This window comes from Panthera pardus, unplaced genomic scaffold (genome assembly GCF_024362965.1).
Source record: "Panthera pardus isolate Hobbes unplaced genomic scaffold, ASM2436296v1 HiC_scaffold_13, whole genome shotgun sequence".
NCBI lineage: Eukaryota > Metazoa > Chordata > Mammalia > Carnivora > Felidae > Panthera > Panthera pardus.
In genome coordinates this window covers 181,937,316-182,009,404 of record NW_026526688.1, presented here as the reverse complement: position 1 = coordinate 182,009,404, position 72,089 = coordinate 181,937,316, and positions in this window count along the sequence as shown.

Sequence of the window (72,089 nt, the reverse complement as noted above, 5' to 3'; positions counted from 1 at the left end):
CTCAAACAAAGGTAAAATAAACATTTAAAAAGAAATTAAAAAGAGTCCAGTTTATCAATTATTTCTTTCATAGATTGTACTTTGGTGTTGCATTTAAAAAGTTATTTCCATACCCAAGACCATTTAGGATTCATCCTTTGTTATTTTCCAGGAGTTTTGTAGTTTTTTAATTTTTAAAAAATGTTTTATTGTTTATTTTTGAAAGAGAGACAGAGTGCAAGAGGGGGAGGGGCAGAGAGAGAGGGAGACGGAATCTGAAGCAGGCTCCAGGTTCTGAGCTGTCAGCCCAAGGCCTGGCATGGGTTTTGAACTCACAAACTGCAAGATCATGACCTGAGCTGAAGTCAGATACTTAACCAACTGAGCCGCTCAGGCGTCCCACGTAGATTTGCATTTTATATTTATGCACTATAATACATTTTCAGTTAATTTTTGTGAAAAGTATAAAGTCTGTGACTAGATTTTTTTTTTCATGTAGATGTATAGTTGTTCCAGCACCATTTTTCTGTTTTTGTTTACTTGATTTTGGTTTTTGTTTAGAGGGAGAGAGAGAAAAGGGAAGGGAGAAAAGAGAGAGAGACAGAGAGACAGACACAGAGAGAGAATCTTAAGCTTGTTCCACCTCAGCATGGAGCCCAATGTGGGACTTGATCCCACGGTCCTGGGATCATGACCTGAGCCAAAATCAAGAGCTAGATGCTCAACCAATTAAGCCATCCAGGCACCCTAGCGCCATTTGTTGAAGAGATATCGTTACTATATTGACTTTTCTTTTTGGTCAAAATTCTTTTGGAGTCTATTTACATTTATTAAAGTCTACTTCTGGGCTTTATATTCTGTTCTGTACATCTATTTGTCTACTCTTTCACCAATACCACATTGTCTTGATTACTATAGCTTTGCACTAAGTCTTGAAGTTGCATATTGTCATTCCTCCAACTTTGGTCTTATCCTTTAATATTATGTTGGAAATCCTGGGTCTTTGGCCTCTCCACTTAAACTTTAAAATCATTTTGTTGAGGGGCGCCTGGGTGGCTCAGTCGGTTAAGCATCTGACTTCGGGTCAGGTCATGATCTCACGGTTCTTGGAGCCCAAGCCCCGTATTGGGCTCTGTGCCGACAGCTCAGAGCCTGGAGCCTGTTTCAGATTCTGTGTCTCCCCCTCTCTCTCTGCCCCTCCCCCATTCACGCTCTGTCTCTCTCTATCTCAAAAATAAATAAACATTAAAAAAATTAAAAAAAAAATAAAATAAAATAATTCTGTTGACATCCACAAAGTAACAGGTGATTTTGATGAAGATTACATTGAACCCATAGTTCAATTTGGGAAGCAATGGCATTTTGAACATACCGAATTTTCCTTTCTGTAAACACAGAACTTTTCTCCATTTATTAGTTCTTTAATTATATTCACCAGGGTTTTGGAGTTTCCGCCATAGAGATTTTACATATTTTGTTACATTTATACCTAAGTATTTCATTTTGGAGGTTGCTAATGTAAAAGGTATTTTGCTTTTAATTTAAAATCCTACTTGTTCACTGCTGGATATAAGAAAGCATGATTTTTGTATATTAATCTTGTATTCTGTAACCTTGCTATAATTGCTTATTAATTCTCAGAGATAGTTTCTGAATTCTTTAGAATTTTCTACATAGATGATCATGCCATCTGAAAACTGACAGGATTTCTTTCTTCCCAATCTGTACACCTTTTTTTCTTATCTTATTGCATTAACAAGTCCTTGCAGCATGATTTTCTTACAAGTTATTTTATATGACCGTATAATTTTAAAATTTGAAGAGATATGGAATAACTTGGACCAGTATTTATATTTGTATTAACTGAGCCATAAAGTTGTTAACAGATTTGACCAAAATCGTCCAAATGCATCTCATATGTTGATATTGAGGCAACGTATATAAGAATTATTTCTACTGTATTATATATATTTTGATAGACAGAGGATTAAGTATTATTAGATTTTAATTTTGATTATGATTATCTTTTCATAAGTTCTTATAAAACTCCTGTCTTTATTTATACATTCACAGATTTTATATTCTGTTATATATTATTTTCTCTGTTTTTATTTAAAAAGTAACTCAGAAACTTGATAAATCTATATAATTGCCAAATATCTCAACTTTAGAAAGTTCCATCAGAGTGAAATTAAATATAGAAAGAGAGGTAGTGCAAAATTTAAACTGTTATTCTATCTTTGTAGTTTTGTTTTGATGTTTTGTTGTTTTTCTCTTTCTTTGCAATATAGAACATTAATTCTAACTTACCGAAGCACATTGATAGAATCACAAAGAAGTTTTACTCTGTTCTTATTTTGTTCTCATTCTTGAATTTCCTTCATGGACAACATAATATGTACTTCATAATTTTACCCAAACAGGCATATTCATGATGAGTGCTTTTTCTTCTCTCCCATCTATCATAATATTTCCACCTAATGTAAAGTTCAGTTAAAAGAATTGTATTTGGCGGTGGTGGGGGGGTGGTGTGGATTAAGAAACTGGAGTTTAATTCCAGCTGCATGACTTTGGCATAGAAAATTAACTTCTGAAACCATGTTTCCTCTTGTACACAAAAATATTACAGTGTCTGTCGTATCTTCCCCAAATGTTCAGAGCAAATAAAAGGACTTTAAAAATGTAAGATTGTTAGCGTAAACATGTTCAGAATCCAACATTCCAAATTGCTAGACATTTTTTTAGGAAATGAAATGGATAACTTCTCTCACTTCTTAATGAAATAGAAAACATATCCAAGGTTATCCCAGTATATTAAGAGCGACAGTACCAGAAGTATTTCTCTGGCTTTGCCGTGGTTGTTAGTTGTATGCAGAAGCTATTTATGTTAAGGGAAGGATAAGTACTTTTAAATGAGAATGAAGTAAATGAGATAACAGGAAATTGAAAAAGAAAATCATACCATGACCTGATTTAAAACATTAAGTAACTGATGGAAGTTAGAGTCATATGTAAATCTACTACTTAATTTCGAGGCAGGTCCTGCATACGAAAGAAACCTCCATGAGATGACAGCAAATACAGAGGAAAGAGCCATCCTTCACAACCGTCCAATCTCCACTGGTACCATTTCAATTCCCTTTGTCATATCACTTGTTTAAGAGCTTATTTCACATGTTTTGAATACAAGATTTTGCATATGCAGAGCTCTAAATGCAGAAGTACAGAATTAACCTTGATAACCAGAACCCATGTAACCTGACATGCATCCTCCTTTTGCTTTTATGCCATCTGTTCATTGGTCAATTCTTCACCTTTCTTGATCATGCACTCTGACCTTAGGCCCCATTGGCTTGCTACTTGTCTTCATTTCACTAATTATAAGCTTCAACGGCTTATTAATTGGTATATTGACTTGTATAATATTCAATCATTTCGATGTGTTGCAAGCACTATGACTGAAAAGCCATGTTGGCTTTTTTATTATCTTTGGTCCACTATGTAGGACAGTAATCTGGAACAAGCAGGCATCAAATAAATAAATGTGCAATAAAATTAAAAAAAAAATAGTCCTACAATTTTGAATATTTTTAGGTACTATTCACTCATTCATTTATTAAATAGATATTTATTAAGCACATACTAGGCAATTGGAATACATCAAAAAATAAGGTCTATAAAAAGTTTATTGTATTTGCATTGCCTAAGGGGAAACAAACCATAATAATAAGCAATAAATGAGTAATTTTATAGTCCGTTAGAAAGTAATAAGTGATTATAAGGGGAAAAAAAAGAAATATATACCTAGGACAATGGGAATTAGGAATTTTGGACCAGGGCCCAGAGAGAGTTATTATATCTAAAGATATGGATGCGAGGGGCGCCTGGGTGGCTCAGTGGTTGAGCATCCGAGTTCAGTTCAGGTCATGATCTCACAGCTCATTGCGTTGGGCTGTGTGCTGACGGCTGCGAGCCTGGATCCTGCTTCGGATTCTGTGTCTCCCTCTCTCTCTGCCCTTCCCCTGTTCATGTTCTGTCTCTCTGTCTCTCTCAAAAAAAAAAAAAAAAAAAAAAAACAATTAAAAAAAATTAAAAGATAGAAAGCCATGTTCATTTCTGGGCTTTACTACTGACTAGCTTCATGACTTCATTTTTCTAAGGTACTTCTGCATAATTAGATATTTGAGGATTTGCTCAGGGATACTTAAAACTATGCTATTCCATGACTCTATGTCTAAGCTAAGCAACTCTCCTAAAGAGGATAAATCAATTACATTAATGATAGTTACAACCTAAAAAAAATAAATGGGGGCACCAGATTAAACTTTTTGAAAACCTTGGCTTTGATAACATATGAACAAAACACGTTTGTTATTGTTTGTGATTCAGTACTAATTTTATTCATAACCCAAAATATCTGCATATGAAAATATAAGTTAACCATGTCATAGAATTTTTGCCGTTATTCAAAATAATACAGTGATAAACACAAAAGAAATCATTTCACAGTAGAACATGAATAAAGTAACACTTTATAATGTTATGTAATACGACACTATGTTATATTTATGATGTTATATAATGCCAGGTTTGCTTGGTCTTTTGGAATACAAAATTGCGATGTAAAAAATGTTAGATATTCATAGTCTGGGTTTAATGTGCTGGATGTACTGCCTGTCTGCACTTTTCCAGGTGGTTCTTCAAACTAAAGCTTAACTACTTAAGAATTTCAAATATGACAAATAGCTCTTTGAAGCTGACTTTTGTGTGTGTGTCAGAGAAACACAAGATGGAACATAAATAAAAACAACTCACAGAAACAAGGTTTAAGATGTGACATTTCTAAGCAGCAGGTTTCTTCTGTCCCCAGGGAGATAAACAAAACTATTGAAAACCCCATTAGGTGTATTTATAGCCCAGGTTTAATGTCTAGGATGTAAACTAAGATGCCAGACGGCCAGCTACCAACTTGGGACGGAAGAAAGCAGCTTCTCAGAGTGAACTTTTTTATCATTTTGTCACCAACATTCCAAAGACATGGCGCCTAATCTTTTATACAGTGCAGGGGGAGCCTTTTTTTTCGATTACTTCCCCTGAACATTTTTATTTTATTTTTTCATAAAACGTTGTCTGGGGAAAATTCACTAACCAGTTTTCCATTATCTTTACTTGTTCTTGGATATGGGGAGAGGGGGCCAGAAAAGCAGTCTTCAGAACTTTTCATGGCTCCTCCAATGGAAAAGAAACATGTGAATCAATAACTTATCCTGAAGGAAATATACCAATGAGCTGTTCTTAGAAGCAGCTACTGGGAGGTGTGTGAAAGCCAAAGAATATCTGATAAGATGTTTTAAAAATTGAGGTTATAGAGACTCTGAAACAGACTTTTTCATATAATGCCAAGGGGTCAAACCGGTATGTTATGGACTGAAAGTTTGTGTACCTGAAAATTCGTATGCTAAAACTCCGATCACCAGCGTGGTTATATTTGGAGTAATTGATATTAGATGAGGTGATAAATGTGGGACCCTGATGAAATGGGATTGGTATCTTTGTAAGAAGAGACACCAGAGAGCTCACTCTCTCTCTCTCTGTCTCTCTCTCTCTCTCTGCCGCCATGGACATAAAGAAGAGGCCATGTGAGCACACAGTGAGATGGCAGTTATGCATAAGTCAAGAGAAGAGGCCTGAGAATGAGATCCGCTTGCCGGATCACCTTGGACTTGGACTTCCAGGCTGTAGAAATGTGAGCATTAAATGGTTTAAGTCACTCAGCCTATAGTATTTTGCTATGGCCACACAAAGATGGCAGATGAAATACAGGAAGAATAATTTAATTGCTATATAAGCAAACTTTCTATATCAGTATCATAAGGGGGAATTGACTGTTTCAAGGAAAACTCTTGAGTTCACTGTTATAAGAGGTCAAGAAAAAGCCAAAGAATTCCTGGAGTCTGTTTTTGGTATGGATGGGAATCTGGCACCAACCATATCATTGGATTAAATTGTAGAGTTCTATTCCAAATTGGATAAAATTCTCTAATTCTGTGGATTGAATTGGCAGGTTATTTTTTAAGTTTCTTTCTTTACTTTTGAGAGATAGAGCACAAGCGGTGAAGGGACAGAGAGAGAGAGAGGAAGAGAGAGAATTCCAAATGGGTTCCATGCTCAGTGTGAAGCTGGTTGTGGGGTTCAATTTCTCAACGGGGAGATTATGACTTGAGCCAGTATTAAGATATCGAATGCTTAACTGACTGAGCCATCCAGGTGTCCTTGAATTGGCAATATTGTCCAGGGGATATATTTATGAGACAAGCGTAGTCACTGTGATTGTGTAGTTTTAAAATGTAAGAAGGACAAAAGAAACTGTAAAGGAGACTCAGGAAAAGCAACGAGTTCCAATGTTGGTGGAAGAGATGGTTTAGAAAGACAGTAAGAAGTAACACTGAAATATGAAAAAACAAAACAAAAACAGAACTATAAGATATTTTGTGGTAGAAGCAGGATTGTCTGAATTTCTATGATGTTGCTAATTAACAATTGACCACAATAATGATTGGGGGGGGGGGACAAAAATTACTATTACTTTTATTTTGCTATTTCATATAAACCTACATTTTTTTCTGTTTCTTTTCACTTTTTTTTTTTTTTTATAAAAGGTGAGGGTTCCATGTATCTATTTAAAGGAACCCTTTGAGAAAGTGATCAAGTCCCATGGGTACAGGCAGATTATAAGACGCTTATCTCAAACTAGAAATGGTTTTTAAATATTTTTAATAATCGTTGAACTAGAAGAGATTCACTTAAAAATATTTGGTCACTTTTAAAGGCTGACTCTATAAGTAATAGCCTTAGACATGCCCAAGCTGTAATACATTTTATCTATGTTTTCCAAATCCACTAGAAATTTAACAATTTTTTCTCTTCCATCCAAACATTTTTTTTTTAATGTACTTACTCCTTGGAATCATTATCTTTATGCTGAATTAGTATTTGTCTCAGGAACACTCTTAATATAGCAAGAAAAATAGCCTAGAGAATTCTACTACCCTATGGATTAAACTAACAGTCCAAGAATCTTCGTAAGTAAGCAAAATTCACATTCAGACAAAATTTACATATTTATTAGCCTTTGTATAAGCAAATACCTTTAAGTCTCAAGTTCTTATGCACAAGTTGCCAGTTACTTAAAATTCTTTGCAGCTGTTATGTGACAACTAAGAAATAAAATATTTGACCTTTTGTTTAGAAAGCTGTGAATAAGAATATAGCATAACAAGACATTTTTCAGCTGAGATGTTCAACAGGCAAAATTTGGCTCAAACGAATGTTTGGCAAAGGTTTTTACATTCTGTCTTTACATTGGCAAAGGCAGAAATCAGAGAACTGGTTTCTACAGATCTATATGCCAAGCAAGCCCTTAGCAAGTGAGTGTGAAATCTGGTATAGAAAACTATCAAGTGTACTTCTCCGTTTAAGAGAACAAAGCATTTGTTTACTACTACATCTGTCTAGAACAAAGCTAATTGGATTTTTAAAGTTTTGGGCTTTTTCCTCTGATATTCTTATGATCAGATTTATCAGGACTGTTTCAATCGCCATCTGCAATTTTGGTTTGTGATTTTACATTCCTTTAATGCAGCTTTCACCTGCTGCCATGGAAGTCTTTCAAAAGCACAAGTGTAATTGTTTTATTGCCAATTTCAAACAATTCAGTATCACCATGGGAAAAAGCCTACAGTCTTTAGCCCATGGTTTAACTGTGTGTGTGTGTGTGTGTGTGTGTGTGTGCGCGCGTATGTGTGTGTGTGTGCGTGCGTGTACAACCTAGCTCATGTCTATTTCTTTATTCTCTTTAATAGCTGCTTTTTACTCAGGCTAGCCTACTTATGGTTCTTAGAAAGTACCACATTGTTTCATATTATTTTTTGCTCAGGCAGCATCACTCTTGCTCCTAAATGCCTTTCCTTTCTCAAAATGAATAATCCTAAAACATGGTTAGTATGTTTTATTTTCCTTTCAAATTTCATTTCAAAGGCCCATTTATTTATTTCAGGTATGTTGAACACCTTCCTTCTGCAAGATAAAATTATTCAAACTGACACCTGTGACCCTGCTGAACTTTGGAAGGTTTTCTGTCAATATACCTCTAGCGCTTTATTACATTGGTTTTCATTGTCTAGGTCCCACTTCTAAGCCGGTGACTCTCAAGAGTTGAGGGTTATAGAAGAATATTTATGTTAATGGGAGGTGAGGGATATGGGGGAAGGGTGTCAAACTGAGAGGTTTAATTTTCTTTACTGATACATGTGCCCCTTGTGTGAAATCAATGTGAGCCAAGGGCAGGTTTGTGTGTGTGTGTGTGTGTGTGTGTGTGTGTGTGTGTGTCTTTATAACCAGTACTCAGCAAAATACCTAGAAATTATAAGCTGCATAAAAATAATTTCTGCACAAATGAATGGATGCTTTCTCATGAGAAGCTTCCAAAAACATCCTGCGTGTGTGCAAACATTTTATTTCTCTCTCCTTTCCTTTTCCTTAAATTTTAAGTTGTGAGATGGAAAGTAATCTTTACATTAATTTGCATAAACATGGAGGAAAGGCTTGTGTGTAATTATAACTGCAATTATACAATTATACTTTATTTTATATGGGTGCATGTTTATGTAACGTATATTCATAGACTTGGTAGAGTCTGAACTCTCAAAGGGTGGAGTAATGACTATTTTACTTATCTTCGTATCTTCCATTTTTTCATCTGAGCATCAAATGGGTGCTCAACAAATACCTGCTGATTAAATGAATGCATTTGTTGATATGGATGAGAAAGAAATAATGTTTTAAAAGCTGCCTCTATTTTCATCAGTTGCTCTAGGAATGGACATAACAGCCATCCTTGGAAAGATAGCTTCCATTATTAAATCAATGAAAGAAATCACTCACACATGCATAAACATATACACATACACACATATACACAATCACATGTTCATTTCCAGTATACAGAGGTAAAGCCCAGGATCTAGGTTTTATGGTCTAGATAGAAGAGATAAATTTCTCCGCATTTTAAAGTAAAATGAGTTTTTACCAAGACTGTGAGTTCAAGGGAATTTTGCTCACCTTTATATAGCCCTGACCATAATTTTTGGCATTTCATGCTTGTTCTATAAATTTCTGTTATATTGAACTAAATGCATTGTCTTGAACTGATTTAGGGTCCAACAAACAACAACATCACCTTGTATATTTCTAAGTTTATATTTGCATTATCATACAGTTTTTTAATTGTTTTAAATGTTTATTTATTTTTGAGAGACAGAGAAAGATAGAGAGGGGGAGGCGCAGAGAAAGAGAGGGAGACACAGAATCCAAAGCAGGCTCCAGGCTCTGAGCTGTCAGCACAGAGCCCAATGTGGGGCTCGAATTCACAAGCCGTGAGATCTGACCTAAGCTGAAGTCGGACGCTTAAGCCACTGAGCCACCCAGGCACCCCTGCATTATCACACAATTAAAAAAAAAACGACATAAAGCCTTTTTGATACATCAAACCATAAGGGCTTACACAATAGCAGAAGTATTAAAACCAAAAGATTATTTTTATATCCGGATTGAAATTATTTGGAAAGCCACATAACCGAAGCTTCCTGTCAATTACTATGTGCCAAAACATGGTCCTAAAAATAGTTTATAAACATCATCACATTTTATCTTAGAAGTCAATGTTATTCCCATTTTACAGGTAAGGAAATTGAGGCTTATGAAGGGTAAGAGTCTATCTCAAGATGGAACCTCTAGGAGATTTGCCCAATTCAATACCATACTGCCTTTCTTCTAGGTTGGTAATACCTTGCAGTGCTAGGTTGAAAATAAACACCCAAATTTAGTGTCTGGACACTGGTGAAGATCCTCTCTCCTCTGCTATTGAAACTGCACATTGTCTGTTCTAATTCAGAAGCAAGGGGGGAAATGGATTTTAAACGATTTATGTATATTTAATACTTTATGTTTGACTCAATATTTGGATTCTGAATAATAACAAAAGCATAATTGTGCTTTATATGTATTTTACATTTCTATAGGATAATTGCTTCTTCATCATAAAATATGAAGACGTTTCAGAAATTTTGATCACTATTGTTTCTCCAATTAGTCAAGCCCCAACAGATGTTTTCAAAATGATAAAACTGGCTTCATCAACCTCATTAACATTAGTATTTGAGAAATTACTGCCTTTAATATATCTAAAGCTAAAGCACAGCTAATTGCTGTATTATACAAAATTGCTAGGCCCTCCAAAATCCTACCAGCTTTAGGAAAATAACAGTATGCTTAGAACTCTGTCCAAGAATTTTTAAGGCAATATTTGGTCCTATTTTTTTCTGCAATATTAATATGAAGTACATGATTTTCCCCCTCAAATAAGTAACTTCATTCTTCTTTTTAAATTTATTTCTTTATTTTTGAGAGAGAAAGAGGGAGAGAGAGAGAGAGAGAGAGAGAGAAAGAGAAAGAGAATGAGCTGGGGAGGGGCAGAGAGAGAGGGAGAGAGAGAATCCCAAGCAGGCTTCATGCTGTCAACGCAAAGCCAAACACAGGGATCTATCTCAGGAATCGTGATATCATGACCTGAGCCAAAATGGGGAGTCAGGCACTTAAATGACTGAGCCACCCTGGTGCCCCAAAAGTCATTTCATTCCTAAGTTATCTCTCTTTCTTTCCCTTTCTCTCCCTTTCTCACTTCATATGGAATTTAGTTATTGGTGAATAAATGCATATGATAGTTTATGTCTTATCTATTTATACACCTTAATCTTAAAAGGCACAGAATAACACTCAGCAAATTTAGCTTAGCTGGTTGAAATTACAACCCTGTGTTATGTCTTAATGAATGATAACATTAATTCTAGTAAGAGCTTAACTACTTATTAAGCATATTAATGTTAAGAGCTTTAGATTTCTTTTAGTGAACACAACCTTTTAAGCAAGGTAATGTTGCCTGCTAGACAATTTATAATGTCTAACTGGACAGTGAGCCTAATCAATAATATCATATGTGACTATGTCAACTCCATCTGTTGTTGTCTTTCACAGATTCATTCATTCACTCTAGACATACCATGGAACAGTCGTCCAGCTACCGTTTCTAGGTTTGAGAGTTACGGCAAAGAGGGAAACAGATGAAGGCTCTGCCTTGGAGTTTCCGTGGTCTTCTTTGATAGTAACACGAACAGGAGCAACCCTCATCTTATCACTTGCTTCTATCATTTCATCCTTATGCCACAGATGTTTTTCTCACTCAATTAAAACCGCCCTCAGCAGGCATTCTTGTTATTTCAATCATCTTAAATTGCAGGATAGCTTACCAAGGAAGTTTTAACATGGCTCAAACCAAAGTGAATGAGCCGCAAAAGAGCAAATTTGCATCTCCGTGGACCACATGTACACGTAGAAGTGTGAAGGGCATGCATCTCATGTATCCATAAGTATCTTCTGTCAGACGAAATATTTTGAACCAGAATTGCTCCGGTAGTTAAGTATTGAGTCAATAGCTTTTGAAACAGGATCATACAACAGAAGGCTTTTTCACGGTCTATTCTCAAGCAATCAAATGTATCAGCAGAGAGATTAGCCAGAAACTTCTGTTACACACTGAATAAAGTGCAACTAATTTAAACATCTCCACATGTGTCATCTGTTTGTTTGCTTTGTTTGCCGCAATTATCTAACTCAAAGAGAAGGAGGATCTGGCCTGAATTATCCTGATGATTAAATCAGTTATATTGTTAAGCCTTATATCTGGATAAATGGTTCTTAAGTGGGGCTGGTTTGCTTCCAGGGGAGATGAGGCAACATCTGTAGACATTGTGGGACTGCCACAACTGGGGGATGCTAGTGGCATCTAGTGGGTAGAGACCAGGAATACCGCTCCATATTCGACAACATAGTATAGTCCCCCACTTCCCAACAAAGAATTATCTGGCCAAAAACTTCAATAGCTTTGAGGCTGAGATACCATGATCTAGATAGTGTGAAGGAAAAGTAAAAATTGACCTTTCTGACATAATGTCATTCATTTGTGGATAGGGTTGCCTGGTTTAGAAAATAAAAATATAGGATGCCAGTTAAATTTTCATTTCAAATAAATAACTTTTTTTTAGCATAAATTAATTGAAATTTAACTGCATATAGGGGCGCCTGGGTGGCTCAGTCGGTTAAACATCCAACTTCAGCTCAGGTCATTATCTCGCGGTCCTTGAGTTCGAGCCCCGCGACGGGCTCTGTGCTGACAGCTCAGAGCCTGGAGCCTGTTTCGGATTCTGTGTCTCCCTCTCTCTCTGACCCTCCCCCGTTCTTGCTCTGTCTCTCTCTGTCTCAAGAATAAATAAATGTTTAAAAACAATTTTAAAAAAATTAAAAAAAAAGAAATTTAACTGCATATCCCATATTTAATCTTACACCCTATTTGTGAAGCAGTCAATAATTACAGACAATAGCATTTGGATGCACTTGTGAAGCTCTTACCATTTTATTTGTCTATCAATGCTGCATTTAACACATCTCAGTCATATATATGCTTCACCTAGACATAATGCAACCTGAGGTATAATTTTGGCTCAAAAAATAATTGTGGGCAAAGATGGCCATTTGGAATTAGCAAAATTAGTGATAATTAATAAAAGCAGCAAATTTTTCATGATGAAGAAACATCTCTCAAATATTCAGATAACTTTCATTGGAAATAAGCAGTAGCTCCATGAATTATGATGAATTCCATTACAATAGAGTTTATGACAGTTTGTGATCTACATAATTTTGCTAAATTTGTATGATCGTGATGAGTGATACCACAATGGAATACCCCTCTTTCAATAGTTATTATATAAAAATGAGATAGATGATCAGTATTAGTTGGAACCGCCAGACCACATTAGAATCCTAGAGGAGCTATTTCCAGCACTTGCTCTGTGAAACAAATATTCATGTTTTCCTGGTTCTTGGGATTTGCATGTTGCTGTTCTGAGATACCCTTTACCTCTTTTATGACTGGAACAGAATTTCTTGGGTTTTGGAGACTGTTGGATCCAGATGGCTCTAAGCTAAGTTCCTCTTGGAAGACTACCTTGAAGAGATCTGGCCCAATTTCAGTGATTCATCCTGGAGGCATTCAACCATGGTGTGAAGTCTGGTCCCTTTTCCTCTGTGGGACCGTGAGGAGCGGCTTTGCAGCTCTAAGACCCTGGAGAATCAGCAAATTTCTCCCTCCCAATGGCACTGCGGTCCAACCTCCCTCTGCTTATTCTGACTTCCTTTCCTCCGCAGCTTCTCACAGAGCTGATCCCAAGAGATTTCTCAATATAAACCTCCTGCTTGAAAATTCCCATCTCGGGTTATGTTTCCCCTGGTGGCCAAATTAGGGATCAGATGTGTTGTTTCTCTGTTGTCAAAGGCCCCGACTAGTAAAATGTGGAACTTTGTATACTTTTCACTGTAAATTTTTTTAGTGAAATGTGTTCTGTGTGCATACAGACACAGACACACACACACATACACGCACACACACACACATTTTTGCTTGCATGTCACAGAGACACTTCTCTGTTTTTATTGAGTGTAGAAAAGAGGTTTGAGCAGGACTTCGTCCTCTCTGTGTAACAGAAAATAGAGGATTTTAACCTCCATTTGATTTCCCAGTGAACTAAACCCTTCTTATTGTGCGTCAAGCACACGCTTCATGTACTTTACCAGGCACTCTGTAAGATCCAAGGTATGGATGGCCCAAATAGTAATTGAAAGAAAAAAACAAACATGTTCATTGTATCATTAAGTTTATGTATGATAATATATTTATGATGTATTGTGGTTAACCGCTGCTTTCCAATGCTTTTTCTCATTGTGCTCTCATAAAATCATGGGAGCTGGCGAGTGTTACCATTCTCCTTTACAGAAGAGTAAAACGAGACTTGGTAAGACTGATTATGTGGCCGAAGATTACCCAGGTGACAAGTCCTGGAACCAGGTGGCTCTGGACTTCTGGTCTTTCCACTGTAAACCCAGCACAGAACAGGCTACTGTAGAATTGAATCTTCTGCCAGGCTGGGGACTTTAGAGCTGACTCTGTTACTGAAGTGTGGAATGTTTTTATTTAGGGAGATACCTGGTGTTTGAAAAGGGAAAATAAGACAGGGCAGCTTTGAAAAGGCTTAATTACATGGCCAAACTTAGCATATAGAATGTTATAGGGCTATACCATCTGACAGGCAATATCTCCGCTTATGAGTCAAGACTGTGAGAAACGTGAAGCACAGAATATGACATAACTAGAGATGATCTATGAGCCTCGTACCTAACAGGACTCCATAAGTATCTGTAGAAATAATCAGTGAATAAATCTATAGTAGGTGTACAGATCTAGCCTGATCTGGCCATCTGGCGAGGTCCTGTGTCCTTCAGTGTCTAAAAGAGTGAGTCTTATGGATGCCCATATTATTACACAATGAGGTGTTTCTTTGGCATCAATGATTTGAGTCTCCTGGTAATGGGTCCACACTTGAGTCTCAAAGGTACAGGGGTTGTGCTGCAATGAGTTGGGTGCAAGGAAGTGACATTGGCACTGGATTTATAACATTAGGGGCAGTTTTGGGCAAGGCACTTGGTGCCCATGTGTCCAACATCCTGCCCAGAGCATAGACCTTCTGGCTGCTGGGATAGAGCCACTCCCATACACACAGATTTGTCTTGCCATCACTTCCATGTCACAGAATTCCTTCATCACAAAATTCTAAGTATTAGCAAACTCACGGATTTCTTCTTTTGATTTACTCAGATTTAACTATAAGATCCTTGAAGACAAGGAGAATATTTAAGTGTGCTGTCGCTTTCATATACTAGTTACTTAATAAATCTCTTTAAAAAGGTCTAGGGGTGCCTGGGTGGCTCAGTCGGTTGAGTGTCCGACTTTGGCTCAGGTCATGATCTCGCGGTCTGTGAGTTCGAGCCCCGCATTGGGCTCTGTGCTGACAGCTCAGAGCCTGGAGACTGCTTCGGATTCTGTGTCTCCCTCTCTCTCTCCCCCTCCCCTGCTCATGCTCTGTCTCTCTCTGTCTCAAAAATAAATAAAAACATTAAAAAAAAATTTAAAAAAAAAAGGTCTAATGTGAGGTGCCTTGGTGGCTCAGTCGGTTGAGCGTGTGATTCTTGGTTTTGGCTCAGGTCGTGAACTTACCTTTCATGGGTTCAAGCCCCATGATGAGCACATCAGTCTCTGTGCTCACAGTGTGGGACCTGCTTGGGATTCTCTCCTTTTCTCTCTGTCCCTCTCCCACTTGTGCTCGCTCACTCTCTCGGTCTCTCTCTCAAAACAAATAAATAAACTTAAGAAATAAATTAAAAAGGCCTACTGAAACAGAACTAGGTCTTGAATAATTGAAAGAATGCAGATAGTAGGGACCAGTGGAATAAGTGTCCGTGATGACCAAATGCAAAGTGGGTTTGACCTGCACTGAACATGGCATAGGAAATAATCTGATTGGAAATCATGTAAATGATAAAGACTTGAGGGAGGCAAAAATTAATTAGGGAACATGTGACCATATTATATAGGGTTTGATTATCAGAAAGAGGGTTCAGTGTAGTTGGACAAGAGCTCCAGATTAGTTACTGGGCAGAACAACCATATTAATCAGGAAACATGTGACTATGAAAGGGAGCTTTAGGAAAAGCAATCATTGGTTTTAAGTAAAATAAGACGAGTCAAGAAATATCAGCACAGAGCACCCAAATACTGTGGGAGCCATTTATTACTAATGAAAAGTGCATATTATAACATGCAAAAGGCAGAAAATGTTTCCTGTTCTTTAGCAGTAAGTTCCAAATTTCACATGACCCTTCTAAAAAGCTACAATTCAGTTCTATGAGATTGGCTACAGTTTTATAAAGTATATGAAATCTTCAAAAAATAGAACATACCTCTGACTAATAAATCTTCAAAGATAAATCAGAAGAAGACCTGGCACATAGTTAAGCAAGGTCCTGAAATGCTTCCAAGGTCCTTAAATTGTCAAGTATTCAGCCACCCAATAATTTCTGATTTATGCTCAATTTTTCAAAAACATGTATTTCTGCCTCATGGTTAAGAAAAGATAAATGACTATGTATTTTACAATGATGTCTATTAAAATTAGGCTTCCAATGATGTCAGATAAAAGTCTCCTTTCACTTCTAGCAGAAAAAGGCAGATCTGAGATAAAGAGTTCCTATGATTTATGTTTCAAGGCAATCACGTAGCTGTGAATTTTGGTTGGCATAATATTTTGTTGACAATTGTTAACAATTTATACCGTATCTATATAATTTAAATTTTTCTCTTGAAATGGGCACTCATGCTATTTTATGTGTCTTCTCCCACACGCATATGTCTATAACTAGTGATCAAAACACTTCTCTTTCCCACTCAAGTACTAACCAGCCCTGACGGTGTTTAGCTTCCGACTAGCTTCTGAGATCACATGAGATTGCACACGTTCAGAGTAGTACAGTTGTAAATGATGAGCAGAGTAATATATAGAACGATATAATACACCTGAAACTAATATGACACTGTATATTAATTACACTGGAATTAAAAAAAAATCCTCTCAAGGCTTATACTATGCTCTTTACTCAACACGCCTTCTGCAATTCAATGGATAGATGATGTGGTGGTGAATTATCTGAGTATAATCTCAAATCTCTGAAGTTTTCCCTTGAGTCAAGCCCTTGAACAATTCCCTGCACATCCTGTATCCTTTATCTTCCTGTCTACATTTGTATCATTTCAATGTCATTATCAAATACTACCTGACCCAAGACACTCCCCACATCACTTTCATCAGACTAAATTTCTCATTTATATCTCCTCATTCCTATAGCACTTCGTGTGAACATTTATTGTACTACTTGTACAAACTTGCTTTATATTATCAGCAATTTATAAATAATTCCTTCATCTATTAACTTATGAGTCTCTGTGATATTAGAGAAGTGGAGATATTAGATATTAGATATTAGATATTAGAGAAGTGATTTTTAATTTATCACAGTGTCTTAGACATCCAAATTGAACATCCTAAGCTATCAATATATATTTACTGAATTAAATAAAATGTCTTAAAGTCAATTTCAAAAATTCTGTTTTGAAAAAAGTGTTGATTTTCACAGAAGAAGTCCTGTCATAGATATGATTTCAAGAAAAATTGCATATGGTGGACAGCAAGAGATCAACTTATAATTCCTGTCACTTGATTTGCCCCCTTGGCAAAGTTTCTCTGGGCACACAAAACACTGACACTGGATCCTGCCTATTTTTGTTAGTTCCCATCTTGAAAATATCTGATATTTAAAAGCCACTACCTGTGGATAGTACTTTTGCCATTGCAAAAAATAAAAAAAAAAAATTACAATATCTAATTTTCTTCTCTTCAGGTCAACGTGAGTACCAGCTAAGACAAAATGAGTGGAACCACAGGTATTATAACATTTGAAGTTATCGTTAGTACTGTTTTCCATTTTATGATCTACTGTGTTGGATTAATCTTCCTTGCCTTACACAGATTTCAAGAAGATTAGCATAACAATGGTCTCTGAGTGTTTTATAATCTGTAAATCGTGCTTGTGTATATTACCCACACAGTAGACTTGGAAGGGTGGCACCATCTACACACTCCTAAAAACGTGTTATAAAACAAAAGTTTGATATCTTGTCTCTGTGTGTGGGTTTTGCTTTTCCTCCCTTTTGCCCTGAAAAGTTTATATTATATGGTGGCTTCTTTTGAGTTGATTTTATTTGTTCTTCATAATACTTTATTATTATTATTATTATTATTATTATTATTATTTTTAATTTTTGAGAGAGAGCGCATGAAAGAGAGTGGGGGAGGGCCAGAGTGAGAGGGGTACAGCGGATCCGAACCTGGCTCTACACCTACAGCAGCGAGCCCTATGGGGGCCGGGGGGAAGGGGGGGCTCTAACTCACAAACTGGGAGATCATGACCTGAGCCGAAGTCAGATGCTCAACCGATTGAGCCACCCAGGGCCCCTTTTTCATAGTCCTTAAATATGGTGCAACAAGTATGGAAATATATGATACGTAAATAGAAAATACTTATCACATAATTTCTATTCCAAGCAAAAAGAAATAGAATAAATAGAATGACTCAACATAACAGCCGCCAGTCATCATCACCCCTTGGATATTATCATTGAGAAACAAGTACTGGGCCACATCTATTGTGTTTGAGTAACTACGAGATCTCATAGGATGAAATAACGTCTCAATGTTGCTCTTGAATATCTTCAGAAAGCTGCACATTTGTGTAAGCATACCTTTCTAAAAATGTTGAGGTTACTACTGTTCAAAATGGAAGAATAATTCCAAACCTTTAGGCTTATTGCATATATCATAGCATAAACGCGGTAAGGATTCTTCTGTTTTCCCATATGCCATTGTTAATGGTCTTTGAACAACTTTCAGAAAGTCCAAGTGATGCTCTTTATTGAGCAAAACTGATCACTCATTGCACAAAACCTTTAATTTCTGAAATAATCGACGCTTTTTTTCCGACTTTGAAAATCAACTTTTTAAATTCTCATTGCCGGTCTCTATTTCTCCGTTTGACCATTATTTGAAACCATCCTAAAATAAATAATAAATAAATAAATAAGATTAAATGATAATAATTGAAGATAATATTATAAAATAATAAGATGCTAAAACGTAAAACATAGCCCACACCGCTCTCAGCCATGTCTAATTGACATTGATCCCTGAGGCAGCATGACCTAGTCCGATATCACCTTCCAGTGACCCATCTGAGGGCCCCGTGTCCAAGCATGATAGCAAAGAGAGCCCTGGCTCTGGCAAGCTCACTGACATTCCCCAGCAGCCTTTGTCTCCAGCCACCAACATTCCCAGCTCAGCCTCAGCCTCACCCATCACCTGGTTTTCAGCTGCCATGCAACCTCTGGTGCATCTGTGCTACAGTTGTGTTTGCCTTGAGGTCATGCTTCAGTCTCCAATGGCACCCATGGTCTGATTGCCCCTTGCTCTATGATCACCCCCTGTGTCGCCCATCATCCAAACACCCAGGATCCATGTGGTGCCCGTGTCTCCTCTGCCCCCTCTGCCCAAGCCCCCACTCTACTTGTGCCAAAAGCCTTTTTGCCCACTTGACCTTTGGCACTGGTCCCGGCTCCAGCCCCCAAGCCCACTGTGCATCCTCGCGTCTCATGGAAGGTGTGCCTGCCTCCGAGACACTGAAGACAAAAAAGAGGCTCATGTCGCAAGAAGAGCTCTTCACACAAAACAAGGTCTGGTGTTCTTCAAAGTCCAGGTGCCTAATATATGGGGTGAGAAAGAATGGAAACTGAGAAGGCAGGTGCTGGTGTTCACCCTCCTGCTCACAGATAAAGTCTCTGGCATCATGGAGAAGACTTATGAAACCAGCGAGGGAACCGAAGCCGCACTAGGAAGGCATTTTCGCCAAGGATTCCAACTTACTGGCTTACTCCAACATGGCCAATGGTGCAATCATCTCCTGGCTCTCAAGGAGAGAGGCAGGGGAAGGAAGTGGGTGAGAAAAAGCTGCTGTCAGGTCCCAGCCACTGCCGTTTTTCTTCTCTTGTTCCCCCCACACCCTGCCCCAGCCCCAGGAGACCCCGCCTGCACATTTATTTCCCTCTTACCAAGTTTGGAAATTCAAACGGTCTCGCAGAGTTTCCTCCTCCACCCACCCCTGTAAGGATAAAAAAGCAAGACTTTCTAAGTACTCTGCTCCCCAGGGGTCTTGATTTGAAGGAATTAATTTCTTGGTAGCTTATTAGGAAATGTGAGCCCAGGGAATCTTGCAGGATTCTATCATTGTGCCAAGTGGCACCTGACTGAAAGAATATGATTGTTATAGTCACTAAGCATTCTGTATCTTGCCATGGGCTATCTAATAAACCTCTTGAACCCTTCTTGTGAAAAAAAAAATATATCATCTCTCTAATTGACAAACGTCATGATTTTCTGTTACTTTTCAGCTTAATATAAAGCCTTACATTGGCAACCCATGGTCCATAACATTGATTTAATTTATCCGACCGAATTTGTTTCCTAGTGCACTTGTATATATCATCTATGTCATACAAAACTAGATCATTCGCTGTTTCCTGAACACCGCTTGTGAGTCTATGGTCATAACAGTTCTCTTTCTAATTCATCATCACCACCCATCTGCATCTGTCAAAGCCGATCTCAAGTGCCATCCTCTCTAAAGATTGCTTTTGGACTTCCCTGAACTCTGCGCTGTCTCTCTTCCGAGATAGGCCCATAAATCTTTATTTTTATATTTCTCTCTGAATTTATCATAATCTAGGATTTTCAAACTGAACTTTAGGGAGCTGAGGGTTTCCTCAGAAGTGCTTCAGGCATTATGTTGGAGTTTCAGGCAGAGGAGTAAGTGAATATCGGTTTCAATTTTAAGACCCAAGCCTGAATCAAAGGCATAGGTTTGTTTTTAATATGGTGTTTTTCTGCATGACATTTATCTTTGTTATTTTTTTTAATGTTTATTTATTTTTGAGAGAGAAAGATACAGAGCATGAGCAGGGGAGGTGTAGAGAGAGAGGGAGACACAGAATCAGAAACGGCCTCCAGGCTCTGAGCTGTCAGCACAGAGCCCCACATGGGGCTCGAACTCACGAGATCAGGACCTGAGTCGAAGTCAGGCGCTTAACCGACTGAACCACCAGGCGCCCCTGCGTTGCATATATTTTGAAGGAAATATTTCTGTTTCTTAAAAATCAAAGCCCTCATTTGATTTATTTTGTGTACTCATTTAGGACGAATGTATTTATATCGTAAGCTTGTTAAGAGATGGAGTTCTATTGCGTTCACTTTTGCTTCCTACTCCCTCCCCAGCATCAAACCCAACCCCTGGAGGAGTAAAATAATGGAATGCTATATATCCGGCTATTTTTCAGGGAGTATGACTACCAGAAACAGCATAATTCTTTTAAAAAATTTAAAAACAACTTTTTTTAACGTTTATTTATTTTTGAGAGAAAGAGACAGAGCATGAGTGGGAGAGGGGCAGAGAGAGAGGGAGACACTGAATCTGAAGCAGGCTCCGGGCTCCGAGCTGTCAGCGCAGAGCCGATGTGGGGCTTGAACCCATGAACCGTGAGATCATGACCTGAGCCAAAGTTGAACGCTCAACGTACTGAGCCACCCAGGCACCTCAGAAACAGCGTATTTGTAAGTATGGATCAGATCCATCCAGGAGAGCTGAGTTGAATCAAAAGACCTTTGCTATTCATAGGGAGGGTGGGCAGCATAGCCGTGGTTCCACATGGTCTCCAGAACCACTCTGTTTTCAAATCCTAGCCACTATCACTAGCTAAGCGATCATGGGAATTTTACATTATCTCTCTGGAAAACAGTGGGTGATGAGAAAAGTACCCACTTCACACATAGTTCAGGCAAAGAAGAGGCGAGTTAAAATAACCCAAGGCTCTTGAAACAGGGTCTTCTTTTCTACGTGGTAGGAAATGGACATATTAGTTATTATCATTTTAGTATACATTTATATTTACATACATATAGTATATACCTCTGTCATATATTTTGTATTTATTTATTAGTGTATATTTGTCATCTTTATCCTCCCAGCATCCGAGTCCCTTTTATATGTGTGAGGATCTCTCACTTGATATGGACCAAAAGCTGACTCCTAATACAAGACAGTGAAAGGCTTCGTATTTACACATTCTGCTTGGGCAGGCATATAACGTAAGCTCAGACAATCAGATGAGTCATTCAGTGCTTTGCAATGGGAGCTAATGATATAAACAGGGAAAATGGAGAATCTTTTTGGATATTGGTGCCGATGACAGAAGGCCTTGTGTATAATATCCAGAAGAACTGGTAATGGTGGGGCAGATTTTAGTAGCCAGGCATTGATAGCCTCAAATTTAGGAATTCATTTCAGCCTGGTTCCAGTAGCCTGGCTTTAGTTTCTTCCTAATCTTTTTCAGAGCCCATTTTTCTAGTCATCCCAGTGATAATGGGAACCACCAAATGTGTACTTAATGGTATTTACATAACAACATTATTGACACAGAATTCACATATTATGCAGTTCACTGCTTTAAAGTATACAATTCAGCGTTTTTTAGTATATTCACAGAATGGTTCAATAACCACCACATCAGTTTTAGAATATTTTTCAGGGGCGCCTGAGTGGCTGAGTCGGTTAACCGTCCGACTTCGGCTCAGGTCATGATCTCACGGTCCGTGGGTTCGAGCCCTGCGTGGGGCTCTGCGCTGACAGCTCAGAGCCTGGAGCCTGCTTCGGATTCTGTGTCTCCTTCTCTCTCTGCCCCTCCCCTGCTCGCACTCTGCCTCTCTCTCTCTCTCTCTCTCTCTGTCTCTCTCTCTCAAAAATAAATAAATAAATAAACATTAAAAAAAATTAGAATATTTCTCATCCCCCCCCAAAAGAAATCTTGTACCTAATAGCAGCTGCTCCCCACTCTTCCCCAGTCCTAACACCTGCAACCTTAGGCATCCACGAATCTGCTCTCTGTGTCTACAGACTTGTCTATCCTCGATATTTCATGTACATACAATGCATGCTATTTTGTGACTTGCTTCTTTCATGTAGCATCATGTCCGTAACGTTCATCCGTGTCATGGCACGTATTATTACTTCGTTCCTTTTTTGTTGCAAACTGACATGCTATCTGGAGAACACACACTTATTTTCTACTGCTCAGTTAATAGACATGTCGGCTCCAACTTTTGAGGGTTAGTTTTGAGAGCACTCTGAGATTGGTTCAGACTCCAGGACTGCCCTTCTCTACGGCTGGCCTACGGCTTGCGCTCAGACAGCGAGCAAGTTCCTCGTCATGGCTCACCACCAAAACCTCTCCTGTTTTTGATGCCGCCTTTAGATTTGAATTTCTCATACTCTGTTCAGAATACAGTCAGTTCCTTGGGAGAGAGAGTGAGAATTCTCTGTTCTTAGGGCCTCTTTCTCTTGCACGAGCAAAATCTCTGAGGTGGAACAGCGACAGTGGTCTACCTCTCTCAAAGTGAACCCTGCTGTACCGGTAGGTGCCCAGGGTGCGGTGGGGGGTGGGGGGTGGGGGGCAGCCTCTGGTATTCTGCTTGTCTCTTCCAGGATACAACTGCCACCCTACGTGTTAGCTGGATATTCCCTGGCCCCCAGGAGTCTAGGCCTCCTACGGCTGGCTTGGAACCTTCATCTTAGGAACCCTGACCTCTCAGAGGCATTCGCTTGGAGTCCAGTTTTCTAGGACACAGAGATGAAGGGTCAGGGTGAATGCTGGTGCATGCCGCTTTCAAGTTGTCATCACCTCCCTTGATTAGGAATGAGGGGCAAAGAAAGCCTTCCTCTTAGCAACACGTGCCCAGACTGGTGTCTCCATCACGCTGAGCTGTGGTGAAGGCAGAGGGTGGGGAGAATGGGCTGTGCTCAACGCCCAGAGACTCTTCTGAAATTCAGTTTCTTCTCGAATTACATGCCCTTAGGACCATTTCTAAAGACTTTATTGTCTTCCCTGTGATTTCCCCCACGGGTGACTATTTCACCAGGGGACCGTTTGCAGAGCTCCTCATGCAATTCTGAAGTCCTACCTCTCCGCGTCCTATCAATAAATAAATACCCCTTCTACTTATATAATCAAAATTGAGTTTCAATTTTTTTATGTGTGTATGTACGCATGGATGTATTTACTTACCTACTGTATCTCAGAACATAGCTAGTATGTTGCAACTCTGGGATCGTATATCCAGATAGCCAGACCTGCTCCGGACCTGGCCTGTGTTTCTCACCCTCGAAAAAGGTGAACGTGAGACGTACAGGAAGGTACAGGATGTCATGAAATTTCCTGAGCCTGCAAAGTTGAAGCTCTTTGGAGCATTTTCTTCCAGTGACATAGTTCATACTTACATATATGGATATATTGAAAGAAATCCTCTCTCAGCCCTCCCTTGTACTCTGTGAGTGAAGGTATGTCATCTACACTTAGTGATATTGAAACTCTTTTTGACAAGGTCAGAATTCGAATGGGATTTTGTCTTCATTTTTACATTGATAGGTACCTGCCTGTAATTAAAATTATTTGAGTTAAGCTGCATTCAAAATTCTCTAATCCCTATGAATCCCTCAGCCCTTGATACGATGTCAAAATATCTCTTCTATGACATTAGTTAAAATTTGGATGATAAACAAAAAGTAATAACATGAGTATTTGTTTATTCCCATAGTACAATGCTATTCCTTAAAATGCCAGGTTTTTTAAACATAATGTTTATTTATATTTATGTATTTATTTTGAGAGAGAGAGAGAGAGAGAGCATGATGGGGGGAGGGGCAGAGAGAGAGGGAGACACAGAATCCGAAGCAGGCTCCAGGCCCTGAGCTGTCAGCACAGAGCCCGACGCGGGGCTTGAACTCACAAGCCGTAAGGTCATGACCTGAGCTGAAGTCAGACACTTAACCGACTGAGCCACCCAGGCGCTCTGCCAGGTTTTTCTAAAAAGGACATTGAGGACAAGGCATTCGGGAAGTGTTTTCTCATTGAACACAATTTAAAGTTAATTGTGAGAAGATTTTGAACCAGTCTGTATGTTGTGGTGAAATTATCTTGCTACATGAATCCACACTCATTCTGAACACAGGTTCTGGGTAGACCGTGGATGTAAAGGGCAAGGGCATCTATCAGTGTCCGTTGTAGCTAGACACAGCTAGCCCCTTGTCAGAGGTCTCTATCACCACCCATTCCTCATGGTTAGGTGACAGTGTGATAGAATGAAAATTCACCCGACCAAAGTCCCACATCTTAGATGTTGTATTCTAATTATTACTGTCCCTGCGCTTTTCCCACTAAGTGATAAGCTCTTTGCGCTCTTTGTGGGCAGAGACCCTGTTTTATTTGATGTCATGTTTTTAGTATGGATAGTAGGATATTTTTCCCAGATTTTTTTTTTGTGGTAAGATAAAAATAACATAAAATTGACCATCTTTTTTTTTTTTAAGCCAATGACTTTTTTTTGGTTTGTTTTTGTTTTTGTTTGTTTTTTTTTTTTATTTGAAAGAGAGACAGAGAGAGAGCATGAGTGGGGCAGAAGGGCAGAGGGAGAGAGAGAGAATCTCCAGCAGGTCTCATGGTCATCATGCACCCTGATGCAGGGCTCGATCCCATGACCCTGGGATCATGACCTGGGCCCAGATCAAGAGGAGGATGTTCAACTGACTGAGGCACCCAGGCATCCCAAAATTTATCATCTTAACTACTTTTAAGGGTACAGTTCAGTGGTATTAAATACACTCATAATGCTATGTAAACGTCATCACCATCCATCCATGTAACTCTTTCATCTTGTAAAATTGAAGCCCTACACTCATTAGGAAATAATTCCTCATTCTTCCCTCCCCCTAGCTCCTGGTGACCACCATTATACTTTGGTCTCCATGATTTTGGCTTCTCTGAATACTCACATAAGGACGATTGTACAGTATTTGACTTTTTGGTGCCTGGTTTATTTCACTCAGAGTGCATCCATGTTGTGGCATGTGTCTGAATTCCCTTCCTTTTTAAGGCAGAATAACATTCCATTGCATGTATATGCCACGTTTCACTTATCCATTCATTTGTGGATGGATTTCTTCCAAATTTTAGCTGTCAGGAATAATGAATGCTACCATAAATATGCATGTACAAGTATCTCTTTGAGACCTTGCCTACAATTCTTTAGGGTATATACCCGGAAGTGAAATTGTTGGATTCAATGGTCGTCCACTATATTTAATTTTTTGAGAAACCACCATACCATTTTCTGCAACAGCTGTCCCATTTTTGCATTCCCACCAACAGTGCGTAAGGGATCCAATTTCTCCACATAGCCAACAAAACTTGCTATTTTCTGTTTTTTGGTTCGTGTTATTTGTTTTGTTTTCTTTTGATAGAAGCTGTCCCAATAGGTGTGAGGTGGCATCTCATCGTAGTTTGGGTTTGCATCACTCTAATATTAATTGCAATGAGCATCTTTTTGTATGTTCATTGGCTATTTGTCAGTTTTCTTTGGAGAAATGTCTACTCGCACATCATAGGATCTCGTATGTGTATAACCCTCTACAAGTGAATAAATGACTCCTTAAAATTCTACTCCTAATTTGCTGAATAGAGTGGTGGAAAATTTTCTTATGTCTGGTCTTTACATGCCAAGAGTGGAAGAAAAAGGTATTATTCAGTATAGAAGTCTAATATGTAACTCATGTGGCATTTCAGTGTGGGAAATAGATCCTAACCCGCTCATTTTCTTTTTGCATACTTCATCTCTCTCCTCCCTATGTAAAAAAAGAACCGCTTTTCTTAATTATTTGATCACCATCTTGAGAAGTTATGCCTGATACAGACTGCTGATAAAGGAAAAACCCAACTTTAAATAAACTTTTCTAACTTTACCAACCTTTTCCAGAAGGGAAGAGACTGTGGGTTTTTGCCATAACATTCTTCCATGACGCTGTGTTGATCTCAGAATGTCTTGTGCCACTAATCAACTCACAAAACAGCACTCTGTATGACTATATCTGCTTTGTACTCTTTTCACTATTATAACAAAGGCATTTCTACAAAAAAGTATATTCAGTTATTTACTAAATCCATGTATATTTGTTATATTTTTGTTTTATATTATCTTTTTACAGAAAGAAAATAAGGTTGTTCAACCACTGCTTATTTTCTCAATTTTGTTTTTGCTCATATGTTACTGCCCAAAGAAGGTCTAAATATGCAGACTTTATTAATATCCCAGGGCAGTTTTAAGGGAATTACTCTATTTGCTTAAAACATCCTGTTTAGATCATAAATTGTGCAATGTGCCATGAATTTTACACATTTAAATATCCAGCTAATTTTCATGTTGATTGTAGTCACGTAATGTTCTTCCCTTCCTGGTCTTTTTTCAAAGTCTGTTACTGTAGAAAGATGCTTTTTAAATAATTATCACAGAGAACATGTTCCATTAGCAGGATCAAGGTGTTCTGCTTCTGTAATGGAATAATGAGTCTTTTCCCAATTTGTAGGGAAGGAAAACACCTAATGGAGACATTTTTTTTAACTTTATGTTTTTCCTCCAAATACGTTTGTCTTAGAACATTGACCCTTATTGTATGTTAGTGACCTTGTATGTGTGTAAGATGATATCTGGTTTGCCTCAAAATTGTGGATGTGGAATTTAAAGATGTCTTGTACCCAGTATCTCAGTATTCCAACGGCCTTCCACAAACAGCACTGTGACGTCCAGCTGTTAAACCAACTGGATAATTCTGGGAACCACTGGTCTAAGTACTTAAGGAAAACAAAGGAAAATTATAAAAATGGAAAAATGAAGTTAATATTCCTGAATAGCAAACCTTTTCGAGTGCTATAAAACGTGCTAACCCATCTACCTTATATACTAAATCACTCCCTGAGTACCCTTAACAATTTTCCAGTAGGAATTTTTTTCTTTCGAAATTGCCAGCCAAACAGAATGGATATTAAAGCTTAGTCCCTCCTCGTTTGGATGAAAAGGCTCCTTAGGAAGAACCTTAACACATTTATAAAAATCTCATTTACCAAAAGTAATGGCAATTCACATACAGAAGCAAATTTTACTTGAATATTTACATTAGAAAAAGAGGCTTATTTTGATAGCCATAGTGTTGCAGAGGAAGAGATGGAAATTTACTTTCAGTGTTGGGGATAAGGATTTGTTTCCAGGCTGTAGAGTTAAAATTGAGAAAGAGAGAGAGAGAGAAAGAAGGAGAGAGAGAAGGGGAGAGAGAAGGGGGGAGGGAGAGAAGAAGGAAGGAAAGAAGAAAGGCAGGAAGGAAGGCAGGAAGAAAGGAAGGAAGGGAGGAAAGAAGGAAGGAAGGAAAAGAAAGTCAGGTGTATAGAAATACATGGGATGGGAGTGCTAGAATATGAGTCATTATTATCCATATTGCACAATAATGTCTAAACAAATGATTTTTTAAAGATTTTAAGCATTCTCCTTTTATTAGCTTGATTTTCACCCACTATTTAGAAGATTCTAAGGAAACAATGTCATTATTTGCATAATCAAGAAATAGAATATTCTTTCCTTTTCCACAAGTCACCATGTTTGACAAAGACATATACTTTCAAAAGTACAGACATCTGTAGAAATTTCCTTATAATAGGGAATGCCAATAATATTAAATATATTTCTGTATTTATTTGGCATCTAAAATAAAGGTTTCCTTTCGTATGTGGCATATTAATTTTTGAGAACATTACTGTTACTATTTTACTATTAATGTCACAATTAATAATTAGTAATTTTTTCTATGAATCAATTCCACCTATTACTCTATCATATTTTTTAAAAAAGTAACTTGAGGTTAAATTGTTCACCTCTTATGAATAGTTGGTGTGTATATTATCTTGGATTTTACCCAAGCATGGTCAGGGATATCTACCTTTGCTTTCCATATGACACAACTTCTTTGTGAATGAGAGGTGTACAAAATTCGTTACCCCAATAGGTAAAATGGGCCATTGTCATAGACTCTAGGTAAATATTAGAGGCGGCTATGGTGTTAAACAAGCTTTCATGCTCAGTGATCTTCCTCTTCACACCGTCCAGTCTCCCTTTATCACAGCACGATGTGCATCTACACAATGAAAGTCATGGCCGTCTTGCTAAGATGTATTGTTTGGGGTCACGGAGCAGCAAGAGCAATCTGGAAGAGATTGAAATCTGCCTGAAGAAAAATGATGCTAGATTCCGAAGAAAAGCATCCATGAGGCTATTTCACAACTCAGTGTTTGAAGGACCGGAATTAGGCATTACCGCCATAGGTCTTTACTGGAAGGTTTTTTGCCCTAAAATCCTAACAGGGATCTAATTTTTCTTCAGTTAAATGAGAAATATTATAAAGTGTTACATGTGTATCTAAAGCGCTCAAACAATATCCAGAGAGGTAACTAAACTTTGTATAATACTGAAAACGCCGCGTCAGACTATCAGGTAAAAAAGAAAATTGCTTTGACATCTTGTTACTTGGTCTCCAAAATATTAATATGGTCAACGGGGGGCGCCTGGGTGGCTCAGTCGGTTAAGCGTCCGACTTCAGCTCAGGTCATGATCCCACAGTCCATGAGTTCGAGCCCCGCGTCAGGCTCTGTGCTGACAGCTTAGAGCCTGGAGCCTGTTTCGGATTCTGTGTCTCCCTCTCTCTCTGCACATCCCCTGCTCATGCTCTCTCTCTGTCTCAAAATAAAATAAAAAAAAAAGTTAAAATATTAACGTGGTTATTAACAAATAGTTATTTTATAGGCAGACGCATGTTCTCCCTGACCCTTTTCCCATCTGCTCTACTTACTTTTGTACAATTTTCTTTGATACTTTCTCAACTGTTTTGGCTTTTATTGTACTGTCAGACAAAATAAAGACTAAATAGAAAGTCACACTGAAATCATGCTCAGGTGAGAACGATATGGGAGAGAAAGGATCATCTGGCATATTCTGACAGGATCTCAGAACATGCAAACCACACTTTCCAACTGTTGGGAATCCATGGGTTTTTCAAGATTTCTGTAGGTAAGTATAACATTCTACTAATTATACCTAAAATGCAACTCAAGAGCTTTGTCTCATATCATACAGTTTTTTTTTTTTTTAATGTAGTTTGGGGAAGCAAATATAAATACTTCCTATTTAAGCATTGTCTGAAAACATTGTGTGGGGAGATACGTACATCAGAGAAATTTTAGAGTTAAAAAACCCAAAGATGCTTTATAGGGGAAATGTTAACCTATAGAGACTCTGCAGACGGCTGTCCAAATTCATATTTGGGTAACAGAAAATGAGCTGAATCTTTTCAGCTTACGTACTGTAGACCCCTCATAAAATTCTACGTTTTCTCTGCAACATGGAGGGTATGAAGACAATTATTTTGTGACTGAAGCAGACAAAGATACAATCTTAAAATATTTGTTCCAGATTTCAGAATTCCGAAATATTTTTTTCTGAACAAATGCATTCATGTTGTAGTTGTTTGAATTTATTATCTATCCTTTACGTCATTGATCAAAGAAGTGAGGGACACCACTGTTTCAAATTCTTGATCAATGCTATGACCACTTCACCCATGTCGACTTCACTAAGAGCAGAAGCTTCTCTATTCTAGGTTTTTAGCCTTGTTCCATGATTAATCATCCTGCCATACCAACACAATAGCAGCTTAGTTTAATTAGCTATATGGCTTTACAGACAGCTGAATCAAGACCTTCATTTTTCTGCTTAGGATTTATGCCCTTAGAGAGGCAAGTTTTCTCGAGATAAAAATATTCCTGGCCATTGCAAGAAAAAGAGCGTCTAGACAAATAGGAACAAAAAATATACATAAAGCATCTCATAATTTCTTTTAAAATCTTCAAATGATGATCGAATGAACACAAGTATGTTAGCCTTAATTGATGAAGACATTAACTGAATTGTCATTCAAGCAAAATTGTTCAACTGGTTGGATTAGCTACTGCCATCGTTTATATTTAGGGATATTTGAGAAAGGAAAGAAAACACAGGTAGGTCAACATGCGTTTGGAAATAGTTATCCATCTACTGAGTAACTTTATTGATGACCCATTATTGTATCATGTATGTAGCTACCAAAATAATACACAAATTATTCTCAATTCAGCAAGTTATTATATATATGAATGGTGACAAAATGACAACAGAAAAACAAACGAATGCTGATAGATATAACATACAGGTTATAGGTAACTACATATGTGCACATTATATACACACATATGTGATCTCTGTATGTTATGCTATGTATATGACCTATAAACGTAATGATTTTAAAACATTAGATTAAGCTTTTTTATCATAATTTCACAACCATTCAGTGCTTCTAAAACTTTTGATTTGAGGACTCCTTTGAAAACAATGGTGACAGCGATGACCCCTGTTCTTCAGTTTGTTCACGGCGGTGACTTATTGATAAATCTTCAAGCTCGCTATATCCAAAGCGCATCCATAGAAACTTCAGATTAATAACCTTCTGATTGAATCGCTTGGGAGACAAGATACAGAGTTTATGGTGTTTCAGTAATAGAGGTGCTGGGGATACCGTCGTGCTTCTCAGAATTTGAGGGTTGTCACTCTCTTTCTCTGTAGTGTGGCCCAAAAGGGTTTGATCTTTGTCTGTTATGCCACCTTCGAGAAATCCAGGGTCAAATCAGTACTTGTCTTATGCAAACTCTAAACTGCATAAAATAAAACCTCCTCCTACATGTCCCAGTCAAGGTTTATAATGAATTCTTCTTTATTTTTCTTAACCAGAAATCCTTCCATTCTTTTGCATAAAATTGCTAACTGAGGTCATTCTGATTTTTCTTGGCTTGCCCAATTCATGTTATTTGCCTGGTTATTGTTTTTATTGTACATTATAAAGAACATGTTCAAGTCAATTTGTACTCTTAGATAACTCGTAAATCAGGATATGGGCAGTTTTTTTTTTTTTTTTTAATGTTCTCTCCCTGTATCTGATCTTTGTCTTGCTCTAAACCACATTGTTTTATCCTTCCAATGTATTCACTTTCCCCTTGCTGGTTATTTGCATGGATTTAAAAGCATTTCAGCCTCTTGCCAAATCTCTTTTTATCTTAGTTTCTCTCAACCTTAATCTATTTTCCTGTACTAAGTCTGTAATTCTGCCTCCACATTCTTTTATTCCCCATGAACTTATCTCTAATCACAGGCATTTTTTTTTCCTGCATAAAACTTGAAATAGCCCGTGTTACTATTCATTCTGCGTGGCTCTCACAGATTCAGTAGATCAGCATTGATATTAGCATTCCGAGCCACACAGACCCATTTTCCCAGCCAGCAATTCTTCCTACAGGTGTCTCAGCCGAAGAGAGAGTGTCTGTACAAAAGTTTGTCACTGTTAATACGTTATTCTTTTAGTCATTTGCGGAAGATATCATTTGCCGAGAGAACAAATTGGACTAGATTGCAAGAATTTGCTACTCTTTCTACCTGAATCACTTGATTCTAGGTTTTGTGGTTTTGAGAAATACATAAACCAACAATTCTGAACACATCAAGTACATATTGGTCTGTCTCTGGCTTTGTTTCTTCATTCTGATTCGACTGGCTGCAGATTTACCCTCCTGACAGAATTCTCATAGTAGCGACATGTACAATATCTTTTTTTTTTTTTTTTTTCTCTAGAACTTTGAGTTTCACCTCATTGCCTAACCTTGCTCATTTTTGTTAAGGAGCAGAGTGCTGATAACAAAACCCAGCTTGTTAAAATTAGGACCGTATATCCCAATTGCAGTGTTTCTAATAGACAATGCCTGCTCTTGCATTTGCCAGAACCCTGCTGTAAGACCTGTGGCAAGATACTGAAGCATCGCATTGACCTTCTAGATGCTACTGCTGTGGTACATAAGCGTGCCTCGCCTCTTTGCCCAACCACCTATGAGTGCACGTATGATCTGTTTATGTGGACCCCTCACATTTCATTCAGCTGTTTCCCCAGAGCCGATGCAGTTACAAGGTAGGAAGATACATTCCAAGCACTGGCATACTGAATTTAAAAGACCTTTGACTGTAGGGGCCCCTGTGTGGCTCAGTTGGCTAAGCGACCAACTTTGACTCAGGTCATGATCTCAGGGACTTATGAGTTCAAGCCCTGCATCGGGCTCTGTGCTGACAGCTCAGAGGCTGGAGCCTGCTTCAGATTCTGTGTCTCCCCCTCTGTCTGCCCCTCCCCTGATCGCTCTTTCTCTCTCTCTGTCTCTCTCCAAAATAAACATTAAACAGTTAAAAAAAAAATTAAAGATCCTTGACTGTAAATATGGCCATTTGGAAACTAGCGATGTCTCCATTTTTTCTATCTTGTTGATATGTGTGACACTCATGCTTTCCTTAGTCAATTATCTCCTCTCTGCTTATTCTCCCTGTTGGCTCTAGCATCTCAGTTGCTTTCTATTTCATTTTTCTTCTCATGTGACTTAGACTTTAGTGAATCATTCACTCATTCATTCATTCATTCATTCAGTAAAAGTTTAACAAACCCAGTGCCTGAAGGTTCATAGCATTGGGGATGCAAAGGTAAATAAAACAGACACTCTCACTGATGGAACAGACTATCAAAAGTAAATAGATAAGAATTATCATAAATTTATTATCGCAACAGGTGTCAAGAAGGAAATAAAACAGCATGATGTGATAGAACATAGAGAATGATGAGAGTGTGGAAGGGAGCCAACTTACAGTGTATGGTCAGGACCAATCTCCCTATAGAATTCTTTAAACCAAAACCTCAATGAAGTCAGGAGGTGAGCTATTCTAATATACAGGAGATCAGCGTTCCAGGAAAGGAAAGAGAAAGCAAAAGCCCTGTGGTAGGAAAGAGGTGAATTGTTCGAAGAACAAAAAATCTGTGTGACAAAGCAGAGTGACTACATAGAAACATGGGTACACAATGACTCTGCAGATGTTATCAAGATGAAAGATGTTGTAAAGACCTTGTGAGATGTAAACGCATATTGTATTTTATTTTTGACGATATTAGGAATCAAAAGAGAATTTTAAACAGGAAGTTCGGTTGGCTGCTTATGTTTACAATGAGTATAGCCAATGACATAGTCCAAGGGAGAAATGATGATGTCTTGGACCTGAGTAGTATTAATGACATTAACAGAAATAGACATATTTGGGTATACTGGTAGGCTTAGCTGACCTATCATCTTGTGGTTCTTTGGCATTTGCCATTCATATCTCAATATTACTTTATAACTTTTACATCTTCAAAAGATATCCAAAGGTTTTATTTTATATGCAGAATGATCCCACTAAGATGTTCAAGGTGCCTTCAGGGGCTAGTTTTGACTGGGCGGAATATGATTATTTAGGAAAGGAAAACAACAGCCACAAACTGCTACCATTAGCAATGAGCGAACCGAATAATAGGACAATGGGAGATGTGGTTGTTGGAAAGAATCATTGGAGTTAGCAATAAAAAGACCAACATTATAAAGAAGGAAGTAAACACTGTATAATGATGGATGACCTTGAAAATGACTACACAATATTTGACTTTGATATAAAAGATGCTATTGGGGAAATGCATTTTAAATATTACTTTCTTAAACCAAAATAAAGAAGATCTCCCAGAATGTAAAACACATTCCCTCTTGGCTCTTTGTTGCTTATAGCATATACTATGTAAAACTTCCGCAATCTACCTTGTTCGCCTTTATTGGTTGTTATTCTGAACGCATGGCTTATGCTTTTCTCACACTTGATTTTTAAACTATTCTTTTAATATATATTTTTTAATAAAAGTACTTATCCTTGCGATCGTCCCTACTTGGAATGTTTTCCTCTTGTTTAGCCAATTCTAAAATTACTATGTCAAGTACCTCTCCAAATATAACCTTTATGAAAACTACTTTATGAAAATTCCTCTGTAATCCCATCGCACTTACTATACATGTTTAGTTTAGCAGAGGCTAATCTTTATATAGATAAGTTTATATCTCTGTCTCTTCCACTGTTAGAAGCTGCTGCTTGAAACCATTGTTTTTTCTCCTTTACACACTGACTCTACAGAGCAGGAGGCTACCGATAAATATGTGGGGAATTGAATAAAATCCCACTTCGCATAACCATAATCTAACCACAAACCACAACAACTGAATTGATGTACAATTTGGACTGAAAACAGGAACGATTGTGCTATGGTCTTCCTAGGGTGACCCATCTTGATGGGCTAGATGTGTAATTCGACAGGGGCTACAGTTATGTTCTCATGACACGCTTACTTACATGTTCTTGGTCTCACAAAATAGTGCATCATGTGCCTAGAAATTTTATCATCATGGAGGCCAAGCCTTAGTAGATACTTTGCTAGTTGTTCCCCTGCATTATCTCAGTGAACCCCACGACATTGGTCTAGGTAGATAATTGCTAATTCCATTTTGGGGAGAGGAAAATAAAAAAAGGTGAAAGGGGTTAAGCAAATTTCCTTAGGTCTTACAGCAGGAAAATATAATTCCAGATCGGTTGGACCCCACAGTACTTGCCCTTTCCTCTGCAATTACATGGAGACATGTACATGACATGTACGTGTAAGTGACATAGAGAAGTACAACAGCATCTGGAAAAGGGTAGGCATGCCCATTAAGTCTCTGTTGCCTGCACTAAGAGACAGAGAGGCAGGCTTGCACGTTCTACTTACCTATAAACCTGCGCTTTTTGGTAGGTGTTAAGGTTTGCTGTTGGCCAACCACTAAGGGGCGGTGATACACAACAATCCACTCATTGTGGATCTGGGCAGTGAGTCATGGAAGCTGCAGGTTCATTGCAAGGAAAAGAATTGAATCCTCGGTTTTATTTCTCAGTCGAGAACTGGAGCAGAAACAAAGCAAAACGCTTTGTCTCCCTCCAGGATCTAGTTATACCTTTTACTAAGACAAACACATCACATTCAATTCTTCTCTCCCACTGCTGATGAGAGAGAAATACATTCAAAGAACCATCCGGAGCAGCTAGATTACTCTCCCAGAAAAATAAACGGTAGCTTTGTTTACAGAACTCTGTCTCATCTTTACCCACTGCCCTGTGCTCCTAGAGGCAAGCACGTTAACATCTAGTATGAAAAGAGAATTGTTTCATGGCTGACGTCTAAGATTCCAAACGGGCTATAATGTCTGAATGCTCAGCCCCCAGCAATTAGTGTCCTGGTAGCTAATGTTCCCGGGCTCTATCAACTCCAGATACTTTGCATAATATCCTCAGATATTGCTTTTACGCTGGGCAAGCCTGGATGCAGGGAAATTGCTATTAGAAAGGTTGGGGGAAAATCCTTGCACTGGAGTTGACATGCCGTATTGATCTAGTTTGAAATCCATCTATTCCTGAGACAGATGGGGGAGCTCTGAGACTCTCCATCCAAAACTTGCAACCGCTTATTGCTGCTGCTGCTGCACATGCTGACAATAGCTACAGTCTGAAAAGCAGGGTTTACATGCCTGAAATAAATTGTTTTGATTAGAACCTTTAGGAGAGAAAGTCATAAGGTACAGTTTTATTGACTACTTGCCAAACAACACAGACCCATGCACTGGAAGCTTGTTTTGCTCGTGTAAGTCAAGCACCAACTAGGCTTTTATTTTCTAAGGAATTGGAGTATAATATATTATCATTTACTCTGAATTATTGCACACATGTCATATGAGGAAGTAGAATTAATTCTCGAGTATTGCTGACCTCTGTGTACTTGTCTGTTTGTTTATGACCTTGTTTCCTTGCAGCAGGTATATCCTAATTTGGGGTAATGAAGGCTGCTTTGATTACTTGGTAATCCATAAGTGTTGTGGCCAACAAAGTGAGCTCAAAAAGCTGCCACGGAGCTCTAAAGAAACAAATTGTGAAGAGAATAATCATATAACTAGCTGTATTAATAATGCCTTCTCTCCTTTTCTGCCCTTCTTCCCTGAAGCATATTTTTTCTCCTGCAGAGAGCTTCCTTTTAAGCTGTTGCTGTTTTTCAAAAACAAGACAATTCAGTGCAATCAACCAAACAAAATTTGGACAAATCGTTGTAAAATGCAAAATTAGAAGCCAGCGTGCTTTTTTTTTTCCCCCTGAAGCTGGACCTGTGTTACATTATCCCCCAAGAAAGCAATTGATGGTGATGCTCTTTTCCCAGCAACGTGCATGGAGATTACTTTCTTTCTTACTTTCTTAGCCTGTTTATATGAGTTTCAGAGTTGGCTATTACAGATAGAATTTTATCGTGTACAAAGTTTATCATATTAATGCCTGTGACGACACCTTCTTGCTCTATTGTGCCTACACGAAAACAAACATCTTGCTGAGAGAGAAAATCGTGTGTGCATGTCTCCATACATATGCTTTTATGAGAACACGAGATGAATGGTAGGAATAAAAGGAAACCATATATATTATCTATTTTATTATAGACACTATATTGCATGTTTCACACATATCATTTCATTTTATGTCAATTCACTCCCCCAAAATACAACTAACAAACATATACTAATGTACCTATTAAGCATAAACTTTGGTTAATCAATCATCCGGTATTTACTAATCCTGCTACATTCTAACTTTGTGTCACGTTAATTAATCAATTAATAAAATGAATGTAGAACATAATGACTTCCTCTAGGATTTTATAATCCATTCAAGAGATATGAATCATTGCATTTCGTTGTTAGCTCAGAAATGCTAAATGTCAAATGATTATAAAAGCTATGTAATAAGATATCAATAAGGGCCAGATATTGCTGGTTGAACAGAACAATAATTTATTTCATACAATAAATGCCTATTAAAAAAAGGACACGTATTAATTAAAGTGGCAACAACAGTATATAGGGCTAACATTTGACCAATAGGTCTCCACGTTTCATAAATTGTTCTTAACATGTGCTGACACCACCAGATTCTAAAGTGGTGAGATCCAGGGTCTCAGTTTTTAATAACTCATTTGAATGACAAGTTGCCTAGGTCTCAATTTATATGCTGCAGGAGAGCTATAAAGGTGGAATTAAATCTGCTAGAATCTGTACCTTGGATTTTGGGGGTGAGCTCTGAAATATAGGACCACATATTGTAAATTTCATTGTGCAATTTGCATTATCAGAAAGTCACAAATGTTAATTGCAAAGTGCTTGTCATTTTTCTGAATGACGCGAACGCAGTATTGCTGTCATTTATACCATGGAGATTTTTACCATCATTATCATTACAAGATAAAATGATTTCCACATGAAATTTGTAAACATTTCTTTATATGCCAGAAATAAGAGGTGTGATTTAATGGGGCTCACTTCTCCAGACAACTCCTCTCATTCAGTTATGCTCTGAGAATGTGAGGCTGCCGGATGCTGCAGGGATATGTAGTTCAAGCACATTGAAAGAGTTAAATGTTGTTCCTGTGCTCTTAGCCAGGAGGGTCATAAGCATTGCAGTAAATGGAGCATCATTTATTACCTCTGTCTCTTCCACTGTGTTTTTGAGAGGAAGTATTGGCACTTACTTTGCAACAGATTTGATCTTCTGTTCTCTGAGGAAATGCTGTCACTGGTATTATTTACTCTCTGCGCAACAAATCCTCATAAATTATAATGGTTCTCCAGACAGCCATTTGCAAATTTAATCAGGGATGATTTCCTTGCCTTTTTCAATTAGCCCCAAATTGTATTCAGGCACTGTAATATACTAAGTCCTTTTCTATATTCATTCCAGAAATATGACTGCAATAAGCTTCCAATCTAAAAGAAAGGGTATAGATGAAGGCACATCTAGCCTATAGCCTATTAAAAAAAAACAAAAAACAAAAAAACAAAAAAAAACACGTTACTCTTTTTGCTTTAAAGTATATAAGTACCGCAAAAGATTCTAGGTCACCTGTCTGCCAAATCACTGTATTGCTTCTCAAAGACAACACGCACCGCCCAAATAACCAATAATCATAGGACGTTAACATGAACTAAAGCCTTATCCCTATAGCACAAAGATCTAAATTTGAAGAGAGAGCTAAATTTGTCTTCTGCCTCCACCATTTCCTAGGTGTATGCCCACGAGGATATTTCAGCTTTTCTAACATTCAGTTTCTTCACCTATAAAATGGAATAATGTTAATAGATCTCTCACACAATTTTTAAACGATTACATGATATCATGGAAATAATGTAAAGAAATTGAGATATAGTACTCAATAAATAATAGCTATTTTAAACAGCTCACCTCTCCTTTCTTTTGAAATGAAATAGCCAGTGTAACCAGAACACATTTCAATAACTACCCAGGATCATATTAAGAGTTGGGATAGCCTCGGGTTTTGAATATGTGTCTCCAGTTTTGGATCTCTTTTTATTAAACTCTCCGCTGCAGCAGTTTATATTATATGGGAGACTCAACTGTAGATAATTCCCTGAGCAGTTTGTTCACTGTTTAGTGAAGGTCCTACCATTTTATCAAGTAATGATATAGAGGAGTAGTGGCCAGTCACCTCTGGATATTGCCTTAGAGATTTCAATGACAATTTAAGCTTATTTCAAACTGTTCTTACATTTGGACATGGCACTCTTGGACACTGATGCTGGATGGAGTTGAGATGCCTCAAAAATCAATACTCAGCAAGTCTGGGTTGCCTGGGTGGCTCAGTCGATTAATGGTCCGACTTCGGCTCAGGTCATGATCTCACAGTTTGTGAGTTCGAGCCCCGAGTCGGGCTCTGTGCTGACAGCTCAGAGCTGGAGCCTGCTTCAGATTCTATGTCTCCCTCTTCCTCTGCCCCTCCCTTGCTCACGCTCTGTCTCGCTCTGTCTCTCAATAATAAATAAATGTTAAAAATACATACATACATACATACATACATACATAAAATACTCAGCAAGTCTGAACTGATGTTAATAAGCTAAACAAAGTGCCCTGGAGCAAGGGCCGAGTGTAGGGGAGCCTCAACAAATTGAAAGAATGACATTTCTATTCGAGAGATGGAGCAGAGGAGAGGGTTACATGGGAGACACCAAGGCAATATGTAAACAGACTAAACAGGTGGACTGAAAGCCAAGCACGCACAACTACACAAAGATATTTCTTTTTAAACAATGAGATTGAATACTGGCCAAAACTGTGACAGGAAGACAATAACAATGTCCTTACAAATAAAGGTAATAATTTATAATATTAGTATCAGTGACCCTCCCAAATTTTATGGATTTCAAGATTTAGGAAATCACATAGATAAACTTTTTAGAAATAGGCCCAAGCCAAGAAAATATTAACAATGAAAAAATGTTTTCAAAAAAAATCATTAGTTTTAACATGTCACAGTATCACATGAGATTAAGTTGGACAAAACATTGAAATAATTGCATTCTACTCTTGTGTTGTTAATTTTGGCTCTAGGATTTCATTATATTTTGACTCCATCTTGTTGATTAGAAAAAAATGTAACATTCAATCTTTACCTCCAAAAGAAATTATCCAAAATACACAGACTTTTAATGTCTGAAGTCATTTTTTTTTAATTTACGAAAAATACGTGTTTGTAAGTACGTACGTATTTGTATGCGTGAGTTGAGGAATACTGGCAGGTATCAAAAACAGTATGGGGAAAGTGTAGATACATGAAGAATTGGAGCCATCCTAACAAATAACACTTCTCTTGCCCAGATTTTTAAAATTGATGTCTTAAAAACAAGACGGAGCCATCTCATCTACTGATAAAGACTAAGCTGGAAAATGTCAGTTGCTGTTGGAATAACTGGTTCTGTTGAGTATCCCCCAACACAGGATAGATACAAAATAGAATAGAGGTGTGACTCCATCCCCGTGGTGCCCTTTGGTCTCATTACAACTCTAATGATTCTATCTCAGAGACCTGGTTCTTTCTAAATCTTTACCCCCCATTACTATAGATCCTGGAAGGTTTACTACACAATCAAGAACATAAAAATAGGTGATTCTTTACAGGAAAGTGGAACAACATCTCAATCATTTGACCCAGTAAGAACTAGAATGTTGCCTCACATATCTTGCCATCTCTAAGTCCGTGGTACGGCAACATCGTTAGCATCAAGATACCATCTATTTTTCACTCAGCTTAACAAGTACCTTCCAGCCGTATTGCCCATGCAGCATTTACTTTGCGCTGGTAGTTTACCCGAACAGTATGGATGTGTCCCATCTGTTTAACTTTAATTAGCTTTACACATACAACATAAAAGATGATTTCTATATCTGTCACACTTTTGCAATTTAATATGACAACAAGTTGAATAAATCTTAAGTTCTTCACCTTTGCGTTCTGTTTTACACTTTTTGTAATGTTGCGTATTTGAAACTCATCGTCTCCACTACTGAAAAAAAATATATATATATAGGTACGTAAATATTCTATGCCAGCACTGTTTTGTTGTCTCTAGTCAAAAATCTCACCTGAGGAATAACATATTTTTATTGCAGTTACTCTTAATCAAGTGGCATAGGCTATGTTCATTGCCTTCTGAAATCCATCATCTCTCTTTTCCTCAACCTACCAAGCCTGGAAGAGAAGCAAAGGCCCATGAGGACAGACCATAGTAAGGACTTTTAAATGTCCTATTTTGAATAGCCCTGTCCTTCCTCTTGGAATATACCTATCAAAGCAGACCAAGGAATCTAGAGTCCTATGCCTACCTGTTAAGCATTAATAACAGCTAAAACATTTATTCATTACTCTCTCTTTTTGTAATAAAGATAAAGGAATACTCATAGGAGAAGGTAATATGAAGTGATTGCTGTCCTATCAGTATTTGCTCTAACAGTCAAACAAATTGAAACTACCCAGTTGAAATTGAAAACATTCAGATAGTTCATCTATCTCATTCCAAATATGGATATGTTTAGAAATCTCAAGAGATTACTGTTATTACTATTGTTTATTAAATTCTAGTAAATAATAATAATAATATTAGTAGTAATAATACCTCCAATAGCATAAAATGTGGACCTTTCGCTATCACAGGAGGAAGATGAACTTTTTTCATGGGTGAAGTTGAGAGCAGATAATTAACAAATGTGATTCAGCCTTGTTCTCTCTCTCTCTCTGATACACCTGCTAGAAGAAAGAACATATTGCACCACCTTCCTGAAAGCTTTACAGGGTCACCTCCCCATGGAGAAGTGTAAGTTTCCATAGCGCTTGAAACTGGGTAGACAAGTTCAATTTCAGGGTATGATCCTCACGAGCCCGCACAGCTAAAATACTGAAAGATGATTTCTCTAATTTAGGGTTTATCAGCATTCTTAATACTCTTTTGATCTCCATCTGTCTGATCCTTTTGTCTCTTAATTGATTCCAGCTATAGCCTGAAAAAAAATGATATTTATTGTTCCCCCTCAAGTTGCAACAATAGCTCTTTGAATTTTACAAATTGGTATTGCTCACAACTCCACTGAATTATGATTCAGTGTTTCATAAGCACTTAATTGTTTACCTCTATAGCAAAGTTATAGTTTTCATTATATTTATAATAGATTTATTAACTTTTCATTACTTAGATTCAATTGGACATTACTACAATATCAAACAATGATCATAGACAGGAGACTTAGCGACAATAAATCTACTGCAGAAGAAATCAACTCAAGTAACACCTAAATTTATGGGCCGATTTGCAAGCAAAGAGTGTAAATTGCCTTTTTTATGTGATTGAATTATGTCTACTTCCAGGTAATCATAGTACTATCAGATTTTTAGTGGAAAGAGCACCAAGTTTTTAAATTCTTGAATATTATTGGAGATGCTCCATTTTTTTTCTTATTTTTTTCTTATTTTATTTCTAGAACTGTTTAAAATCATTACTCTGGTATTTCCTTGATTGTTCATAAATGCATTCATATAGATAAAGTGTCTTCTGCATAAAATTTTGATTCCAGAATTTATCTGAGTACAAACCAATTTCAAAGGATCTTTAATGTGTCTTTTGTTTAATACATTAATAAATGAAACATCAAGTAGTGAACTGATTATCTGTAACCTTGAGTTATTGCTCTTCCTTAAGAGCATATATTTAGGTACATACATCTTGACTCTCTACCTTTTTTTTTTATCTATTACTTTTATTACATTTTATTTTACTCTAAACTGAATCTTATCACCATCCTCCATAACGCCACCTCCCAAAAAAATAGAAGAAAGCGAGAGAAAGAAGAAAAATTTCCAGATGCCCTTGACTCCCTCTTGTATTTTTTGTCCTTCAAATATAAAGTGATACATTATCTGTAGGCCAAGTGCTTTGAGTTCATTTCCCATTTATAAAAATCCAAGCATGCAAATATCCCTGTGCTCTCAGCAATGCAAGCTCAATTTAAGCTATGTCACTGAGGAACAAAGGCAATTAAATTAGCCTTCCCTGTTCTCCTTGATGCCTTTCTCCTGACCATACCACTTTACTGATAATTTGTCTCAAAAATCATGTCAAGAGAGCTCAAGATCAAACTCATATGCTACTCACCATCATAAGCCTCACTTCACCTCGGAAACAAAAAGGTTTGGGTAAGACTGACTTCCCTATTTGCTTTCCACTCTGATGAAAACTTTCCTCAGGAGCCCTGGATCTCTTCACTGACACTGATGCGCTCTCGCTCTGAACTTAAACTTTCATTTCCACTTTAAATGTCATTGATGTGACCTTCATTATGGAAGCATAGCGATTAGAATTAATAAACATGTTTAATATTACCATCAATTTACTTTGCTGATAATTATCCTTGCCCATCTTCCAATTTTAAACCTGGACAGGACCTTAGAATAAAGAATAGAATCACTGTGTCATTCCATGACTGGCATGTAATCATTTGGTAAGTTAAAAGATTCAGTGAATGCCCTGAATGGGATTTGGGAATGGCAGCTAAATTGCAATTAGTGTAGTAAACAAGAACAAGAATATAATTTTAAAATCCAGAGTGAGAATCACGAATGATCATAAAATTCTAGTCTGAGAGTTCTGTACTTTAAAATGTTGATAGTCCAGATTCTGCGTAGACTAGTAAATACAGCCAACCCATAGCCGAATGCTTCACGCAGTATCAACATTTGTCGATTGATTTACCCACAAGTTTTTGGTGACTGACTTTTTTTTGTCTTCCCTAAATAGTTTGATGAGATAGATTTTTCCCATCTCTCAGTATGAGGGTACCTACATGTCTTCTCTGAAGTCTCAGAAGCAATTATAAAATATGGAAAATATAATCAAACCCACCAAGACATGCTTCTTTATTGTAAAACAAAGCAAATGCACAAAAATAAGATACACGTAATGATATTACTCTGTGGATTTCTGTCTGAGAAACCCATTTTTTCTATTATATGATTTTATGTGATTATTTGTTTTTTTCTCTTTAGGACTAGCAGAGGCAATGCTCCTTGGATGATAATGGAAAACCATCATTAATATTGAGAATCTATAGACATACAATGGGAAAAAATGTGAATAAAATTCTAAGCATTGCTTTGAGTTGGATCAAGGAATTCTGAAATGCTTAACTGTCACTTTTTTAAAACCTTTTTGAACCAACCTGTGCAAAATCGCAGGAAGAAATGTCAACCGAGAGACACTGTCCATCAGAATTTGGCATAGTACAAGCATCTGATAAATATATTAGAGCCCCAAGGGAAATCACTTAAAGCATTGACACTTTATATTTTTATACTTATGCTAAAAGCAAAATGTTAAATGAAATTTGTGCCGGTGTCTCCTTAGATCTTTACAAAGACCTAAATTCTTTGGGGGGATGATGAAGCTGAACAACCAAGAGAGTAGAAACAGGTATTTAATGATGTCCTAAAGAACAAGAATGGGTTTCTCCAAGGAATCACACTACTGTATTAGATCTCCTCTTCCCTTCTTGCTCAAAGGGGCTTTTCCTAGTGACATCAGGAATAGCTCAAAGTTCTGCTCACTGTACACAGTTGGAAAAGAAACATCGCTAAATTCTTCTGCCCTGTCTTCTGAAGAGGTCATCCTTTCAAGGAGTAGCTTTAGCAACTCACTTCTATTTGGAGGAAATGAGTTTTTGTTACTTGACTACCTGTTCTCAGAAATACCTTTAGCTTGTCAATAGGAAAGGTCCACTTGGGGTTCAGTCAATGCATAAAGGAGGTTTTTTTTCAGTCATGGGAGATTCTTACCTTTCAATAGAGCTACTTTCCCACCTTTCCTTTCCCAGGCAATTCCCGGGCTCTCCCTTACAGTTATATTGTTTGAAAACCATTACCCTTAGTAATGGTATGAGGGTTGTGATCTAAAACTTGACTGTAACCATTTCAAAGTGCTCAAGTTAGTGGTAATGCCACCTCAGTGACTAAAGGAACACCAACTGAATTGAAATGTTCTCTTGTTAATGGAAAAGAAAAATAAAAAAAAGAAAAAACCAAAAATAAAAAAAGGAAAAAAAAAAAACCTTCTACAACTTCAGGGAGAATAAGCAACAATGACTCTCACAATGCCGAGAACAGCAGGGAGCTCTCCTGTACGTACACGTTGAAATAATCATGCCTTGGTCATGTTGGGTATGAATTTCTATTAAGAGGTGACTTGGGTCTTTATGCTGTAGGCTTTTGGGCTCTCAAGAGGAATAAAAAAGGCCTCTCTGGGAAACCTGGGTACCATTAGATAAAGGATATCTAAATGGCCTGGGGTGGAAATATGACACATTTCCTAATATGTCAGAACAGAATCAGAATCTGACATTAACCTCCAAATGGCACTAATTCAGAAACCCATTTTTAATCAACTTGGCTATTTCCATATGTCTATTTTTATATCTCTTGCCTGTCACCCTAATTTAAAGTCACTTTGACAAGGGTGCTATTTTGGGTTTCCATTTCTAGTCCCTCTCTATGCCTTTTTGTTTTCTGACTTTTTAATGTCAATTGTAATCCCAACTAGATATGAGAATGATAGTATGCCAGATTGTGCCTTATACACAGTTGGAATTCAGGAAATGCTGGCTGTTTCTTATAAATATATAATTCGTATCATTCTTGTAATTAATTGTGACCTCACGATTACAAGAGTAGCTTATCTGACTCTAGATCAAAAGTCAGTATTCTGGAGGGATCAGGTCTCTTGCTAGAGACGAGTAGATGCTTTAGAAACTGACTGAATATTAATCGATGGTGATGGAAATTTTAATAAACGGTAAAAAAAAAGATACTGTTAAAAGGAAGCAGATAGTATCTTTTAAGTTAAATTCTAGATTTTTACATAATAATAAATTATATGCTACTATTATCTACTTGAGGAAGGAAAAAGTACACATACACACACACATATACTCCATTTTTTAAAAATATTATTTTTTAGATACACAGTGTCATGTAAGACCCGGGAGTTCTATTTCTTATTGAAAAATCTCTTCCTATAATCTTTCCCAGTCTGCTTCTAAAACGAGTCAGCTTTTAAATTGTGTTGTCAAGAGGGTAAATTTCTGTACACAGATGAAGCTGTTGCATTAAGTTCAATAGCCATTCTTTTAAAATGAATAGTTTACTAGAGTTGTAGCAACTCTTCAATTTTCAAAAATGCATATCGGTGAACTTTCTCATTTTTATTTATGGAGCCTCAGAAAAAATAATTGCTGAGTTATAAGGCACAATGGCTATGTTTCAGATTTATAGAGCATGCATACATCTTTCAGAATGCAGAACTCTTGCACAGTATGATGTGCATTGGGCATGCATCAAAAAGAATTTCCAAATTGTATATTGGCATGTGGAAGGGGAGGGCGGATTATCAGTGATATCGAGATATTAATTATTCAGTTTCACTGCCATGCATTATGAATAATGTATATGGCATTCAATGGTAAAACAGCAGGTTCCCATCAGCATGCAATATTCTATAAACAAGTATAGGGACACCAGAGCATTAGTAATATAATTAATTGGTACTGGATCTTAGTATGAAGGCTTCATCTTCATCAGGACAAGTAGGACAAGACTGGGTTTTCATATGTCTCTGCTGTTGGCCTGGCAGGTAGCATGAGATAGAATAAAGTTAACAAGGCCAAGTAGATGAATTCTGTCGGGAGAGAGAACTTAGAAAAGTTTTGAGCAGTGATATGTGGCAAACTGAGGTAGAGAAAATGAACTTTCTTTCCTCTTTCTTTTTTTTTTTTCTCTTTTAGTTCTTTTCATCTTCTTACACGTTACCGGTAAATATTTGCCAACGTTTACTTAGCATCAGAAAATCAGACTGTAATGGCGACAGGCGCAATTTCTGGGGCGATTCAAAGTTTATTCTGAATCTCGCTCTGAGATCCAGGAAAAGTTTCTTCTCTAATCATTTTTCACTGGAAACACATTTTGAAAATATATTTTGTATCCAGTCTTTGTTCATACAACATTATTTATTAAAAATTTTCTTGGTCACGGGGCGCCTGGGTGGCTCAGTTGGTTAAGGGTCTGACTTCGGTTCAGGTCATGATCTCAGGGTCCCTGAGTTCGAGCCCCGCGTCGGGCTCTGTGCTGACAGCTCAGAGCCTGGAGCCTGCTTCAGATTCTGTGTCTCCTTCTCTCTCTGACCCTCCCCCGTTCATGCTCTGTCTCTCTCTGTCTCAAAAATAAATAAACATTTAAAAAAAATTAAAAAAAAAAGATGGTTACAGAGAAAGCTCAAGTTTCAGGCAAAGCAGTTTATGACTCCGTCTTTAGAATGCATCTCTGGGGAAATTAAAGACAGGAGGGAAACATGGACTGCAAGAACTAATCAATCAAACAATAACAATAAAATACGAGTCACTAAGTAACAGCACAAATCAGACAATCACAGGAAGACAAATTGTGTCTTGGTCTAGGGTATTTAGACAGTGCCTGGCTGAAATCTGGAAAAGAAGACATCTGGAGGGAAGAGAGCCTGAAGGAAATGTTTGAGGTTTCATTCCTGTCTTGGCTTCTTCAGAACAAAACCCGACAGCAAGAGCCTGGAGTCGAGGCCAAGTTTTTTTGAGTTTGACACCTCAAAAAAAATTTGACCAATGGAAGGATTTGAGGCAGAATTCTTGCAACAGACCATCATTTTTAAGAAGAAAATAAAGGAAGATGGCAAAAATAAAAATAAACAATTTGAAATATAACATATGAAAAATGTAACGGTTAAAGTCAAAACGGAATATGTGGGGGATGCCTGGGTGGCTCAGACGGTTAAGCAACCGACTTGATGTCTCGGCTCAGGTCATGATCTTGCGGTTTTGTGGGTTCGAGTCCCACATCTGGCTCTTCATGCTGTCCAGCCGTGAGCCACGGAAACTGCTTGGGATTCTCTCTCTCCTTCTGCCCCTCCTCACTCCCACTCTCTCTGTCTCTCTCAAAATAAATAAATGAACTTAAAAAAAAAAAAAACAGAATACATGGAGGTCATAATAGTAAGGGTACAATAAAGAAGAAATTAGTGGATTGGAATATTGGATTGAAGAACTCACAGATGACTTAAAAAAAGATAAAGGTGGAAAATATACAAGATCTATAAGGAAGCTTAAGACATATAAGGCCAAACTATAAAAATTAATAGTATTTTTCTGTACCAGTGATAAATAACTAAGACATATCACAAAGCCCTCGTAATAAAAACGGAGCCATTTGGTTGCAAAAGAGATAAATAGATAAAATTGATTGAAAGACCTAGAGACAGAACCATATGTATATGGACATAAAATGCCATAAATGTGTTACTGCAAATTTAAAGGACAAGGGCAGGTTATTCAAATTGTAGAAGTTGACTCAAAATATGAAGAAAACTGAAGCTGTATGTATTTTTATGTAGCACCAGGTATCTCTTATTGGTGAGTTACTTAAAAATGAAAGATAAAACTATAAAGGAAATGTAGAAAATATTTTTCCCCTAAGGAGAATGAGTTCTTATGCAAACTTTCTCTCAAAAGCTTTTTTGAAAAGGGTTAATTGAATTACATCATAATGAACCACTTCTGTCAGTGAAGAACACTAAAGACAAAATTTGAAGGAGGCCAGAATGGGTGATGGTACTTGCGTATCCAACATTGGCAATGGTTGAATACAACCGCCTCTCAAAAACAGAAAAAAAAAAAAAAACACCAAAACAAACAAACAAAAAACCCCCGCAAAAACCCAAAAAGTTCCTGTAAATCAACAAGGATGAAATAGCAATTCCAAGGAACAAATGAGCAAAACTTACAAACTGTAACTTACAGAAGAGAAATACTGACCTGTTGATAAACAGATGAAGAAATGCACAAAGTCATGACAAATCAGAAGCATGGAAATCCAAGTAACAATGAGATATTAGCTTATTTCTCTGGAAAAACTTTAAAAGCCGCACAATCCTATTTATAGGCATGGATATGAGGATACACCAACTCTCAGGGCTGGCGGTGGCGCTGTAGACCGTGGAATTTATTCTGGACAAGAACCTGCCAGGACACAGGTTACTCTTCCACATAAATTTTGTCCTAACAATTCTTTCTCCCGGGAATCCATAATGCAGAATTTCTTACACAGGTCCAGAAGGGGCATTTATTAGGATATTCAATACAATGTTCCGAGGGTGGTAAAGAATTATAGGCAATCGAGGTGCCCATCACCTGGAGAGAAGAGGGAGAAATGTAATGGATGCACATCATGTAGCAGGAATACACATACACACAGCAGAGTATGGTTGGATCTTATAAATAGAGCTCTGGGTTGCAACAACAACAACGAAACAGAACTAAAAAAATAAAAAAGAAAAAGAAAAAAAAAAAACCCGGGAGATGCAAAGCACATCACTTATGTAAATTTAAAAGCTACTTGCGTATATTAATCGATATATATCTTAAAAGAACACAGACAAAAATACACAATATACATGTTAGAATTTTTGTCTCTAAGGAGAAATGGAAGAAAAACGTCTAGTAAAGGAAACGAGAAAGGAAGACAGGAAGGAAGGAAAAAGGGACCAGTGAGGGAGCTCGCAGGGACCGAGAAAGAAGCTAAAGAAGAGAGGGGATTTGAATGGACCAATAATAAGGAAGTACCATGAGTGGTATGACTAGTTCCATTGTCTTTATATGAGGTTTTTAAAAAAAGGAACCAATAATTAGTAGGAGAACATCTCTCCTTTCAATGAAAGATGCACGTGCAAATATATGTCTTATTTTGTACAAATAAACCCTAGACTTATGCATAGGTAAACAAAGTAATGGTGTAGAAAAAGATGAAATCAAACTTTCTCTTCCTGAAATCTCAAGACTTCAGTATAGTTTAATAGTACATTATCTGACAAAGAGTAGATGTTTAATATTCAATTAATGAAATCATTGATGCTATAATTCGTTTAAAAAAAATAATAAGTTTGTTTTTTTCTTTTGAAAAAGGTAGCATAACATTTCAGGGTCCACAGCTGGACACCTATCACCCAATGTCTGCTGGGCAAGACTCGTTCCGGTCTCTTGGTATGTGTTGCTGGTGAACCAAAACTAAACAGGGCTGTACGTGAGACCTCAGGGCTCCAACTTAAAAAACCCAACTGAGTCTGGGATCCAGTCAGGTCCGATTTGGGCCTGGGTCCAGTGGGAAGCCTAAGTGAATATTACATAAGGGCTAATTGTTCATGGGAATCTCAGAAGTCAAAAAAGCTGCAAACATTGGTAGACAGGTCAGGCACTTAAAGGTTGTTAGAGTACTCAGTCCTCAAGAAGACTCCTGTGCTAGGTCAACATAGGTTTTAGTTTGGCTCTGGGAGATCTGAGCTCTAACTAAAAGAAATGGCACACTTCATATCCAAATTGTTTAACTCACCACCTTCTTGCATGGCTATTCTTTCATGTTTAAGAACTGTAGTCCTGGAAGCAAAATGGCACAATTTTACTAAAAATAACCTAGAGATACAATGGCCATCATGGGGAACATTCCAATTAGAAAGGATCACTCATTTAAGAAATGCACTTGAGAGCAAGGGATCCCAAGTTGAATAAACAGAATGGAATGCCTACTTTAATTGGTATGCAGAAACTTCCAAAAACTTCAAGATTCCAAAATAGCTTCATTAAAAGACTCCTTACAAAAGTGGAAATTTAAATACACAAGAGGTACCTAAAACAAAAGATCATAAGACTAATGTGACCCCTACTATCTCTCCCCTCATTCTTTTTTACCTGACTACTCAAGTTTTGCTAATTCTTTGCCTGAATTGCCTGTCTACTCTGAAGAGACAATTAGGCAGTTACTTTTTAAAATAAAACTACCTGAGGTTACAGATAAACTTCTTCATATATCCTTCATATCTTGGTCAAAGATTGAATTAAGAGTTATGGTTAAAGAATATCCTAAACCTAAGGAAGAACCCCAAACATTTTTTAAGACTTTAGAGTTATTACCATTATTGGAGGTCTGTGACCCCGGGCTTCCAGATCTTTGTCAGCTTGTACACAGGCTGGTAGGACCTCAAGGAGCCCAAAAATGGATACAAGAAGCAAGATGTCATAACCTGATGGTTGATATACAAGGTCCTTGGTCTTCAACATCTCAGAGGCCAGAAGAAAGCTCCCAAAACAGCAGTTGAACTTTTACAGGCCATTTTGAGTCTTTCCTACCCACCCTGATTGGTCTATTATTCAAAGGTGCAAAACAGACACATAAAAATGTATCTGTGACATTCTTTAAAGCTCATTTGGAAGCTCTTTTCCTCTGGCATTCAGGGTTCCATACCATAAATAAGGTGACACAGCCTGCTGTGGCTGCCTTCTTTGTAAATGGATTATCTCCTAAGATTAGTGGATTGATAAAAAAAAAAATAACAATAAAAATAATAAGATGGGAGGCCATAGGCCTGACTGAACTCAGTACTATGGCTCAGCATTTTGAAAGAACCCTGGAGCAAGGTGGAAAAGAAAAATCCACCAAGCTATTAGCTACAAAAGCTCCAAAGCCAGAGATCCAAAACAATAGCTGGGCCTCCTACAGTGCACTTCCCAGGGTTCCATCATCAAAATGTTGGTCCCAAGATGGTCTCAGATGTTATCAACTGGGACACTGGAAGAGAGACTGTCCTCAAAAGTCCTATGCAGAATCTTCTCCAATGCCCTCATACTTACTTCCAGAGGAACATAAGGGGATATGGGCCCCTCCCACAGCTGATGAAAATCTGAAGAGCTCTCACACTTCAGATGGATTCATCTCCCAGCAAACTATTACCAGTAATTCCCTTAAACAGCCAATGGGAAACACAAATTAAAATTAATTAGAAACTTTGCCAAACTTTAGTTGATACCAGAGCTACATTTTCTCCTTTAAACCTCCCCTTCATAAGGTAACATGTCCCTTGGAAAAAAAGGAAGTTTCCATAGTTGGTGTATCTGATAAAGTTCAGGGAGAATTTCTCTCTCAATCAGTACAAATGACTCTGGGACCTTTTCCTAAAAAAAAAAAAAAAAAAAAAAGAAACACATTCTTTTTACCATGTAATACAGTCCTGATCAATTTATTAGGTAAAGATCTCATTTCTAAATTTAAAGGGCTAATACATTTGCCTCCAAAGGAGACCTCACTTGAGAATTTCCTGATCAACTTGAACTTGATCTTTATGGTCCTTGCAGTCTGTCCTTGACATAGAAGAGGAAGAACTCCCAACAAATGTTCCCTAATTTAATCGAAGTGCCCAAAGATCTGTGGGCTACTTCGTATATTGACATTGGAAGAATAAAAAAGTATGGAAACAATAGATACAGATAGATACAACGAAACATTTCCCTAAATTACCTCCATATCCATTAAAGTCTGAGGCCTTACACCCAAGGCCTTACACACAAGGCCTTGCACCCAAAATGGAAAACCTAGTTTCTTGGGGGGCAACCATTCTCCACCCTAGCCACTGCGAAGGCTCAGATCTTGCCAGTCAGGAAACCTTATGGGTGGGGTGAAGATTTGCCCAGAACCTGAGAGCTATTACCAATGTAGTCATTCTTGTTTTCCAGTTGTTCCAAACCCAAACACTCTTCTGCCCACCAAACTCAAAATTGTTTACTGGTGTAGACCTTTATTCAACTTTTTTCAGCATCCCTGGAGACCCCAACAGCCAATATCTGTTTGCTTTTACTTGGAAAATTGGACAATATACCTGGACAGTTATGCCTCTAGGGTTCATTGAAGTCCTTTCTTATTTTTTCTCAAGTACTTCATTGAGATTTAAGTGTCCTCTGTTCCCTGGGAAATCAATTCTTGTACAATATGTAGATGACCTTTTGCTGTGCTCAGTTACCAAAGAGCATCCATAAAAGATTCTGTTTATTTGCTGCAACAGTTAGCTAAAAAGGGACACAGAGTCTTTAAGAAAAAATTACAATTATTTCTAGACACTATTCATCACCTAGGTCATGGTCTAGGTACTGAAGGAATTCAGCTGTCTCCAAAACAAATTAAACTAATCCAGGAATTTTCTAGACTCACAAGTAAGCCAACAGCTTTGTAAATTTTTAGGCTTAACTGGTTATTGCAGACAATGGATTCCTAACTATTTACCTAACTATTCAAAACCTTTTACTGTATTTGTGCACAAAGGGGATAATTAAGCCCTGGGAATGCTCATATATGAACATGATAATAAACGTAGGACTATTGTCTCTTATGACATATGACTTGACTCAGTCGCTCATGTGTATCCGAGCTGTCTTAAGGCTATAGATCTGATGCTACAATGGTAAAGAAAACCTCAGTAGATCTGACCCTAGGAAATGACTTTCATTTGCAAACTGTGCACTCTGTCCCAAGCCTTCTTAACTCTGAATTGAGTCAACATTTCTCTCCAAGTAGACTAACTTTCTTCGAGTTCCTTCTGCTTTCACCACCGAATCTATATCTTAAATGTTGTAACATCCTTGATTCTGGTGTTCTTACCTTTGTCTGATGAAGGCCAGCCCTATGACAGCAAAGCAATGTTACAAGACATCCCTAAACTAATCCTGATCTAATTTTGTTTGTTGATGGGTCATACTGTAGAAATGAAAAAGGGAATTCTCAAGATGGCCCTAGTAATTAGTGTATATACTAATTACATAGTACATAACTATACACGTAGTGCTATATATATATATATATATATATATATATATAGTATATACATATATATGTATATACTATATATATATACACATATATATGTATATATATATATATATATATATATATATATATATATATAGACTACATATATATGTAGTAAAGTAATTTGCTATTACTCCCCAATGGGGTAGAAGCTTCACAGGAGCTAAATTCCCCCAACAAGCTAGCTTCACGGCCTTACCTGAACATGTCAGTTATTAAAAGGATGAACCATTATACTGGTTGGTAGCTGGTACACCTTTGGGGTTGTCCATGATTCGGGATGTTATGGAAACAAAGAGGTGATTTTTGTTTTGTTTTGTTTTACCATCCTCTGAGACCCCAATCAAAACTGGGCTGCAAATAAACGATTTTCTTACTGCATTTCCCTTACCTTCTGAGATTGCAGTCTTTAAAATTGAGGTTCACTAAAAGGACTCAGTCTGAGTATCAGCATATGGAATTCTCATATATATCTGGTGGGAATATAAAACATTACAACCATTTTGAAGAAAAGTCTGCAGTTTCTTAAAATGCTAAACAGACCTAGGATATAAGGTAGCCACTCTACTTCTAGGAGGGTTGAAAGCATTTGTGTATACAGAGACTTGCACGCAAACGTTCATCGCCTCTTTATTTCTAATAAACTTTTTAGTTATGGCTACATACAATCAAATGGATACATTTCAAAATCACTATGGTGAATGAAAGAAGTCCAACAAAAAAGAGGACATGTGTACAGCCACATTTATACAAAATCATAGAAAATGCAAATGGATTTACCATAACTGAAGGCAGACCAGTGGTTATCTGGGAAAGAGGGTGCAGGTGGGATGGTAAATGGGCAAGGAGAAGAGGGAGGCATCACAAGAGGAATGAGGAAACTCTGGGGAGTAATATGTTCATTACCCTGACTTCCATGGTGGGTTCATGGGTGCAAATGTATGTAAAATCTTATCAATTATACCTTTAAATGTGTATAGTGCATTGTGTGTCCATTGTACCTATATAAAGCTGCATTAGAAAAAATGCAGGGGCTCCTGGGTGGCCCAGTTGGTTGAGCATCCGACTTTGGCTCAGGTCATGATTTCACGGTTCCTGAGCTTGGGCCCCACGTCGGGCTCTGTGCTGACAGCTCAGAGCCTGGAGCCTGCTTTGGATTCTGTGTCTCCCTCTCTCTCTCTCCTCCCCTGCTCACACTCTGTCTCTCTCTCAAAAACAAAAAGGTTTAAAAAAAATTTTTTTTTAAAAGAAAAAAAATGCATAGAGGGGTGCCTGGGTGGCTCAGTTGGTTAACCGTCCGACTTTGGCTCAGGTCATGATCTCACAGTTTGTGGGTTCAAGTCTCACATTGGGCTCTGTGCTGACAGCTTGGAGCCTGGGGCCTGCTTTGGATTCCAGGTCTCCCTATCTCTCTGCCCCTCCCCCACTCATGCTCTGTCTCTCTGTCTCTCAAAAATAAATAAATGTTAAAAAATTAAAAAAAAAAAAAAGGAAAAGAAAAACTGCATAGGAACAGTATAAAGGTACACTTGAAGAAAATCACCCAATAGTGTCAGAGGGGATCTTTGTTTAATTTGAGTAAATGCACAGTTAAAACCAAAGCAAACTAATTAAACCCGAGTGGCATATCTAAACTTCAGTATAGGCTTGTTACAGAGCCACTGCAGGTCAATGTCTCAAAAGCCTGGAGTCCCCTGTTAGCCATTTCCCTTGCAGAGAATATTAGGGCATAAACCTCTTGACTTAAACTGATACTTTACTTACCTGTGTATTTTCACTTGCTAAAGCCCTCAGAAGCCACAGGCATAGAACTCTGTATTTGATACAAATGCATGCAGTAAGTCTCGCTTTGCACAAGTGAGAGATATCTGAATTTCAAAATTCTTCAAAAAACATTTATTTATTTATTTATTTATTTTTGAGGCAGAGAGAGTGAAAGTGAACAGGGGAGGGGCCGAGAAAGAGGGACAGAGAAAAATCACAAGCAGGCTTTGCGCTGTTAGCACAGAGCCTGACGTGGGGCTCGAACGCAGGAACCCTAATATAATGACCTGAGCTGTAATCAAGAGTTGGACGCTTAACCAACTGAGCCACCCCGGTGCCCCATCAGACTAATTATTTTAAAAACAGTCCAATTTAAACTATGTGTCTCCTTCCTATTTGATAGAAAATTCTTACTTGTGGTAACCGTAGAACGCAGTCTACGTCACTTGGCTTTCTCCAATCTCCAGATTTTGATTTTTGCCTGAAGGAAATCTTTCCTTTCTTCTCATGTTTCTTTCCGTCTCTTTTCTCTAGGGAACCCAGACTGATTGCTTCAGTGGATTTTTGGTTTCAGGAAACAAATTCCAAATAAGGAGAGTGTCATGCAGACAACTTCTGCTTTTTCTTCCTGCCAAAAATGCTTCAGTTAAGAAAAGGCAGCTCAGAGACTATTACCTGCAGGACAGAAGAAAGGAGAAGAAAAATCGCAAGGAGAAAGATAAATTGATGTCGCAAACACTTCATGAGAACAAAAAAGTTGTAGTTCCAAACTGTTTTGGTGGCATTTGCTAAAATCTTTCGGTAGCCAATCCAGTGAACGAACTTAATGAATCTGTCAATTCTCACAAAGCATCGCACTTACTCTACATCATGAGCAAGACCAATAGAACCAGCTTCTACTGTTGTAGAAGTTAGAATGTGCCAGATAACGACTCTAAGGTGAGCCTGTGAGAATTCACATGATTGTGTGAGCCTGTGTGTGTGTGTGTGTGTGTGTGTGTGCATGTGAAGAGAGGGAGACAGATAGAAACCTAACTGCATTGCACATGAAACAATATGCCTTAACTTACATTAATTGTTTTCTCAGATATTGTACTACTTTATTCTCACTTCAGCCCTTATGAAAAAATATTCTAAATTTAATATCTATTTTATTTTATTTTTATTTTTTTAATGTTCATGTATTTTTTGAGACACCCCCCCCCCCCCCCACACACACACAGTGTGAGTAGGAGAGGGTCAGAGAGATAGGGAGATACAGAATCCGAAGCAAGCTCCAGGCTCTGAGCTGACCTCACAGAGCCTGACACGGGGTTCAAACTCATGAACCATGAGATGAGATCTGAGCTGAAGTCGGATGCTCAACCGACTGAGCCACCCAGGTGTCCCCTAATTTAATATCTATTTTAAAAATTAGGGTCAGGAAAGTGAAATGATTTGCCAAAAAGATGCAATTTATATGACAGCTGGGATTTGAAAACATGTTTCTCTCATTTAAATCTCTTAATATCCTAGAGTTATCAGCAGAATTGAATTCGGATTCTGGCTTGACAATTTAGTGTACTTTTCTTTTCTATAAATGGGGAAAACTAATTAGGTAACTACCGTGCTTACTACTCTTAGGGGAAATATGCTCACACATACAAAAAGACTGGTAAACCCCATTTCATTGTCTTAACATGATCAATTCCTCTGATCTCCCTGGAGAAATTGTACAAGTCTTTCCAAGCTATTTTGATGGTATATATCCTTAAAAAATTAAAATGTTTTATCTATTAGGTACAATTCCAGGTTTAATATTAATGGAATAACTAAACTTAGGTGAGACAGACTTTGAAGATCTTTCTAAAATAAGTTATCTACATGTTGTTCTGTTAATTTTTTTTTACTGGAAAACTCTTGTTATGAACATTTTTTAATAAGTAAACACAAGATCTACATATCTTAGAAGAAAAGCTATTTACCTTCCAAGACACCTAGTGAAGCAGAGTTGATAGTCGTGTGATAGATTTCTTCCATTTGCTCCCCCAGACCTGCTTTCCACCTCTTCCTCCCTCTTCTTTGCTCTGAGAAGCTGACCCATGTGAACAATATAACCAGTACACCCAGGATCTCAAGATCGGTTTTGTTGAGTTGGGTTTGGTGGGTCCCAGGTAAAGAAGAGGGAAAGGAGAGTGAGTTCAAGGTCCTCACTCATCTTGTTACCTACCAGTGAGACCAACTTCAGTTGTCCCTTAGGAGACAGAGTGGTTTTTTGTTTGTTTGTTTTTGAGACAGGGTGTTCTATAAGACTCTTCCTCTTTCTGGCATTGGGAAGCTTCCTTTTCCCCTTATTCTTTCAGCCCTGGGGGTGATAACAGTTCTGTTGCTAATTATCAGGAATCTTGCACTATCTTTTTCTTTCAGTTTTCTATACCCATCCTTACCTGGTAATTAATTTCTGTGAAAATAAACCTTCTTCAGATTACCTTAATTTGAGTGTGCCATCTGTCCCTTGTTTGGACCTTGATTGATACAATTATTTTGTAAACTTTCAGAAATTTCTTTGCATGTAAAAGCTTATATCCAAACATAGATACTTTTTTCCTTCGCAATTAGTAGCATTCTTGACATACTTTTTTTTTAATATATGAAATTTATTGTCAAATTGGTTTCCATACAACACCCAGTGCTCATCCGAAAAGATGCCCTCTTCAATGCCCATCACCTACCCTCCCCCCCCCCCACCCCCCATCAACCCTCAGTTTGTTCTCAGTTTTTAAGAGTCTCTTATGCTTTGGCTCTCTCCCATTCTAACCTCATTTTTTTTTCCTTTCCCTCCCCCATGGGTTTCTGTTAAGTTTCTCAGGATCCACGTAAGAGTGAAAACATATGTTTTCACTCTTATGTGGATCTTGACATACTTTTTTAAAAAAACTAGTAACATATCTTGTAGATTTCTTTCTACATTAGCACAATAAAGATTTATTATATTAAAGTAAAGTAGGCTTTAAAAAGTGTAAAATTTGGAATCTATCAGAAGAAACAAATATTATATATAATAGAAATTCTTATGTTCGCAAAAAGAGTTTAATACATGATATTTTTTGTTTGTTTGTTTGTATTCCACAATTTCAGACTCTATTGAATGAGAATTAATGTCACCCCAGGATTGAAGTTTACTCAGTTTTTTTGAAAAAAAGGAATTTTTCTTTTTAATCCCTCGTGTCAATGATTTCCTTCAAAGTAAATCCTTTCATAGTCACTTAGTAAAACATTTACTACCTCAATAAAGGGCATACATCATTTGGGACGCCTAGATGGCTCAGTTGGTTAAGCATCCAACTTCAACTCACAATTCCATCTCATAGTTTGAGGGTTTGAGCCCTGCATCATACTTTCTGCTGTCAGCACAGAGCCTGCTTTGGATCCTCTGTCCCCCTCCCTCCCCGTCCCTCCCCACCTCTCTCTCCTTTTCTCTCAAAAATAAAAAATAAACTTTAAAAAGAGTGTGTTTCATTTGACAGTGAAGAATATGAAGAAGCAGTAAACTTGGACGTGGGCCTCATTACCACTGGGATGAAGGTTGAAATGTATCAAATCAATACATTGTACACCTTAAATTTATACAACGATATACACCAATTATATCTCAACAAAAACATTTCTAATATTTTTTTTTCAAAAAATAGTTCAGATTGGAGCTTATAAAACCATTGCTAATATCACTGATGATAGATCTTTTCTATATACTAGTTTATACTTTGGGCACATTTAAGAAAAATTATGGAGGATAGGGAGGGACTGAGGCCATGTTTTGACTCTGAGAATGACTTAGCAGGGTGTGTGTCTCCTTTCTTCACCCTTTAGGCATCTGTAACAATCATCTTCTGTGTTTAACTACACCTCATTTACATTACTCAGTTGCATGGGACTTCTGAAGATGATATATTTATTACCAGAATGTTCTAATAAGGCATTGGAATGCCTTAATAACTATATAAATATTCTGGAGAAGTGTTAAGAAACATTAACAAAAGAAATACAGTAACTTGCAATCTGAAAGGAATAACATAACTCCAAGCAAAAATTATATTTTCACAGAAAATAAAACCATATGGCCAAGTGAGAACCACTTTTCCTTATTTACATCATCTTATTTATTAAATGTTCTGTATGCTATTGTCTGGGAGACTGGAACCACATTATGTTTAAACAGATTCAATCTATTCATTTATTTAAACTGACAAAACAGAACAATTGTTTATTTCCAAAAAAAAAAAAAGCAAACCATTTTCTCCATGGCACTTTTTTTTTCTCTGTGGATTCCATCAGTTTTTGGCTAGCAAGTGTAGTCTCTGCCCCGAAGGAGTCTGCTTTCTTTTCGTTGGCAATTAGCCCTTTCTCAGTGTTTATTTCAGCACTAAGACTCCAGAGTCCTGTGAAACCTATCTCTATTCTCATATAATTCCTTTCACTATTTTAAAGCTACATTAGTCTTATACACCAAAGAAGAATGGGCATTCTCTGTGAATTTTAGTCTCAACGTATATTATTATAAAGAACACTGTAAAAACCTATTAAAGTACATTAAAACACTGACATAGTCCTCACTAAGATTGGAATTAAATATGCAATCGAAATGACCATAACATGTTATCAAATAAATAATTTAACAATTGCAGACCTATATACAACTACTAAAAATATGAAGTGATCCTTAAGATAGAAATGGGCATTACGGGGCGCCTGGGTGGCCCAGTCGGTTGAGCGTCCGACTTCAGCTCAGGTCGCGATCTCACGGTTCGTGAGTTCGAGCCCCGCGTCAGGCTCTGGGCTGATGGCTCAGAGCCTGGAGCCTGCTTCCGATTCTGTGTCTCCCTCTCTCTGCCCCTCCCCCATTCATGCTCTGTCTCTCTCTGTCTCAAAAATAAATAAACATTAAAAAAAAATAAAAAAAAATGGGCATTAGGTAACATGCACATTAATTCTACCAGAGGTCCCAATATATTTCAATGTTCATACATGGTAAGTAATGTATGGAGTTATAGTATCTTTTAACTCTGACCTAAATTTAGGATGGTGCAGGAGGCATAATAATGCTGCCCCATCAAAAAATCCGCAAACCCTAATCTCTGAAACCTGTGAATATGTTACATGTCATATTCACATGTTATTAAGGTTACTGACCTTGAGATGGGGAGATTATTCTGTTTTATCCAGGGGGAACTGAAGTAATCACATGGGTTCTTAAAAATGGGAGACAAAGACAGAAGACAGGAGACAGAAATCAGATGGATGCAGCAGAGGGGGGGCGGGGACAGAGAAAAGATCCAAAGCACGAGAAGGACTGGACCATCATCACTGGCTTTGAAAATGGAGGAAGGGGTCTCCCAAGAAGCTGAGAAAGCCTCCTAGGAGACAGCCAACAAAGAAATAAGGACCTCATTCCTATAACCACATGGAACTCAATCTGCCAGCTGCTTGAATATTCCTGGGAAATTAACTCTCCCCCAGAGCCATCAAAAAGGAAGGCAAGCCCTGCCAGTGCTTCGACTTAGACCTTGTAAGACTGGAGCTTTGTAAGACTCAGGCAGGCAGGCCAAGTCCACTGGCCTACGGAAGTGTGAGATACTAAACCGATGCTATGCAACCCACTGACTTTGTGGCAATTTGCTAAGGCAGCAAAAAAAGAAGGAATCCCATAGCTGAGCTTTGCTTGCGACAGTTTTGCTGGTCCAGAGACTTTTAAATGACTGGATCAATGTTATTTTAACTCATTTTATTTTATTGTTCTAATTGTACCTATTTTCAACAGGTAGAAGGAGGCCATGGAGGAAGATGCTTTTACTACCCAATTAAGACAATTTTCCCTAACTTTGCAAATTTGTTTGAATCATAATATCCAGTTTCAAAGTTTTCACAAACACATAGATGGTAACTAATTGAATATATTGGTTTGTTAGGGGCTGGAAACAAAGTACAACAGAGTGAGTGGCTAACCAACAAAAATGTGTTGTCTCCCAGTCCTAGAGTCTAGCAGGGCTATCTATGTTCTTTGCTGAATTCTGTAGGGAAGAATCTGTTTCCATGTCTTCTAGCTACTGGAGAACATCCTCATTCCTTGCCTCATGGCCTCCTTCCTCCATCTCCAAATGCCAGAAACACTGCATCTCTCTGGGGCTTTCTTTTCATGGTGGCATCTCTCTCTGACTCTTCTGCCTCCCTCTTCCACTGTTAAGGACCCTCGAGATTAAAGTGGCACCAATGGTGCCTGGGTGGCTCGGTCTGTTGAACTTCCAGCTGTTGATTTCTCACAGTTCGTGGGTTCAAGCCCCATGCTGGGCTCTGCACTGATGGTGCAGTTTCTCTCTCTCCCTCTCTTTCTGCCTCTCTCTCTCTCTCTTTAAGGTAGATAAATAAACATTAAAAAAAAATGGGCCCACCAAAATAATACAGAATAATCTCTCTATTTTAGGGTCAGTTGATTAGCAAGTTTAACACCTTAATTTCCCATTTGCCATGCAAGCTAACACATTCCCATGTTTTGGGAATTAGGACATAGATACTTTGAGGGGATCTTACTATGCTTACCATAGGCACTGAGGGTTCATGGAGTAATGGTCAAGGGAATTGGCTTTGAAGTACAGACAACTGGGGATCATATTCTACTTCTTCTGTTGTATGACCTTGGGCTATATTAATATATGCTGAGCCTTAAGTTTTCCAACTCTAAAATAGAGGCAAGACAAGCTACATCATAGGGAACTTTGGTAATTAAATTTATATAAAGTTTTCAGAAAAGTGCTAACACAGTAACAATATGGTACACAATTATTATTTTAAGTGTGGAATAAGACAGGAAAATTCCACTAGAATCCTGACTCAGAGGAAAAGAAGACAATGACCATGATACGGGAAGAAAACAATGACTCACCTAACCCTTTGGTATATGAATGCTAAACAAAAGAAGCAAGAGAGAGAGAAACACCTTTTCATTACCAATCCTATCATTTAAGAATGCCTATCGGCTGAGAGACACCAGCTTAGTGATTTCTTTGTTGGGTTGAGTTGAAAAAAAAAAAAAAAGGACGCTAATAGTAGAAATGGAAATTGACTTAAAGGATATCTGGTAGTGTCTAGTAAAGTTGAAAAATGCACATACCCAATCTGTTCATTTTCTAGGGCCACCACAGCAAGGCACCACAAGTTCTTTGAGTGACTTAAACAACAAATTTATTGGCTCCCAGTTCTGAAGGCTAAAATAAAACATGTTTTCCATGTCTCTTCTTCTCTAGCTTCTGGTCATTCGCTGGCAATTATTGATGATCCTTGGCTTGTAGAAGCATCATCCCTACCTCTGCTTTCATCTTTGCAGGTGTCTTTCCTGTGCACATGTGTCTGTATTCAAATTTCCCCTCTTTGAAGGGCACCAGTCATATTAGAAGAGGCTCTGCCCTACTGACCTCATCTTAATTTGATTTCTGTCTAAAAACCCTATCCCCAAATAGATCACATGCTGAGGTACTTGGGGTAGAGAATTAAACATATGAATTTTGGAGGGACCCAATGAAACCATTAACAATTCAACTCATTAACAGATTTCCTTTTAGGATTAACAGTAGTCTCCCCTTATCCATAAGGTGTACATTCCAAGACCCCCAGTGGGTGCTTGAAACTGCTGATACGGCCAAACCCTATATATGCTATGTTTTCTCCTATACATACATAACTACGATAAAGTATAATTCAGACTAAAGGTGCAGTCAGAGAGAAAAATTACTAAATAATAAAGAACTATTATGACAATATGCTATAATAAATGTTACATGGATATGGTCTCTTTCTCTCTGTCTGCAAATATCTTAGTGTACTATATTCACTCTTCTTGTGATGATATGAGATGATAATATGTCTACTTATGAGATGAAGTGAGGTGGGTGATGTAGGCATTGATGATGTGGCATTAGCTTACGATTGACCTTCTGACAGTGTGTCCAAACGAGAATCAACTCTTTCTGCACCATGGATGACCATGAGTAACTGAAACCATGGAAAGTGAAGTCATAGATAAGGGGAGAATACAGTATACTAGAGAAGGTATTGCATCATTACAACAGAACATACGCATAAAGATATTCATTGCTACGTTACTTTTCATAGTAAACTACTGGGGGGAAATTTCCATTATGTTCATACGTAAGTATTTTAAAGTTTATTTGTACCTTATACTATCACACATCATTCAAAATTCTCAAACTCATATGCTTTAACGTGGCTAATCATCAAAGCACAAGGTAAGTGGAAAGAACAAGTTACCATAAGAGAGTTTATTTTTTTATTTTTTAAAAATTTTTTTTTCAACGTTTATTTATTTATTTATTTATTTTTGGGACAGAGAGAGACAGAGCATGAACGGGGGAGGGGCAGAGAGAGAGGGAGACACAGGATCGGAAACAGGCTCCAGGCTCCGAGCCATCAGCCCAGAGCCTGACGCGGGGCTGGAACTCACGGACCGCGAGATCGTGACCTGGCTGAAGTCGGACGCTTAACCGACTGTACCACCCAGGCGCCCCACCATAAGAGAGTTTAAATGCGATTTTTTAAAGTAAACAAAGACATTGCATGCATTATTTACGCAAGCACAACCACGTTTTAAAAATCAAAGAAACAAAAAAAGAAAAAAATTATGAAAATCAATCTGAGTCTGGATAGGAAGGAGGCAAACTGGTGAGAATAAAACAAAACAAAACAAAACAAAACAAAACAAAACAAAACAAAACTCTGGTTTACCAGTAATGCTTTATTTCTTTGTTTTAAAGAGTCTGAACCATTAAAAAATGATATAGGTAATTCTAATATAATCATCTGGTATCTAAGTTGGTATATTATTTACTTACTTTTCTGAATTATTTAACCAAAGCAAATTTTATAGGAGGAGAAAAAATTGCCATGATAACTCTGAACTTGGAGTTATTACATTAATGTTTCTCTATTGTCATGGTACCCATGGATAAGCCACAGCAAATGAGCAAGCTCTTAATACCATCATTTCTATCTTAAAGCTACCAGATGTTTGTGAAAACACTAGGTAAGCACATTTGCATTGTATTTGGCATAAATATACATATAGATTTGCTTAATCTGCATACTACTTTGGAGTTTAACATGGAATAAGGCAAAATAAAATGCTACAACTTTTCAAACTGAATTAAAAGTTCAACTTTCAAATACAAAATTAAAACAGAATTTCGGAAGGATTCCATCACAAGTGTGTTTTTGAGGGGCAATGTGGTTGTATATCTCTCTTGGAGAACACAGCTGAAGGAAGAAAGAGAATGAACAGATTATCTAGGGGAAGTTAAAAGGAAGAATAGTGTAGTGACTAAACACACAGAGTTAGAACACCACATAACTGGATGCTAACCCCATCATTTTTCCCATCCAAAAAAAAAAAGTTGAATAAAGATATATACCTATTAAAGTTATAGACCTATAGAAACAATTTGTGTTGAGAACCTGGTACGTGGTAACTTTAAAAAAAAAAAAAAATGAGTGTCGAAATATTTATTTATTTTTCTGAGATACAAGTGCATCATTTTCTGGAATGTGACATGGAATCGCCTAAAAAATATTTCGGGGACTGTCAAGTAAAAAACAAATCTGAATGTTGGTAAGAAGTTGTTTGATGCAAATGTATTATTGAAATAGGAGGAAAGTGACTCTTGTAATAGTGACGACACCCCTAGGGAAATGTCTATGCTTATCTCAAAGGTTAGGCAGAAGAGACTTTTGTATAAGAAGGAGTAAAGTAGGTTGAAAGAAATGGTGTGGGAAATAGGATGAACAGATGGCATGATCTCATAGTTGATCTAGTAATGTTTTTCCCTGAGGGCAGTCAATTTTCTGGAGTACCCAGTGAAGACGGGTCGTTCTTAATTCCAATACTTTCTTAAATTCAAGGGTGAGTCAAGGTCCAAGGACCTGTGGGGAAGAGAGAAGACTGACTAGAATTTGGCCAAGTTAGAGCATATTTTATCCAACTTGCTCAGCTCAGTCAACAAAAGAGGGAAATAATCAAAAGAACTTACAATAGAAGCTGAGTAATCCAAATAATCCAAATATGAGTGTAATTGATTATAATTTAGAAAATACTTTTTCTAGACAATAATTGCATACGTACCTTTCTTAAAAGCAAACACAATATAATTAACATAGATTTACTCATGAGCAAATAGCACTGGCTTTATATTCCATTAAAGGTGTTAAAATGAAAAGAAAATGAATGTGATTTTTTCTTAAATGTTGGTTCCAAAATTATTGGCTCAACATTTATTATAGTGATGTTAGTGGAAACTTGATAAAGATTCCTTATGATTATTGAAATCCACTTCAAGCCACTTAGAATCTTACCCTCTTTCTATGTTAGACCTTGGTGCCTGAGTGCTAGATTTACCTTTGGAAAGTGTTATCTTGGAAACGATATGATGTCATCTCTTTGGCATTATAGGGCCGAAAAGAGGAAGAGGGCTGCTTTTGGAAAACATAAACCTTTGTTTAAACATGGAGAGCTTTAGTTAAGACAGCACTAAAGAGTAGAATAGTTATAGAAGCATGACTAAGGTGAATGGAGTTGAACAAATTTCTTTGGGGGTGTTCTCTTTTTCTCTCTCATGCACGAACTCAAAATATTGCACTCACCAACTTTGTCTTATTTTGCTTTAAAAGGTTACTGTTATGACTAAAACTATTTTTTACGTATTCGTGGAAATAATCTTTAGTGTATTAGCCAGACAGGTCATTGAATTATATAAAACATATAAAGAAACTCAATGCAAATGAGATCTCCTGGGATTACCAATAGAGGATGCAATCATTCGTTCTCCTATGGCAAAACAGCTCTATGAGGTTACAAAGATACTAAAAAGGAATAGACAAAGGGGAATTAAACAAACGGTTATCTATAACAAAAAGGTATACGCATATACATACCTAAAATGTATATACATATACATATACACATATGCACATTCTGAGGGTTCCCTCAGGGGAAAAAATGAGAAAGGTATTTGACACATTTAACTAAACGTACACTGGATTATAATCATCTCTTTTCCTTAGTTTAGGATTCTGAAATCCAAGCTCTGTATTTGTCACGTCTGCCATATCTTCTTCACTCGTTCAAAACGGACCTATGTGGGGCACCGGGACAACTCACTCAGGGAAGCATCCGACGCCTGATTTGGGCTCAGGTCATGATCTCACAGTTTGTGACATGGAGCCCTGCGTCAGGCTCTGTGCTAGACGTGGAGGTTGCTTGGGATTCTCTCTCTCCCTCTCTCTCTCTCTCTCTCTCTGCCCTCCCCCCACTCATGTTCTCTCTCTAAATAAGTAAACAAACATTAAAAAAAAGGATAGACCTATAGATTACGTAATTTTTAACAAGCCATCTTCCCTTAATGTATGGTTGTAAGGAATGATCACGTCACATTGGAATCTCAAACTTGGGATTGCTAATGTTTTATGCTGCAAAAGCATGAAGCATAGCCCTCCCTTTCTCTGTTTGAAGGACCTTTCTTTCACTAAGAATCTGGATCTTTCATTTGTCAGTGGGTTCATTCATTTGAAATAAAAAAAAAAAACACACAGAAAGAATAGAATAAAAGCAAATGAACTAAGGAAGAACAAACAAAAAAACCCTCCACTGTCTAGATGTAGATCACTGGAGGCGCCTCTTCCTCATCCTCTTATCAAATTCTTATTTCATGCAAAATCTGTTTAGCTCTAAGTCTCTTTGAATAAGCAAAGCAGAACTGAGGTGAACTTAGAGGTTTTCTCCTTAGTGGAAAGTGTACATAAGTACGATGGGCAACAAGGCCCTTGAGGTCTCTTGATGACCCTCTATAAATAATCTGGCTGAATTAAAAGAATCTTGAATTAGGAGTAAAAGGCTCATTGTGAAAGCAGCCATCTTGAGAGTCCTAGATAAATGTCTCGGAGTCTCTCTACCTCACAGAGCCACGGCAAGCTTCAGGGACTGGAAAAATGCCTTATAGATTTGTTTCTAAAAGATCTATACAGGGGATGATTAGCTTAACATGAAGTGGAAAGTGGGTCATACTCATTTTTTTTCATGGTAGTTCAACACCTTTTATATGTCAGACACTAATCAGGTGCTTGACATCCTAATGTAGTTCGGCCAGTTAAATGCAAGAGACAACCACATCAAAAGAAACTTCCAATTTACGTGAAATCAGATAATACATTTAATAATAATAAATATGTAATGTAAACACACACAGAGTGCTAAGGGAGTACAGGGCCAGGATCCAGCCTACCCTGAAGAATCAGGGACAGTTTCCTGTATGACATGGTGCATTAGGGAAAACATAGAGCAATACTCAATTACTAGAATTAATTTCCTCTGTCATTTTCTTAATTATGTCTGTGACTACCATCGTAAGATAAACATGGCATTTGTAAATGTATTATGTTTAAGTCCAGCTTTTGAGGAGACACCCTAAAGTTCCAAATCATAAAATATCTAATTCTCCTAAAAATGATTGAAAAGCCAAGTGAAACTAGTTTAAACAATAAAGGGAAGCTATTTTAGAGTATCATGCATGCTTTAGAGGTTTCGTGTTTTGATTCCTTTATTTAGCTCTGTGCTTTAATTGTATTTTACTAAATCCTCTGATGCTGCCTTTTTTTTTTTTTTTTTTTTTTTTTATGAAACTTTCAGAATCAGGTGACTTTTCCTGAGGCAAACAAAATAACTTCAACTGCACTAGTCCACACATTTGTATAGCAACCATTCAGAAAAAAAAAAAAAAAAAAAAAAAAAAAAAATCTCACTCCATCAGGTATCAATCCTGGACATCAAGATGAATGTTCTAAGTTGGGTCTCCCTGTGAACCAATCTCTTCAGATGGAGAAATGTACAGAGAGATTGGATTAACTCTAGGCCAGTGTCATCTCTGAAATAATCGTAGGGACAAATGAAGGGGCTTGTGCCCTTGGAAGAAAAGAGTCACCAGGATTTGGCTATAGAGCAGGACCTAGAGTGAGGTGCAGTCTGGGCGTATGGAGATTCTGGTGATGTCTTAGCCTCCGGAAGAAACGAGGCAACTGCCCAACATCTGTAATGAAAGGTCTCTTTATCTCTTTATTATTCTCTATTGATCTTGTATTCAACACCTATCAACATGTATGTTCTAAGCTTTTGGTACATGTAAACTAGAAGGTTTTGGAAGATCTCCAGGTGTATCATGTATGAACATCTACGAACTTCAATGCTCAGGTGTATTGTTCAACACCGCAAAGCAATTCTCCAATTCTCAGTAGACACTGAATGGGTGTCTTATAATCTTAGTCAATTCTGACACTATCTACTTTGCCTGAGCTCCCACAGGTTAAAGACACAGCCCAACAAGACTGCCGCACCCCTAGCCTTTGAGCCACCAATCGCAAGCCCAGATTGTCAGATGTGCTTCCGATCAGCTGGTTATAAATAGGACGTTCCCATGATCTCCTCCTTGAGTGTAATTAATTTGCTAGAGCAGCTCACAAAACTCAAGAGAAACATTTACTTATATTTATCAATTTATTATAAAGGATATTAGAAAGAATAGCTAGATAAAGAAGTACATGGAGTGAGGTCCAGAAGCCACAGTACTGAGATGCACTACGCTCATAGCATGTGGACTCATACACCGATCTGAAAGCTCATCATCCTCCTCCTTCAAGAGTTTTCTAGATCTTAATTTGTAGCCCCACTCCTCCCTTTCCCAGAGGTCAGGGCGGGGTTGAAAATTCCAACCACTTGGTCTTTTTGGTGATTCACCCTATCCTGAAACTATCAAAGGACCCCACCCTAGGTCACCTTATTAGCATAAACTCAGGAGTGTTCAACAGTGACTCCTTATGAATGACAGACCCTCCTGATTTCTCAGGAAATTTGAAAGATTTTAGGAGCTCTGTGCCAGGAATAGGGCACCAAGACCTAACATATTATTTATTATACCACAAATATTTAGACCTAATTTTAGAAAATTAACTTCTAATATGAAGGTGATATACATTAAGGTTAACATCTTCACTAGGTTTTCAACTGCTGCCACAATAAAATACTGCAAACTTAGTGAGTTGACACATTTAAAAAAATTGTTTACTTGTTTTAAGAGAGAGAGAGAGAGAAAGAAAGAGAGAAGTAGTGAAGGAGGGGCAGAGAAAGAGGGGGATAGAGGATCCGAAGTGGGATCTGTTTACAGCAGAGAGCCCCATGCAGGGCTTGAACTCACAAACGGTGAGATCATAACATGAGCCAAAGTTGGATGATTAACCGACTGAGCCACCAGATGCCCCCATTTTTTTTTTTTTTTTTTAATTTAACTTTGTGCCTGTAGTTGTAAGTAGGGCACGTGTCTGAACAAGATAAGATAAATGTGTCAGCAGTGTTATGCTCCTTCTGAGGGCTCTAAGGAAGAATCTATTTTCTGCTCAGTTGGGTTGTTAGTTGAATTTATTTTCTTACAGTCGTAGGACTGAGGTCTCCAGTTTCTTCCTGATAATAAACTGAGACCTGTTCCCAACTTCTAGAGGCCACTACTTTCCTTGGCTTATGCCCTCCTCCTCCATTTTCAAAATAGTAATGGAAGGTCAGATCTCTCTCACTTTGAATCTTCTGTTCCTCCTCTGCCAGGAAAGATTCTCTACTTTTAAATGAGGAATAATGTGATCTAAATGGGCTAAATTGGGCTCATCCAGATAATCCAGGATAATCTCTCCATCTAAAAGTTCCTAAACTTTACTACATCTGCAAAATCTCTTTTGCCTTATTTACAGGTTTGGGAAATTAGAACATGGACATCTTTTGGGGGTTATTATTCTGCCTACCATAGCACACTAATCTCCACATTATTTCCAGAATGATCTCCTTAAAACTATTACAGTTACTGTATAGGAGTGTCTTTGTTTGCCTGGGGACTTTGCTAGTCTGATAGTGTGAATAAGGATAGGGACTTTGGGTCATGTGGTATCGTTTTGACCTCCTGAGGGGCTAGAGCCTGAAACTGGTCATGTGGTCAGTAAGCTATGCTTATTCAGTGAACCCCCCAAAAAATCTGGACATTAAGGCTCATGTGAACTTCCATGATTGGCAACACTCTGTGTATATAGTCACACACTCTTTTTTTTTTTTTAATCTCAATTCTTTTTTTTTTAATTTTTATTTAAAAAAAAATTTTTTTTTAACGTTTATTTATTTTTGAGACAGGGAGAGACAGCATGAACGGGGGAGGGTCAGAGTGAGAGGGAGACACAGAAGCTGAAAAAGGCTCCAGGCTCTGAGCTGTCAGCACAGAGCCTGATGCGGGGCTCGAACTGATGGTCCACGAGATCATGACCTGAGCTGAAGTCGGATGCTTAACCGACTGAGCCACCCAGGTGCCCCTCTCAATTCTTTTTTTAGACAAAGAGAGAGAGTGTGTGTGTGCATGTGGAGGGAGGGGCCGAGGAAGAGAGAGAGAATCTTAAACAGGCTCCATGTTCAGTGCTGAGCTGCATGTGGGGCTTGATCCCATGACCCTGGGATCACGACCTAAGCCAAACTTGAGAGTCAGATGCTCCACTGACGGAACCACCAGGGGACCCTATAGTCACACATTCTTAATGAAAACAGTGACACTGTTCACAGCTCCACAGAGAGAAAACAACTGTAAGTTCTGTAACTGGCACTTTCTTGGACTCTGCTGTATGCAGTTCTTTTCTTGATGGATATAAATCTGTATCCTCTATCTATAATAAACCACAACCGTGGGTCTCACAGCTTTCAGTGACTTTTCTGAGTCATGCTAGCAAATTAGTGAAACTTTGGGTGGTCTTGGGAACACTCTAACTTGCAGTTGATGCCAGAAGTGAGAACAATCTTGTGGATTGGGCTTGCTCTAACTTTGTAGCTCACCACTGATAATCTTTCCATTTCTTAATCCAATATTTTACCATCTGGTTTCTATATCCAGCCCCAATCTGATTTCCAGGCTGTAGATACGTACCTTCTAATTTGGGCAAAATGCTTCAAAGTGATTCCAGCTCCCTCTTGCTGTGTGTACGGTGGCAGTAATGTCCCATGCTATACACATGTTTTTTTTTTTTTTTTTTTTAATCCACATCTTTCTACAGTGATTTAAGGTTTACTCTCTTACTTGATTTGCTAGTGGGCAACCGATAGTATGATACAAGCAGTCTTAACAAGTGCTTACATGTCAGGATCTCCTTCTGCTGCTCTTAAAACCCTTGTGCTGCCATGTGAATTGCCTGCAGGATCGTGAGAGGCCTTTCGTGACCCAGGCACCCCCAAGACCCCAGCTGGCACCCTGCCAACCAGCAGAACTGTGATTGAGGCCACACTGGATTATCTAGCAGTCAGCTGACCTGCCACTTAAATACAGGTACATAAACAAGTCCAGCTGACATTCTTAATCAAACCTCAAGAAGGCCCTGGAACTGATTAGTACTTAAAAGGGGAAAGGAGGATAAAGGGGATGGTCCACCTTGAGTCATGTTATCAAGCATATTATGCAATGGGAAAAGAAGTAACTTATCGCAGACCCACTGAATGAATAGAACTGGTATTGACTGGAAGA